At 39.1% G+C, this 72,089-nt stretch overlaps 2 protein-coding genes across 2 annotated transcripts in view; one reads left to right on the forward strand and one right to left on the reverse strand.

Moving 5' to 3' along the window:
• Nucleotides 1-3,083: 3,083 nt before the first annotated feature.
• HOOK1 (hook microtubule tethering protein 1) lies at nucleotides 3,084-51,542 on the reverse strand. Its single transcript, XM_060773606.2, has 22 exons — nucleotides 51,293-51,542; nucleotides 37,208-37,293; nucleotides 33,555-33,627; nucleotides 33,078-33,128; nucleotides 31,628-31,760; nucleotides 30,358-30,425; nucleotides 25,410-25,472; nucleotides 24,373-24,456; nucleotides 19,302-19,468; nucleotides 18,023-18,163; nucleotides 16,684-16,885; nucleotides 14,749-14,859; nucleotides 14,525-14,612; nucleotides 14,388-14,448; nucleotides 12,599-12,739; nucleotides 11,677-11,779; nucleotides 10,628-10,662; nucleotides 9,939-10,021; nucleotides 8,398-8,498; nucleotides 7,968-8,069; nucleotides 7,575-7,643; nucleotides 3,084-7,004 (listed from the first exon to the last, which is right to left on the reverse strand). Exons 1-22 carry the CDS (start codon nucleotides 51,341-51,343, stop codon nucleotides 6,834-6,836), a joined length of 2,184 nt encoding a protein of 727 aa, XP_060629589.2. The 5' UTR covers nucleotides 51,344-51,542; the 3' UTR covers nucleotides 3,084-6,833.
• A 9,914-nt stretch (nucleotides 51,543-61,456) lies between these two features.
• Nucleotides 61,457-72,089, forward strand: part of LOC132773985 (E3 ubiquitin-protein ligase RNF170-like) — a 25,184-nt gene continuing 14,551 nt past the window's right edge. The window contains exon 1 of the mRNA XM_067467863.1: nucleotides 61,457-61,679. Coding sequence (XP_067323964.1) covers nucleotides 61,643-61,679 — 37 coding nt within the window. The 5' untranslated portion in view covers nucleotides 61,457-61,642. The remainder of the gene's footprint in view (nucleotides 61,680-72,089) is intronic.

The raw sequence follows: 72,089 nt of genomic DNA on the forward strand, positions 1-72,089 counted from the left end.
CTCAAATCCCCTTCTGACTGTCTAACCACTTCACTGGCTCTCCTGTGAACTTTTTATAATGAACTGTATCAATGGAAAGTCTGTGACTTATCCCTCCATAAATACAGGGGTCATCCTGTGTATCTTATAGTCATGTTGTAACCTATGCCACTGGAAAAGGAATTAATAAATTACAAGGAAAAATGAATAGATTATCTTACATCCAGAAGATATGATTTGTCAATGTGGTGGAGAAACAGTTACTTTCGCATTTAGGAGGCTTGTTGTATTGTAGACTCAATGTTTTCATTTACAGAGAACCATTTTAATCTGCAATATGGCATCAGTGTTGTTTGACAAAGATGAATGGGACACCCCAAAAAAGTTTAATCCCAATCATTTATTGAGTAATGTTCAATTCAGGATTAGGGAAGCCTTCATACCATTCTCTGCAGGTAAGGGTAGGGGGAGGAATATCAACACATTTCTCAAAAGTTCTGCCTGCTTACCAGTATTGAATAAAAATAAAAATTCGTCTGAGGCTTGAAGGTTCCAGCCCACACCTTTCTCTGATTATGCTAATTGGCTTGAAAGACAAGCTTTTATTTGTTTTGGATAGAGAAATAAATTTGTGTTTTTCTGCTTTGCACATACTGAGCCAAGCCTCCTGCAAATGTAATGGGGCACGACTGAGTGCATTCCACTCTATTCAAACTGTCAAGTGTGGAGGAGAGTTCCCTCTTGTGGTTATCCTGTGTTTCAATTCCAAAGAAAGAAATGGTGTCAGCATTAGTTCACAGGTATAGGGTTTCCATGCCCTGGAGACCTTCCTGTTTGTGGTTTCAAAGACTTGGATTAAGCCATGTGTTGCACTGGACACAACACAGCCAATGAATAGCCACTACAAACAGTTTTTGAATGGGATCCAGGCTGGCTGTTCTATCAACAGCAAAGGAATTCTGCATTGATCCCTGACTTGATCTTCATCAGGTCCTCTTTTTCCTAGCTTCTCCTGTTTGGTTTTCTACTCCACTAGAGTGCCTTTTCAAAAATCATGGGGTTGTTAGTGCAGAGAGATATTGTAAAAAAGAATCATTCCATTCTCTTTCTCTATTACAAATGGAACACATCTATTGCTAATGTAGATTCACTCTCTTTGATCTTCATCAGGTCCCCCTTTCCCCAGCTTCACATGTTTCTCCTCCCACCCTACTTCAAATAATTATATATTTGCTCTTTTCCATGTATTTTGTGGTGAAATCTGGGAAATGAAGACTAGAGCCATGGGATAAAATTTTTAAAATTTATTTTAAAATTTATTTATTTATTTCTTACCCGCCTCTCCTCGTGGCAAGCCACAACCAAAAGTACATTCTATGAAACATTCTACAAAATACACATATTAAAACATACAGAACAAACAAACATGTTGCAAGTTTAAAATTCATGATTAAAACTGGCTGGGTAGACCAGCCAGAAGAGATAGGGTTTAGATGATTTTTAAATTCTGAGAGTTCATTTAGCTGTCAGAGCTCTTCTAGCAGATTGTTCCACAGGCAGCTGATGAAAAGGTCATCTGGGTGATCGTTGCTAGTTGGGTTCCGGCAGGCTAAAGTAGACATCCCCCAGAGGACCTCAGTGTTCAGGGCAGATTGTATGGGGGGTGATCCTATAGGTAACCTGGACCCAAATCATGTAGGGCTTTAAAGGTCAATACCAACACCTTATACTTTGCCTGGAAACTAATAGATCAATAAATGTGCACAACTGATATTTTGTGCATCATATCGGCCACATGCAAGTGAGAATCACCCCACATGTACATCAGTTGCATTTCTGCAAATCCAATAACATTGTCTTCTGCAGCCATGCTGTGATTTAAGTATTCTGCATCAGACAAAAAATGGCTAGCTCTGTCAATTCAGGAATGCATTCCATGCATAAGACACCAAGAGGATTCCAGCCATATTTCTGCAATACAAATATGGAATTTGGGCTGAAATGCTATTGTGAATCTCAACAAGAGTAGAACATTGACTAAAAATGTTTGTTTCCCATGAAATTTAAAGATATTTTAAAGGTATATTGCTCTGGTTTACAATAGTGACTTGCCAAATTTGTTGGTCACCTCAATCATCTCATAAGTTTTCTGTAGCCATTTTTTTCTGCTCTTCCAGGAAAGAGAGCCTGCCTTGGGGAACGGTTGGCCTGGATGGAACTTTTCCTTTTCTTCACTGCCTTGATTCAGAAGTTCTCTTTCCAGGCTTCAAAAGGTGTGAAACACACTGAGCCCAAACCAATATCATATATGTGCCATTAAAAGTATTCCATGTTGCTGTCAAAATATGTAGGGTTTGGTTATGGCTATTTGGCCTGTTTTTCTTTTTTTCTTTTTACTGAACTTGTTACATTAGTATAGCTGTTTGTGACACTCGTGATCATTGCACATTGGGCAAAAAATACAACCAAAAGTTTCTGCAACCCTGCCTGATTCTCATAATGCACCAAATGTCCACAAGAGGCTGAGTGGAGACAAATAAACAAGATATTACAGCCTTCTTTGTGGCTGCCCTTAGGCTCTGGAAAAGCCTCTTCCCTGATGTGCTTCTGATGGCAGACTAAAACTTTTTTATTTAGGCAGGCTTTTAAAGAAGAATTTAAAGAGTAAACCATGTATGTATGTGTGTGCATACTGTACTGTATTTTGATTATTTTAACAGTTTTAAGTGTTTTAATTGAATTGTATTATTAATTCTATTTTAATTTTTGGATGTTGTGATCTGCTTTCTGCCTCAGTAAATATGTAAAAGTGAGATATTAATAAATAAAAATAGATGCACCATTGTCACATCTGTTTCATGATGCTATTATCATTAACTGTCTTTATAAATCTACATTAAATTATAAGGTTAAGTGTAAAACACACTTCGTCTTAAATTGACCTTAGCAATGCTACAGATGAAGCTACTAGTTAATTATGTAAAATAACTCAAGAACAACAAAACAGATGCCAAAAGGTTTTTTTTTAATGTGGATACAAAATAATATTTCTTGAACAAAGAATAAAACCATGTTTTACAAATTAGTGCAAATTCTTTTTTCCCCTCACAATTTTATACAGCCTATTTGCTTTCAAATCAGAAATTGTATACATTAGAGAGGTTATTCTAACTGGAAATATAAAGCCTTCGACAATATAAAGCTAATTCTAGATTGCAAATATAAACTTACACCTACCATTTATTCTTATTAAAAGAAAATGTGAATATTGCCTACAGTTATATGATCCTAATCAAATGGTTACTGGTAACAAATAGAACATTTCATTTTGAAGAGAAACATGTCATTAATTATACTGGACGCGTTAGCCTGGTAACAAAGCTCTTAACCTAAACTCGTTTTTTCCAAAGTCCATGGTATTTAAAAATAATTAAAATCACATATCACATAATTAAGTACAGTATCAAGTCATAACATTGTTACACAAAGAAAGTGCTCTTGAATCTAATGGGAAAAACCATGCAGTCGATACAGAAAACAAACACCACCTGGATTAAATATTCTGTATAAAGCTAAATAATACAAATTTGTTTCATAGTTTAGGATAATTCGTGTATTTTTCTTTAAAAATCAATAATTTCAGGTCAATTTCTCTTTACCTGAGCCTGTCTCAGTTAAATAGAGATGGTTCTTGTGGGTTTTTTCGGGCTATAGAGCCATGTTCTAAATAGAGATGTGTTCAGGTGCTGGTGATCAATATAAGTGATTGCTATTGAAGCTTATTAGTCAAAAGAGGTAGTTCCAAATATAAAGACTATTGTAATACCAAGCAGACAAAAAACCAGCTGAGTTGCAAATAATTATCACAAAAACTATTGCATCTGCAGTTGCCATGTCCAATAACATGCAATGAATAAGATGTCTCCTAGGATATTCATGATTGATTGCACTAAGAAAGAAGCACAAGTGGATATTGTAGACTTATGGCATTTTCTAATGTTTGTAAAGCCTGTGCAACATCTGTGTGAAGAACTGCAGTAATTTCAGCACTAATTGCCCATATATTTAAAAACAAAATCATGGTTTTTAGATTAATCCTCAGTGAACTCTGTACTGAGAATAAGATTGGAAAGAACATTATCTAGTTCCCAGCCCCCCCCCCCCTCCAAAAAAAAAAAAAAAGATCTCCTGAGAATTGAGAAACTTGGTTAGGAAAAGGAACTCAGAGGTGAGAAGTATTTATCTGCCAGTACCCAACTAGTAGACCTCAGGCTGGTTGTGACCAAGCCTAATGGAAATCAGTCAGTAGTAACTAAGTTAAAATTTAATTTCTTTCAAGGGACTTGGGCCCAACTAATTTGAAATCAACTTTCACCTTGGTGTTAACATTATTGTTCTAGTAGAAGTCATATGTAGTGTATTATAAATGATAATTGCTGGAAAAATCTTTTTGTGCTCGTATTCTGTGGACAATGCATAGCTAATTGTTGCAATTAGAGCTGTATTTGTTTACAAGGAAATACAAAAATATCATATAATTAATACCATGTCACAAGATCTGCACTAGCCATTTATCCCTACAAAATTCAGACCAGAGGAAATGTTCAGAGAGATACTGAAAACACAAGGAGTACATTAAACAGAACAAAACCATCTGAAAACTCAAGAGGTGATCATGAGATGTTAAAAAACAGGAGGACTGGACGTCCTGTCAATATATGCTTAGGCTCTAATCCTAAACACATTAATTGGGAGCAAGCCCTACTGAATTCAGTAGAACTGCTGAGTAGGTATGTGTAAGGCCTAACTGTGCTCCCGTTATTAAAATTAAAGCAATAATAATTAAATGTGCTGTATAAACTGAACAGTATGTAATTCTGCAGCTAAAACCCCACAGTTTTGATAGAGTGGAAAATCTGAACTGTAGATCCACAGCAAACTTCACAGCTCCGATGACGGAACTCATTGTATCTGAAGTGCATAAATTCTTTGAAACTATGGTAAATATTCTGAAATAATTTGAAACATTGCGTTTACAGCCACAAGACCCTGGTCCACGATATATAAGCTATTCTGGGAAATTCTTTCAATTTCCCAGAATAGAACATCAGTTTTGAAAGCAAACATGCATTGCCCTTGGTCAATATGCACTCACACATACCTTTGCATTTTAAATCATTGTACTACATCAGCTTGAATAATTGAATCGTTTTAAAGAGTGCAGCATAATCCTTTAAAAACAAGCTGCTTTATTGCTAAACAAGGTTTTTCTGGAGAACTGCCTACTTTATCACTAGTAGGCACAGGGCAAACAACTGATTATTGGTTTAAATTATATAAAATATCAATATTTTATATTAAAGGAGTTTATAAAGTTTTGGAATTGACCATGAGAACATCTTCACAGAATACCTATTCCAAGGCCTCTATCACAAGACATTATTAATCTTTTATAAAAAATAATATATTGAGACAAACACAAACTCACAGAAGCCTTTGATTATGCAATGATAAACAAGGCCATGCCATCAAGTTGCCAACATGGTATAGTTCAGTTCTTGGTACCCATCCAGTAAGATCCAGAAACCAGGCTTATAGTCCCTGCTTTGCCTTTAGGAGCAGCATATGCTCAGATATTTTGTTCAACTCTGCATATTCAGCTTGTAGTGTGGCAATATGTATTATAATTATATATTATAACCCTGCATATTCAGCTTGTAGTATGGTAAAGAGACTCATAATCCCACAATGCCAGCCCAGGCATCCTGTGGCCCAGGCCTGAAGTCATAAAAAAAATCCCAAGTTAAGGTTAACTCTGCAACCTTTCAAAATTTCCATAATTTAAAACCACATGATTATTTTTAAAGACACTAATTCATTTCAAATACACAGACATTTGGCCTATGCTGATTTCACCTCTTTAAAAAGAGAAACATCTTTGCTGTATCTACATAAAACAATCATTGCTTTTGTTTAACAAGGGCTCAACAGGGCTTGGATAGACTACATTTTTAGGTCACATGTCTACTAATGTTTGGTTGTATTTTTCTTACAACTTAAAAATTAACAAAATGCCAAACAAATCCTGCAACATGAATACTGAAAGACAATTATGTATTTAAACTTTTGGTCATACTTAGTGTTTTTTAAACAAAAATAGTAGAAGAAAATTGTGGGAAAATACCTTTCTTTGCTGAGATCACATTTTTAAAAAATTACTCCCGTTAAAATTAGTAATCATCCTTGACTGAAATAATTAAACAGAATGTATGATGTTGCCAGGAAGACAAATATAAACTCTTTAAAACTCCAATCTTTTTAAATCTAGAAGGTTGAAATCTTTTTAAATCTAGAAGGTTGAAATCTTTTTAAATCTAGAAAAATTAGATCTGCATTGCTTCTTATATAGTAAAACCCCCATATCTATGATGCATACATTCCTGCAGTTACCTGATCAACAGATACAACCATATACGATTAAATCACTTGACTTTGGATCCCAGCATATCACGGAGTTGCACTGCAAAACCTACAGATTCATAGAGAGGAATTTTCTAGGTCTGCTATCAATGGTAACTTCTGGGGGAAACATACCATAGAATTATGCTAGAAGATCTAGAAAATTCCCCAGAGAGACCATTTTGCCCCAGATGCAGAAAAGTGAAACCACAGAGAGAGGGGCTCAATGGTTATGGAACTCTAACTGTAATCAGTTGGTCAAATTACATTTGACACCAGACAGGTCTCCTCTGTAAAATAGCAGATGCACAGCATCCCATTCCTTGTCAAGTAGTTCAAAACAAATGTTACAAAATACGTTAAGGACACTTGTGTGCACAAATATCCTCCCTGGTTTAATCTGATGTTGCAGGAGGTACTTTTACGGAGAGTGTCCTTCGAGTGTTGGTGACGTGCCGTTGCTGAGCAAGGAAAGAGCGGGCCGGTAGGCAGGAACTATTGTCTTTGTATGCCATGTTCCCACTTATGAGTCTGGATTCCATTCCCAGTTTATGAAATGCTAAGCTCTGGAGAGGAAAAAAAGCAAGATAAGCCATGTAAAGCCACAATTCCTGACATTTTATCATTAAAAAAATCCAAGATCATGTCAACTATAGCACATTTCTAATGTTACTCACATTATTATTATTATTACTACTACTATTATTATTATTACAAAACATTTTCTGGAAAATATTACACACTGTATGAATTCAAACATACTGATAGTGTCTGATGTGTATTCAGTACAATATTATGTTAACAGAAAATATTATGGATTATAGCTACATAGAAGATGGCTAATTTCAAGGGCACACTTTTCTGTTGATTTTAAATATGTGAGAAGCGAAACATTACTTGGCACCTCAGAAAACCGATGTTAAAAGGATATGAAAAATTGATCACAGTGTGTGTGATATTAAATACTGGTTACTACACTGGAAGATGTAAACACTTCATTCTTCTTAACATATGAAAGGATCTGTCATGTAAGGAGACGTAGAGCTTTTCTCATTTTGATTATCAATTCATTTGTACACATTTGTTTATTTGCTCTTCCCATCTACATAAATACACAGATGCACACTTTAGCTCACCTTGTTATACCACGCTGACACAATTAATTTTTCTTCATGATCATTCAGCTTGGCCAATTTACATTCTCCCTAAAAATAATGTATGTAACTGTTAATATGTAGGAAAACTATATGGGTCTGAAATGTCATAGCTAAACAATGGAAGGAACAACGTAAATATCAATGATTCCCAATAAATAGTTCATTATATTTTATTATATAATAAATAGTTTATTATAATTTATTATAAACTCCCCCCGACAAACACAGCATTTTGGTGTTTCTGCTAGTTCTCTTATTCTGCTGGTTCTCCTTCCTTCTTTATCAAATGACCTATTTTCACTAAGTGGCAATACTTGACATCAAAGTATTTACAGTTGTTAAAAGAAAAAAAATGACAAATGTGGTTTTTACCTCAAGTGCTTCAATTCTTTTATCCTTTTCCAACAACTGTTTTCTTAGCAACATGATTTCGGCAGATGCTGGATTTAATTTGGGATCTAAAGTTTTTATCACCTGCACAAAGATGAAGACAAAAATGTATATGACAACCTCACCCATAATTGAGTCACAACATTAATTTAGACTCTAACCCCCACCCCAAGAATACAGCAAAACAAACAGCACAATATTTTCTGATCTAGATGAAAAGGCTGCCTATAAGTTTTTATACGTAATTTGGGACTGCTGATAAGAGACAAAATACAAAATCATGTAACTTGATGGAAAGTATGGAGCTGATAACACGTGTGAAACTAATCCATAAGCTGGAAGCAGGAATAACAGGGGTTTCTAATTCTAAGATTTTAAAATACATCAGATTATTTGAGAACACAATACTCACACTTCTTGCTTTTTCCAGGTACATCTTATACCTTTCTTCCATCGATTTCATATCTTCATCTTTTTTATGTAAAGCTGCTTCCAGTTCTTCAATTTTTTGTGCTATTTGGAAGAAACCCAGTTTAATATTAGTGGAGACAAACACAGCGGGAGTTTTTCTTATTCAGAAGTGTTTTGCATTTTGGAATACCTGTATTTCCATACATCACAATTAAATATCTTGGATGGGATACAAACATGAAATTCATTGATGTTTTCTATACACATAAACTGAAGGTAATTTAATACAATATTTTAAATAACTTTGTGCATCAAAGTTTATGTACACTGAAAAATTAACTAGCAAAGGTGTCACCATCTCAACAGAATTAAGAGTATAGGCTATACTTGTCCAAATAATTGCTTGAAAAATTCTGATCTTGTAGGCTTCTAGTCACTACTTTCAAATGTGATTTTACTATGGGAGCACAACATCAATCTGTCCAATGCAGAGATCCTTAAACTGCAGCCCTCCAGCTGTTTGGGCTTCCAGCTACCAGAATTTCTAGCAATTGAACAAGCTGGCTAGGGCTTCTGGGATTGGAGGCCAAAATAGCTGGAGGACCACAGTTTGAGGATGTCTGGTCCAATGTTTTGCAACTAATCTTGACATAATTAGGAGAGTATAGTTCTTCCCTTCAATGTACTGCAAGGTCTGGACTGCTAGTAACACACCAAAATCAATCTTATTTTTCTCCAGTCTTTATGTAGACATAAATGGAGAATGGTATAATAAAATAATGGTCTAGAGCAGGGATTCCTCTCGTTTACATCAAGGGTCACATCAGTCTTATGGTTGTCTTCAAAGGCCCATTGAATTAATGGATGGAGAAACCGTGATACAGAGGTCAGCTATAATCATTTTTACATAGTTTTCGGTGATCTTTAGTTTTTACCCAGCATGGGTCCTTGGATGTTATTGAATTATGATTCCCATCACTTTTGATTATCCACAATTTGGCCTGGGGATAATGGGAATTGTAACCTAACTGCACTTGTGGGTCTAAAGTTGGGGAAAGGTTAAAGGTCAATTTATAGACAGACATCATATCCACAAGCCGTGTTTCTAAATTAAAATTACACTATACTGACAAAACACAACAAACTGCAACCTTCCAGCTGTTAATGTATCACAACTCCCATCAACTATAGTCATGATGTTTAATGAGTAATATAGGAGTTGTACTTCAGCATCTGGAGGGCCATATAAAATGACATGGCAGGCTAGATTTGGCCTGTGGGCCTTGATTTTAACGCATATAATTTAAATCCTGTTGAGGCTATCCGTCATGTTGTGGCCATAGCTCTGCTGGTTGTATATTTTACATGCTTGCAGAAGGAAGTATCAAGTACTCCATCACAGAAGCAGTTCACCATTTGCCAAAGTTAAAAGCCAATCTGGTTTGTGGCAGCAACTCTGCACCCTCAACTTGACTCAGAACAGTTCTTGGAATGGCCCTGTGACCAAGGGCTAAATGTGAAAGTTTGATCAAAACACAATACCATTTTGGTTCATGTCTGGCTGGAGATCTGCAAGAAGAGCTTCTTTCTTCTGCAGCTCATCGTGGACTTCACTCAACTTCTCCCTTTGGATTCAGAAGTTTTGAATCAGAGGTTAAGATACTTCAGTATTTCCTGGTCTCACATATCCATAACAACTGAACAAAATGTTTTCATACTTGTAAAAAAACAAGAAACAAAGTGAGTCTGCTTTAAAACTGTGTGATAATCCCAAATCAAATATACATTTATTTTAGAGCCATAACTTTAAGAATGGTGTTCAATGACATTCTAAAATATGGGGGTATCATTGACTGCTATTTTGGGCCTCACCTGTATAGATTTCTTTTACAAGATAGAGATGAAAAACACAATTCTTAAGGTTGATCAACATTAAATGAGACCCAATTTAATTTTACTAGGATTTTATGAACTATACAGAATTTATGAAATGTAGAATGAGCCTCTGTACAGACACAGGGAGCATGAAGAATCGAATGGAATTGTCAACGAGGATAGAGAGCTGTTTAGGGTTGAACGAGCCCATTGTTTAAAGACAGCATAATACCCCCTCATTTTCCATTAGCACTGCAAGTGGGAGAAGAGATATAATATTCCCTGTTCTAAAAGATAAAGTAATGATAATCTCTTTGCATGCCATATACTAAAAGCAGACATAAATTTGAACTCACATATGTGCTGCTATCTTCTCTTTCAACTTGCTGGACTGTTAAAAAAAATAAACTGCTTAGAGACACACTGAGTGGCATCAGAATTCATTCTACCCGTATTTTCTCAAATAAGTCACCACCACATAACAGTTGAAAAATGTGTTTTCCCCTTTTCCCGCATAAAATCACAGTTGTTTATAAAACCGAGAAACTCCCCTCTCAAAGAAAATTTAAATGAACACCAAGTTCTTCTGTTCTTCCTTCCCCCTCAAAGACAGTTTGAACACAGAGCTCTCTCTCCCTCCTCTTAATCTCAGGGGTAAGATAATTTTTTTAAACCAAATCTGGCAAAGATGGCATCCATTTTCTTCAACACATTAGTCTCACCCCTCCCTTTTCCAACAACAAAGAGGATAAAAAGTGTGACTATTATACAATGAAATACAGCATACATGCAATGTATTTCCAGTAGTTAGAAACTATGGAAATGATGGCTGATATCTTGTTAGTGACGTAGATGCAAGTCCCTTTTTTTGATAGGGCGCAGAAGGTCATACTCTTGCTCCTGCGCTCTCTTCAAGCAAATCTCATACTTTGTGAAGTCCAAAGAGGAGGTACTGTTGCTCCTTACCAGAAGAAATGAAGCAGGGAGGAACTAGATGCTTACAATGGAGACTTGCCTGGTCTAAGCTTCTAGCAAGAAACAGTAGGGTCCACTGGATTTTGAGAGTGTATCCTCATTTCTTCTTCTTCCCCAAACCTCTCTGAAATCAGATACTTCTCTATGATCTGAATTGCCTTTCCACTCCCGTCCTTCTCCCTCTAAGTGACAGAATCAGGGGTCCCTCCCAGGATCTGACAGCTGACAACTTTTGGAAAGAACTGCATATGGAGATATCATACATGCAATCCCGGCCACTGTTGGATAATGCATAACTCAAGCAATGTGATGCCTGGAGACCCCCTGATAACTGCCATACTTATTTTTATATTTTCTAGGAAAATTGCTTTTTAAATCAATGATTCAGCAACAAAATAATAAGTATAGGACAAGAAAAAGTTTGTCATACACTATCTACCCCATCTCCTTCCGTCCTGGATGCTTGCTCCTGCAAAGTCTTCTGCAGATCTTCAATTTGCTGCTGTAGCTCTCCAACACGCTCCTTGCTCAATCTATCAGAAAACATAAAAAAAACCCATGTACACACACACACAGAAAAATCATACTTCCTTTAACATTCCACCCATTTGACAGAATGAAAGCTGAAATTTTTCAAGAATAAAAAAGAATCAGCTCTTATAGTTTTCATAATTCTTTAGTCTAAATATAGTGTGTACTTCTAACTACAGGCAGTCCCCAAGTTACGAACAAGACTGGTTCTGTAGGTATGGTCTTAAGTTGAATTTGCATATAAATTGGAACAGATACATTTTTTAAAGTGTAACTCCAGCCAAAAACAAATGTTGTTGCTTTGGATAACATAGGGAAGGGTTAACACCCCTGTGGGGTTTGTTCTGCTGTCTATGTCTCTTCCAGAAGATGTCACCTCACTTTCTGTTACTGTGATAATTGGATTTTGAAAAAAAAAATCACTTGTTGTGGAAATAAGAATTGATGATAAAGCTTCAGTTGAGACATCTTTTCCCCATTATATCTCCTCCAGAAATGAATTTCCCTTCGGAGGAGTAAATTTATCTCATGTTTCGTTGTCTCACCCCCGTTCTTATCTATGTGTTTTTTGTAAGTTGGATGTTTGTAAGTCTGGGACTGCTTGTATAAGTGATTCACTAAATCAAATCAGTGCTAATTTTACCTTTTATGGATTGAATCAATAGGTCTACTCTGTTGGTACTAATAACTAGAACTGGACTTCATAATGAGTTCTGCACTGTTTCTAATTATTTTATCTTCAGTGTACCTACTTGTCAAATGTTTGATATCCCCCCCAAATAGCTTTTATTCAATATTATGCCCAAAAAGGAAAAAAATACCTATTTTCTGTTTCTAATTCATTTATTGACCGATGCTTCTGTTCTAGCTGCTCTTGGAGCTCTACAATTCGTTCGTTTTCAGACCCTTCTTGTTGTAAGTGGAGCATCTTGTTTTCATGCTGTAGCCGAATGAACATTTCCCTGAGATTTAAAAACAAAGGTTAGTTGCATTGCATCAATGTCATTATGATCTAAAGATCTGGAACAGAACACTCCATGTTATAAGATACAATGATCAAGCATAATTTTGTTTTGTAATAAGTCACATGATATACTTTCAGTTTCATTCAAGCACAAAGGCTTTGGCTCAGAAATGTCCTTAACACATTGCTGACGGATCTGTGTCTGGATTGTAATTTCTGACATTATTTCCAGTTTCAAAAGCAAAACCTTTATCACTCAACTTCTATTTTTAAACTGAGAAGGAATAAATTCAGAAGGAAAGGAAATAGGAAGTAAGAAAGTTCCAATAGAAAGTAATTCTGTTGTATGATCCTCAAGGTTAAGCCTTTATCAGTAAAGCTTCACACTGAAGAATTTCATAATCACCTATTTTGAAATGGGCTACAGAATCTGAGTTAATATTATGGTTCAAATATATAGTCTGATCCTAAAACCAGTGTTTCTCAAACTGTGTTTCTCCAGGTGTTTTGGACTTCAGCTTCCAGAAATCCCAGCCAGCTTACTAGCTGTTAGGAATTGTGGGAGCTGAAGTCCAAAACATCTGGAGAAGCACAGTTTGAAAAACCCTGCCTAAAATCATGGGAAAGAAGTTCCTGGATTTCGAGTGGATAATAGCAAACTCCACTGTAATGAAGGGCCATAGTTGCACTGATCAATCCAGAAAATGCCCAGAAAAGAAATATTTTGTCAGATATGAATAAATGAAACAGTGGGTACCAGTCCCATGGAAAAGGAGGCCATGTATTAACAACAATCTAGCATTAGCATTATGCACTGATATTAGCATATACCATATGTACTCGAATCTAATGCTCACCTTTTTGGGGTAAATTACCTCGCCAAAATTAGGGTGCACATTAGGCTGGCATGATGTGGTAATCTTAGTGCTTTTTTAAATTTGTCGTGTCAAAATTGTTATTTTATTGTCAAAAGCAAATTGAGAATACAGTTATATTGTATAGAAAAACTACAAACAATGTTAAAAACTTGGCATTATACTAAATTTCCATTGACCAGAAGCTGGCCACTTCGAGTGCCTCTAGTGTCACTGTAAGATCTTAGTGCTCAGCCAAAGGAAAAGGGGAAGCTGCTTCAGGAGCACCTGGAGCCCCTATTTAAGGGACATCATCTCTAATTTAATGGCCATGGCCCAATGCTATGCAATCCTGGAATTTGTAGTTTTGATGAAGCATCGGCATTCTTTGGCAGAGGCTAAACACCTTGTAAAACTACAGCACCAAGGATTCCACAGCATTGAACAAAGCCAATTAAAGCGGATTCGTTCTACAGCACAGATGCAGCCCAAGGTTTTTCTTTCACAGTTGCTGGAAGTTTTTGTGTTTCAACACTTTTGTTTTTAAAGAAGGAATTCTTAGCAGGCAGCAACTGTAATGAACATCTTTTCTGGCCAAATTACAAAGACTGCATTTTTGCCACTGTACATTACATTCAAAAGCAAATACTTAATTTTTTGTTTAAGGGTTTTGAAAATTGAGGTGTGCATTAGATTTGATGGTGCGTTAGACTCAAGTAAATCTGGAAATTAATCTTATGCACTCATCATGCATTCATAACTTCCTTCAAAAATTTTACACTCCTTTCCTACCTGTATTCTACTGGAACAATTTCAGCAGCAAGATTTTCATGACTTCTTACTGCAGAGACATCTGAAAATATAAAACAAAATATGAAGGCTTTCCCCAGTTTAACTCAATAAAATACTTCTAAAAAGAAGAAATGTACCTGTTTGATTCAGGTGATCTTGTTGCATTTGTGAGCACCTAAGCTCTTCATTTGTCTCTTTCAGGGCATCCCGCTGAACTATCAATCTCTGAAAAATATTTCAGAAATTTAGCCATGGAAGATGTACGTTATAACAATATTTGTCTACATTAGAGTTTAAATTATGCCCCCCAACTCTAAATGGCTTTCCATGTAACCCAGCATTGAAATTCAATGAAACCTACCTCTTTCTCTTTGATTAATGCTTCATGCTTCTCTTCTAGTCGCTTCATTTCAAATGCCAGTATATCAGCCCTTTTGGATTCTTCTGAGAGTTTGTTATGAAGATCTTGAACCTTGTTTCAAAAGACAAATAAATGGTCTGTTCAAAGGGCTTCACAACTTTTCCATTGGGGGAAAAAACCTTGCATCAAAAATGGGATAGAGGAAATATAGTCCAAACTGCAAAATCACTAAGAAGAATACCTTGTGGGTTCTGATTGGCAACTTTGGATTCCTTGGCAACAATATTTTGAACTCCATTTATTCTGTTCTAATGCCTGGCATTTATATAAAACATTTCACAAGCAGGACCCACCACTATCTAATTCACAAGCAACAGGTTGTATATTGGAGTACTGGAGTTAACATCAACAGTCAATTAAGAGGATGTAAGTAGTTCAGTAGAATTCATACAAATAGATGTCAAATGAAGCTTGAAGGATTTGGAATGTAGCAGCCAAAAGGCCAATGTGATTGTAGGCTGCATCAATCAGAGCATAAATAGCGGGACATAATAGTACCACCCTATTCTGCTTTGGTCAGACCTCACCTGGAATACTGTGTCCAATTGTGAGAACCACAATTCCAGATGGATATTGAGAAGCTGGAAGGTGTCCAGAGGAGGGCGACTAAAATGATCAAAGGTCTAGCACCCAAGCCCTACGAGGAAGGGCTGAGGGAGCTAAGTAAACCATATTTCATTGGCATAATAGTCGCCATTATGTAATAGTCATACCCCCATGTTAGGGGTGGCAAAATTGGTATTTTTGTGCTCCTTGCATAATAGTCATAGAGCCATTTGGGGCTGATTCCGTCTTTCTTCCATTTTTCGCCAAAGGGAAGGCAGTTTAAAGACTATGAAATGCAATTCTCAGGAACTCAGATCTCCCCTTCTTTCTCCTTTTCATTTAAATTTTGTAAACTGCCTTGCCTTTGGAGAAAGAAGGAAGGAGGGTGAAATTTTCCCTCTTCCTTCCTCTTCATTCCAAGGCAAAGCAGTTTAAAGAAATAAACAATCAGAAATGGAGCTGTTCGTTTGAGGCTGGTAGTACATTAGACAAAACAAAACCAGAAACCGGAGAATCAAAGGAAGTAATAATCACACATCCTTTTTTCAATAAAAAAGAAGGGATAAAAAGTGTGACTATTATGCAATGAAATGTGGTATTTCACTTGGAGGAAAAAGGGGTGAGAGGGGGACATGCTAGCCATGTGTAAATATTTGAAGGGATGTCTCATTCAGGAGGGGGCAAGATGGTTTTCTGCTGCTCTGGAGACCAGGACACAGAGCAATGGATTCAAATTGCAGGGGAAAATATTCCAACTAAACATTAGGAAGAACTTACTCATAGTAAGATTTGTTTTAAAGTAGAAAATGCTGCATCGGAGTATGGTGGAGTATCCTTCTTTGGATGTTATCAACTAGAGGTTGGATGGCCGTGTCATGAATACTATGATTGTGTACATTCCTGCGTGGCAGAAAGGGGTTAGACTATATGGCCCTTGTGGTCTCTTCCAACTCTGTGAATCTATGATTTACACAAGTATTGTGATAGAACTGCTGCTTGGAAACACCAAATCCAATGACTTCCAAGGACTGCTTTATTTGCTCTGGTTTAGAGTCAGATCTCCATGTGAACATACATGTGCCCATACATGCATGCAAATTGCTGCAAATAGGCAAAGTACACAGATTCCGCTATATATTAGAGAGAACAAACTTTGGTATAAACAATAAACACCCATATGGATGTTTTACAGGAATACGGGACACCTCACCTTATCAACTGAGGAAAAACCTGCATGTATGTATTTTCATAAATGATAAGACCATCTTTTCTAGAATGGAAAATGAGACACAAATATAAACAAGATACGAAGAACAACTCATTACCTACCTGCCTTTTGTATGTTTCTAACTGTGCACGAGCTGCATTTGCTTTCTTCAGTTCTTCTTCTAGGCTCACTGTATTATGCATGTACATCATATTTGTTTCCTGAAGAGATTTCACCTGTCTGCGAAAGTCATTCAGGTCTTCCAGTTTTTTACGATACACCTCAACAGTCGATTCCAGCTTATTTGCTTTGTCAGCAACTGTCCTGTAACAAACCCAGTATAAATTGGGATTTTTCTTACACAGATACAAAATTAGCACTAGACATTATATTATCTTTCCAAAAACCTTTATTCTAATTGCCTTTGGAGAACAAATTGCCAATGGATGCTCACAAATTGAGTAAAATGACCAACACATTTGTGATGAACTAATGCAAATACGAAAGACACCTGGCATAAGGTAGCAGAAGACTGTGTACCCTTTGGGTGAAATTCCTTCTACATTTACTAATCAGGACAGGGAGAAGGCCAAGATTCATTTTCCTTCTAGGGCAGTTACACCCTTACTTACAGAACTCTTTCTCATATCTCACCCTTACACAACACTTTTTTATAGAAGTAGATGGGAAGACTGGATATTTAAGGCTATAGAGCAGATGGACTTTTGTTTCTTAGGCATGTTTTTAAAAAAATCAAACTTTCTAATGGATTTATGATGATAAAGAGTTCCATACATTTATTGGGATACTGTTTTTATAGCATATAAAGTAAAGGTTCAGGTTTCCCCTGATACTAAGTCTAGTCGTGTCTGACTCTGGGGGTGGTGCTCATCTTCATTTTTAAACCAAAGAGCTGGCATTGTCCATAGACACCTCAAAGGTCATATGACCAGCATGACTGCATGGAGCACTGTTAACTTCTTGCAGAAGCAGTACCTACTGATTTACTAACCATTGCATGTTTTTGAACTGCTAGGCTAGCAGAAGCTGGGGCTAACAGCAGGAGCTCATCCCACTCTCCGGATTTGAACCGTCAACCTTTCAGTCAGTAGCTCAGCAGTTTAACCTGCTGTGCCACCAGGGGCATATATAGTAAAGAATATACCATATGCTTAATTTATCAAATATCTGTATGAAGATACACTAAGAAAAATCCATGCATTAGTTTCCTGGGATGTTTTTCATTTCTGTACTATGACAGAGCACATTTTCCTGAACATTTTCAGATAAGAAAATGGAATTGATGCCTATATTTTAAACTGGCTTAATTGAAGCATACCATAATATAACTGTAGAACTCTGAACAAACCCATCTATGATTGCTCATATTATCAGAAATCCTATGCGTCAGCATATTAAGATATTGATTTCTTCATGAAAGCAAACTGATTCACGTCTTACCTAAGAACATCAATTTCATCCTTCAGGGCCCTGGATTCTTCTGCTAGAGATGTCAGTTCATCATTTCGATGCTGAAGCTCAATTAGTTGTTTTTCAAGCTCTTCACAATGAACACGATAATCATCTTTTGCAGCTTCAAGCCTTTGCATAAATAACAAAGATTACTGGAAATAAGTCATTATTCATTTCCTTAAATGCTAGATACCTGTTTTTATGTTCAGTGCCATATTTATTTTACAGCTCCAATAATGGCGCAATGTTTTCTAGCTTTAGCACAAAAAGAACACCTGCTTAATTTCTCATACACAGGATTACAAGTTGCTTTGTGTCTCAGTTCCCGAGTTAAAATGGGGTAGTAACAACAAAAATGTGGAAATGTGGAATGTGCTTGCTATGTTCTATTGGAAGGGTATTAAAATCATTGTTTCTAAAGCCAATGTCTAATCAGGAATCTAATTACGGTAGTAGTGTGATTAAATACTCTTAATTATTTAATTATTTACTATAGCCCTCACTCCTGTATACCCAAGTGCTCAACAGTGAAGGAACATTTACACATGGCATCTAAAAAGTCATATAATTATAACAGAGTCTTGCTTATCCAACCTTCACTCATCTAACGCTCTGAATTATCCAATGCAGTCTGCCTCCCACCCGGATCCACAGCTGTTTCAATACATTGCGATGTTTTGGTGATAAATTCGTAAATACATTATTACTACATAAAGTTACCATGTATTGAGCTGCTTTTTCTGATGATTTGTTGTAAAACATGATATTTTGGTGCTTGATTTGTAAAATCATAACATAATTTGACGTTTAATAGGCTTTTCCTTAGTTCCTCCTTATTATCCAATATTTTCACTTATCCAACATTTTGCCGGCCTATTTACGTTGGATAAGTGAGACTCTACTGTAACACCATCATCTTGCAAATCTATCTAGGGACTACAATGGGACTAGTTTTAACTGTAATAAATAAAGAGGTTATATTAATGGATTTATCTAGCAAATATCCTTCTTAGATACAACATGCTGAAATGTTTAGAACTAAGCAGGTGAAAAAAGCATTCTGGTCTTTATAGACAACAATCCATCTCTCAAAACAAATCCATATACACAAAGGAATGGAGTGTTGCCACACTGACATTGTTCTTATCCCAAGATTATTTCAACCTACAAGACCAGTTTATAAGGGTAATAATATAGATATATATTTCCATAATCCCAGGGATCATTAAAGTAGAATGTAAATATGATAGGTGATAATAACTCATACCTAAAGTTTTCTTCTTGCAGCTGTTCTAGTTGCAACTGTACATGGAAATATTTTTTTGCGACTGCAGTATTTGTATCATCAAGAGAACCATCAAGTTGATCCAATCTGTCATTCATGATCTCATTTTCAGACATCAAACTGCTCTTTTCCTCTTGCAGAGCAGCAACCTAAGGATTCAGAAGCCCCTTCAGGATTACAGGTTTATAAGGACACCTGATAAAAATATGTTACTATTCAGCAATTGGTTTACAAAGGCTGATTTAAGGACACAGGACTGACCTCTGCCAAATAATGTGTGCTGTATACTAGGTCTTCTCAAGCCACTATACCCAAATATTCTGGACCATTATTATCAGCCAACAAAGCCAATTGGCAGGTTTGATTTGAGTTGAAGTCTAAAATATTTGGAGAGTACTAGTTTGAGAAAAACTAGTTTAGAAGCAAAAGCATTTCTGAAATTAATAAAACTGCTAGTTTAAGCATTTTCATTTTTTCATATTGTAGCAAAAATGGATGCATCTCTGCACATAATGAAATTATCTAGAATCAAATCCCATTGTGTTTCAGACTGAGTTTGAGGATTAATTCCCCAAATTATGTTGATTTCATGAGAAGGCTCTCTCTGCCTCAGTGATTCTCAACCTGTGGATCCCCAGATATTTTGGCCTTCAACTTCCAGAAATCCTAACTGCTAGGAAACTGGCTGGGATTTCTGGGAGTTGCAGGCCAAAACACCTGGGGACCCACAGGTTGAGAACCACTGCAGTTCACCTCCTATATCCATGGGATCAAAAAGCCTATGACATGGGAACTTCCAATGTTTCTGTGTGGCAAATATACTGTATCACATAGCTTCATTTTTTGCAGTTTCTTTGCTCACAAATCAACGCCTAGTTGGTGTCTACTTCTCTTCTATTTGCATCCCTCTAGATCAGTGGTTCTCAACCTGGGGTCCCCAGATGTTTTTGGCCTTCAACTCCCAGAAATCCTAACAGCTGGTAAACTGGCTGGGATTTCTGGGAGCTAAAATCCAAAACACCTGGAGAAGCACAGTTTGAAAAACACTGCTCTAAGGAAAGGGGCAATATACTTCTGTGCATTCAATCCTGGAAACAATCAATGAAGGGCTGTTCCCTGCTTGTAAATATGCAGACACGTATGTGTCTAGTTAGTTAGGAAGCTCGACATTGAACTAGATGGACTCTGGTCCGATTCATGTGAACAATATTTCCTCACATGATATCATAACACAAAAAAAATGCCTCAGTGAATCAGGCCAGAGGCCACATAAGACAGTTTCCAGCTCAATCTGGAAACAAAAATGGCACAGAGAAGCCACAAAAGACAGGGGAAAATGGTTCCAGTTTTATAACTTGAATAATAAAAGCCATAAAAAAAACTCACTATACTATCAGCAGTTAATAACTTTAGCAAAAAGCAATTCCAGGTACCTTACAAGTCAGCAGCTGTGTATACATATATATATATTTTAAAAACCTAGACAGCATCATGTGTGTGCATACACATGGAGAAAAACACACCATAAACATACACAAACGTACACATATGAGAACATGCATTTTATAATTATTTCTGGAAAAGTTGCTAGAAACGGAAACAAAACAGTAAGTATATTAACAGTAATAAAGGAGAGTCAGATTAACAGTACAGATTACTTAAGCTTTTTTGCTAGTGAAAGCCACAGTGTTAATTTTAGTGTATCGGAGCATGTCACATGTTAGTTTATTGCTATTTTAAATGCAGGATGCTCTTTAAGTTGCTTTTTCCTCAAACAAAAAGAAACCTACCTTTCTTATATTCTTGTAAGGTATCATGGGAGACTGAGACCTTATGAGTGAATTTATTAACAATTAGTTTAAACAGTAGTATAACGCTAACCACATTAAAGATTAAATACACATATTCAATATATTGTTGTGGCATTAGTGTATTTTGGCATGCTAACCAAATGATATTTTCCACATCTTAGATTGGAGGCTCTTAATTTTAGTCAAATATAAGAGTCAGGGTGGATTCATGACTATGAAATTATCTTTTTTTATATTACTTAGATAATTATATTGGCTTATTAAAAAAAGTAGTTTGGGGGCAGGAAGGGGAAGAACACCAGAAACCACGGGTATCATTTTGGCCTCAGAAAGATTTTGACAGACCATATGCATTATTTCTGTTGTTCTAGATGAAATTGTTCCATGTTAAGGCTCGTCTACACCAGGCAGTTATAAATCTGCTCCATGGCCCATATCACATCTCCTCCATGGCCATGGAACCGTCTGAGCTCCTGGCCACTGTGAGTGCCTCTGTGGTCAGAACAGGTGCCTGCATGACAAGCAAGGAGGGAGCAATCCCCTATTCTATTTCTGGTTGTGCATCCATCCTTTCAGACATCATCCGAGGCACCTGTGATATCTAGGATCTCAGATGGGGCTTTGTGGTTAGCTAGTAGGCTTGGTTGATCTAGTTCGGAAGCTTCTAAAATCGGAATGAATTCGTATTTAAATGATTTTAGAAACAATTTCGAGCCATGCTGGAATAGTATGAGGAGTAATTACGAATTGAAACTATTTACCCAATTTTCGGAATTATTTTTGGATGTCTGGTCAAGGTTTACAATCTCGCAGTTTCCCTGGCCTCCCTGGCAACAAGCGGCGATGCGGAAGGGCGAGGTGGGTGTGGCTACGCCCTGCTCTTCCTGAAGGCCACGCCCCCAGTGGCCATCAAGAAGAGCTGGGCGTAGCCACGCCCACCTCATTCCCCTGCCATCCATCTCCCTTTGCACCCAGGGAAGGGAAACTGCAAGATTACTTTTAAAATCTCGCAGTTTCCCTGGCCTCCCTGGCGACAAGCGGCGATGCGGTTTCCCCCAGTGGCCGTCAAGAAGAGGGGCACCTTCCATTAACGAAGTAAGCAAAGCTATTCAGATTTTTGCTATTTCCGATCTTTTTTTCAAGAAAATTTGAGAAATGATTTTAAAATCGAAACGCCAGTGCCCCCTATATACGAAACGAGTTTAGAACCATTTTTTTTCTTGATCAACCAAGCCTATTAGCTAGGAGTGGTGGCACACGCCATATCGCCTTTCTTGCACTGAAGAGTTAAAGGAAAAGGTGATAGAGTCCAATTTGGAGACAGAACAGTCTGAATTGAACCAAATCCAAACTGCCTATAAGATGCAGGATAGTCTACAGCAATAGTTCTCAACCTGTGGTTCCCTAGATGTTTTGGCCTTCAACTTACAGAAATCCTAACAGCTGGTAAATGGGCTGGGATATCTGGGAGTTGTAGGCCAAAACACCTGGGAACCCACAGGGTGAGAACCACTGGTCTAGAGTTACCACAAAGTATTCCAACTTTATCCTTGTCATGTGACAAGCCTGCATGGATCCCTAGGGAACCGGCCACAGTTCCTTCTGAACTCAAGAAACAGAGAAAAAACAGATTAGGTGGGACATAAAAAATATGACCACCTTCATTCTCTTCTCATGTGCCATAATCAATGTACCCACACATGGTACATTGTGTGTGCAGTAGCCATTCTCTGTATTACCCAAGTCATAGAAGAGGAAACCTCTGCCTTACAATAGCTCTGGATCCCCTTTGAAACATCCAACTTACTTGTTCTCTGCTTAGAATTTGAACAGAAATAATATCTTATGTAACTGTTTGGGGCTTACAATAAGCATTCCTGTTATTTGATTTTTAAACAAATGTCTGCCTTTATGCTTCATATTGGCAAACAGAGCAGATCAGATAGCATAAAAAGAAACTCTAATAAACATTCCACAGCACTTTCAAGGCGAATGTCTGCACATGTTTAGTTATCAGATAAAAAGAGAAGCTTAGTAGAATTCATGGATATCCAAGTCCTCTAAAGTATGGATAGGAACAGCGAGATTGCCTACACATCTACTATAACCATACAGCTATAGAAGGAAAGCACTGCCACCTGACTCACTGCAAAGCACAACAAAACATTGCAGAGTATCAAGCTTACCAATCTAACAACCAGAACTGAGCTAGAAAAGCTATACGACAGCTGCATAAAATGCTGTACAAAACATAACTGAGACATACGAGTGCAAGGAAAACCCCGCAGACTGTTTTTTTTTTTAACCAAAAAAGCAGAAATATACAAACTCCACAAAAGTTATGTTACTATGCTCACTTTATGACTGCAACTGAGACCAAATATTCCTTCATGTCTTGTGCTCAAAGCTGTGTGTGATAAAGAAAAAAAGTTCCTTAATAAGCCTCTTCCTGGCTGGCTGACTCTATGTCACAGGTTAAAACTCTTTATGGATTATAAAATAATTGGTACAGATTATTCCTAGAACAGGTGCACAAATGAGTGGTTTTACTCTATTAATGAAATAGCAGAATGTTGTTTTGGTCGAAGTGGCCAAACAAGATTATTGAAAACACTGTAGTAGTTATAAAGATAGTGTCCTCAAGTAATATCTGATTTATGGTGATCCTAAGGCAAATCTATTGTGGGTTTTCCTTGGCAAAATTTGTTCAGAGGGAGTTTGCCTTTGTCTTTCTTTGAGGCCAGTGGGTTTCCATGGTCAAGCAGGAATTCCAGCTGTGATTTCTAGAGTTGTAGTCCAATGCATAAACCATTGAACCATAATGAATTTTGCATACAGATTTGATCTAATGAGAAAAAATGCTTAAATTGTACCTACCTTTCTTCTATTCTTGTAAGGTATTATGGGAGACAGAACTTATGACAAAATAATAAACAGTGTAGTGCTACCTAGGATAAGCTAGGATTGTTTCCACAAAATGTTTTTTCTACACTAAACTATGTATCAGAAAGTACTCTTCACGGCAAAACAATCTGTTTTGAAAACCAAACATGATTTGATTCTGTAGTTAGCACTACAATTCATGGCTCACAAAAACAGTAAAACAAACTCAGAGGCTCAGTGTGTCTACTGTAAGACTACATTCTTAACAGATACAATTTTAATCAATAAATCAAAGTACATATAACCTCTCTCTTGGCAACCTCTCTCTTGGCAAGCGCTTGAGGGAAGAAAATTCTTACCTGTAGATCTAATTCTTGACACCTCTGCTTCAGTTCTTCTTTTTCTGCTAGTACATCAGCAAGCTCTTCTAACGCTCTTTTCAGCTTTAAAATGTTGAATATTTCAATTTTAATCATTTAGCAACACACGTTTCATGACTATATACTCAACAATCACATTATTATAAAAATATAGGGAAAACAAGTTTCTAGAGCTGCAACCTCAATTTTCTAGATTTACTAATACATGAGAACAGTAATCAAATCTGTCTCTTATGAAGACATTGGGCTAAATTCCACTTATCTGCAAAATGGATTATTTTTTAGTGATGCCATTGCTGTAACACCAAATCAACACAGAGGGTTTGAGAATCTTCCCATCATGTTTTATGGCTTCCTGAACACAGTGTAGGGCACTTCTCAGTGAAGAAAGATAATTTCCTCTAGTAACAATGTCTACTGTGGCTAGCTAAAAATAATGATTAAACATGATGCTCAATGAACTGAAGCTATGTCTTCAAAGGTCCAAATACTCTGGTATAAACTGTTCCAGAGCTACCCTGGTCACAGCACAGGACCACTCCCGAGCCAATTTACACTCCAGACAGCTGGCTGAGCTGACAGTGCATTGGGGTCCAAAGCTGACCAAAGCTGCTCCTTGGAAGAGACTGTTGATGTCACTTCTGGAGAGGTCAAAACAGGACGTCTAGCCACGTGATTACTAGAAGCCAAAGCTCTGCTGGGGGGCTGATTCTAAATAGTGATGCAGTGGTGGGTCTTTTTGACATGTATACATATAACTCAGACCAGGTGTCCACATCTGAAAAATATGAGGGTCACTCTGGAGATCCCTGAAAGCTCCAGAGTACCTTGAAGTACTGCTTGTGCCAGATTATCAGCATGAAACAGTACTTATGCTGTGAAACTGACAATACATAACGTGGGCCACTCACAGCAATTGCAGGGTCGTTGCATTTTATTTGATACAAATAGACATGGTCTTAGTTTAAAAATTGAATTGAATGCTGTTGGGAACACTGATTATGTTTAGTAATTACCTGTTGCTCCAGATCACCAGATAAGTCACTTGCAACAAGGCCCACTATTTCTTTGCTCATTAACTGCAAATATAAAAAGCAGAATAGATATAAATATCTATGCCCAGAAACAATCTGCTATCAACAAAGTTTCAAGCTTGTATTGTAAAGACAGTGCACAAGAAAATATTTATGGATTCTAGGATCAAATGAGACCTGGAGAGACTTTTTGCTATTGATCACATGAGTATAGCATATTCTGATCTGACAGAAAAAAGTCTTTTCCCCCATTCTCAAATGCTATACTCACAAAAAAAAGTCTGAAACAACCCAACACAAAGACTTTTTGTTACTAATGTTTTCTAAGTGATCCCCTATAAAAGTCAGATGAATGACACGTGCACCCATATTTAGGCATGCATCAGTTGGTAGTTCCCATATATAGATTTTCATAGTACAGGTTGACTCTCCCTTATGTGGAATTCCAAAATCTGAAATTTATCAAAATCCAAAATTGACTACATGGATGACACCTTTGCTTTCTGATGGTTGACAATACATGCACAAACTTATAAAATTGCATTCAAGCTGAATGTAAAATGTGCATCTATCTATATATATAATAAAGAAGAGTGTTTGTATGCGACGTAGGGCAGAGGTAGGTAGGATGTAGGGCGGACGTGTTTGACAGCTTTCTGATTGGCCAGCCTGAAAGTTCCAACATTCTGATTGGCTGCCGCTGTGGTGCTATTTGCATATGGTCTCTGATTGGCCAGCTTCAATAGGAGCCCCTGGTGGAGAAGAGGGTTCATGGCAGAAACGGGGCATAACAGAAGGAAATTTGCATATGGGCTCTGATTGGCCAGCCTCAAATCCAACATTCCGAGATAACAAAGAGAGGAAAGGAAAGGCCGGGGGCTGGGTCAGAACACTCCCAATACAGAACAGACTTGGCACACAGAGCCCCCATCACCCACTCTACATCCTACTGCAGTTTGGAGGAGTATGAACCATGGATGATGGGACTTGCAGTACCATCACTCACATTCTGAGACCGCTGTTAACCTCATCCCATGACTGATCAGGACCAAACTTGGCCTCTCATGACCCACTTTACGTCCTGGTGTGTTCTGGTCGGGGATGGACCATGGATTATGGTACTTGCAGTACCATTGCTCAATTCTTGAGACCACTGCAACCCTCATCCAATTACCGATAAAGACCAAACTTGGCACACAGAGCCCCCATGACCCACTCTGCATCCTGCTGCAGTTTGAAGGAGGATCGACTTTGGATGATGGGACTTACAGTCCCATCACTCACATTCTGAGACCACTGTTAACCTCATCCAATGTCTGAACAGGACCAAACTTGCCACATAGACCTCTCATGACCCACTTTACGTCCTGGTGTGTGTTTGGCTGGGGATAGACCAAGGATTATGGGACTTACAGTACTTTTGCGCAATTCCTGAGACCACTGCAACGCTCATCCAATTACCAATAAAGACCAAACTTGGCACACTGAGTCTCCATGACGCACTCTACATCCAGGTGCAGTTTGAAGGAGGGTGCACCATGGACGATGGGACTTGCAATACCTGCACTCCCTTCCTAAGACCATTACAATTGCCAACAATGATGGATTAGGACCACAATTTACACAGAGACCCAGCATGACCCACTCTACATCCTGGTGCGGTTTGGAAGAATTTGACAATGGATGATGGGATTTGCAGTCACTTCACTCACTTCCTGAGACCACTGAGACCCTTGCCAATGACTAATCAAGACTAAACTTGGCACATGGAGCTCCAATGACCCACTCTACATCCTGGTGCAGTTTGGAGGAGGATAGACCATGGATGATGGGACTTCAAGTACCTCCACTCCCCAAGACTGCTGCAAAACTCATCTAATGACCAATCAAGACCAAAGTTGGCACACAGAGCCCCCATGACCCACTCTACATCCTGCTGCAGTTTTGGAGAAGGGTGGCCCATGGATGATGGAACTTCCAGTACCTTCACTCAAATTCTGAGACCTCTGCAAACCTCATCCAATGACGGATCAACACCAAACTTGGCACATAGACCTCTCATGACCCACGTTACGTCCTGGTGTTGTTTGGACAAATTTGGAGATGGATGATGGGACTTGCAGTACCTTTGCTCACTCACTGAGACCCTCGCCAATGACTAATCAAGACTAAACTTGGCACATGGAGCTCCAATGACCCACTCTACATCCTGGTGCAGTTTGGAGGAGGACAGACCATGGATGATGGGACTTCAAGTACCTCCACTCCCTTCCAAAGATTGCTACAACCCTCTTCTAATGACCAATGAAGACCAAACTTGGCACATAGAGCCCCCATGATCCACTCTACATCCTGCTGCTGTTTGAAAGAGGATGGACTTTGGATGATGGGACTTGCAGTACCTTCACTCAGTGACACCACTGCCACCCTCATCTAATGACTGATAAAGACCAAACTTGGCACACAGAGCCCCCATGACCCACTCTATATCCTGCTGCTGTTTGTAGGAGGATGGCCCATGGATGATGGGACTTGACGTACCTTCACTCACTTCCTGAAAATAATGCAGCTGTTATCCAAAGACCAATAAAGACCAAACCTGACATACAGAACCACCATTACCCACTTTCTCTAATAACCCGGGCAGCGCCGGGTCCCCAAGCTAGTCTATATAATAAAAGTCAAAGTTTGTGTGCGAGGGAGGACAGAGGAAGGAGGACGTAGGTAGGAGTTTGTGGCAGCTTTCTGATTGGCTGCCACTGTGGTGCTATTTGCATATGGTCTCTGAAAACTCCAACATCCTCAAGTGGCTGAGAGGGGAAAGGAAATTTGCATATGGTCTCTGATTGGCCAGCCTCAACAGGACCCCCTGGTGGTGAAGAGGGTTAATGAAAGAAGCGGGGACAAGGAGGAAGCCTTCCACAAGGATGGTAAAACATCAAAACATGTGTGCCAAGTTTGGCTGCCACTTTCACAGGCCACTGAGACCAACATGGGTGACGCACCTGCACCAAACTTGGCACACATAACCCCCATGATCCCCTTTACATCCTGGTGAGGATTGGGGGAGGTGGGCCATGGATTATGGGATTTGTAGTACTTTCAAACGGTTTGGTTCCATGCATCACTGTGGCCCCCAACAAACACCGATAAAGACCAAACTTGGCACACAGAGCCCCCATGACCCACTCTACATCCTACTGTGCTTTGGAGTAGGGCACACCATGAATGATGGGACTTTAAGTACCTCTACTCGCTTTCTGAGACTGCTGCGACCCTCAACAATGACTGAACAACACCAAACTTGGCACATAGACCTCTCATGACCCACTTTACACCATGGTGTGGTTTGGCTGTGTATTGAGCATGGATTATGGGACTTGCAGTACATTCGCTCAATTCCTGAGACCACTGCAACCATCAGCCAATTACCGATAAAGACCAAACTTGGCACACAAGTCTCCATGATGCACTCTACATCCTGCTGCAGTTTGGAGGATGATGCACCATGGACGATGGGACTTGCAATACCTTCACTCACTTAGTGAAACCACTGCGACCCTCATCCAATGACTGATGAAGACCAAACTTGGCACACAGAGCACTCATGGCCAACTCAACATTCTGGTGAGGTTTGGGGGAGAACAGACTATGGATGTCTGTTCTCTTCCCAAAACTGCTGCAACCCTCATCTAATGACCACTGAAGACCAAACTTGGCACACAGAGCCCCCATGAGCGACTCTACATCCTGGTGCTGTTTGGAGGAGAACGGACGATGGATGATGGGACTTGCAGTACCTTAACTCACTTTCTGAGATCACTGTGACCCTCATCCAATGACTGATCAAGACCAAACTTGGCATACAGAGCCCCCATGACCCACACTCCATCCTGGTGCAGTTTGGAGGAGGATGGACCACAGATGATGGGACTCACAGTACCTTCACTAACTTCCTGAGACCACTGCGAGCCATATAAATAACTGATAAAGACCAACCTTGATATACAATTCCTTTCTCAAATATCCCGGGCAGCGCCGGGTTCCCAAGCTAGTATAAAATATAAATGAATTTTGTATTTAGACATCTCATTATGTAAATATATACAAATACAGTTATTCCAAAATAAATTTTAAAAATTGGAACTCCAAAAGGCCCCAAGCATTTCAGATAAGGGATCCTCAACTTGTAAACAAAAAAACCCTCTTTTATCATCCAAAACAAAACTTACAAAACAAAACAAATTTTGAACAAGCTCTTTTGTTCAATATACATACAATTCTGGAAGCATAAATCAAACAAGAACAGAGAACAAGCAACATGAAGGGCAAAAGGAAAGAGATCAGTTGCTGGGTTGTGGTAAGTTTTTTGGGCTGTATGGCCATGTTCCAGAAGCATTATCTCCTGAAGTTTTGCCTGCATCTATAACAGGCATCCTCAGAGGTTGTGAGGTCAGACCTCACAATCTCTGAGGATGCCTGCCATAGATGCAGGCGAAACGTCAGGAGGTAATGCTTCTGAAACATGGCCATACAGTCTGAAAAACTTACAAAATCCCAGTGATTCCAGCCATGAAAGCCTTCTACAATACATAGATCAGTTGCTATTTAACTTAAATATTCTATCATCTATGCTCAAAATGTTTGTTTCCATTCCCCTCCCCCACTTCCATCAAATCAATTCAGTTAAATTAAATTAGCCACACATAAAAGGCAAATGTTTTCAAATAACTATGACCAATTATCTTATTATTATTGCCATGCTAGTAATCCAAACCCGTCTAATTTTTGCAGCAGCAAGGGGAAAGAGGACTGGATAACGAATCAATTACAGTTTTGACATGTGATGATTTTAATGGCAGCTATTACAACATGGCAGCTATTACAACATGCTGCACAGACTCATCCAGTGATAATTTTATTTTCTTACCTCTTGAATAGCAGCCATTACAACATGCTGCACAGACTCCTCCAGTGTCATTATAACTTGTATATGTTCTACAAAGCAAAACATGCAAACATTTGTTTTTGTAATATTTGTTTTACAGATTACAGAAAGGTACATTATGCCTTGCATCGATAATGAACTCTTTGTCTTGCGACTAATTTCTGAAACATTCTTAAACTGTTTGCTAACCATTCCTGGTACAATTTCTGTAGTTCTAATTATGGAAAGAATGTCATTGTAACTTAACAATATAATCCATATCTACATCTATACCTAGCTAGGCCTTGGCTCTAAAACAATTGAATAAGCTTACCGTCAAATTGGTATTAGGACGGATGCTTAAACATCATTACTGCTCATTATTACTGAGATAAATGAGACACTCCACTTAGAGATAGACAGAAATTTCCAGCAGGCCGAGTAAACACACTAGTGAAGGTTATGAAGGTTGAAAATTATTAGTCACATTGATTTCAGTGGATCAATTACCCCTCATGATAGGCTCAATTTAGGGTCACTATAAATCAGAAACTACTTGAAAGCGCACAACAATTCTGGATAGGATTGATATAGTAGTTTTTTCTAAGCCAATCAATTTTAAAAAAGTAAAATGTAGAAATTCTTATTACAAAATACTATTCTTTTTTTTAAAGTCATCTTATGAAATCATTTCTCTGAAATTAATCATAGTTAATATTAATTATGATTCCAAGACAGATCATACAGTAAACCTCTTCTCGTAGTCATATATAAAGACAATGAGGAAGGGCCTACACATCCCTGATATTTATTGTTGGCTATGCAAATCTGAAAATTGTTTAGAATGTCCAAATTTGCATATGTGTTTAGTTGAACATTAACCAAATTCAAATAAGATTTATTATAAATAAATTGAAATTACATTTTGGCCTTAAAGGGGTAAAAACGAAAACCAGAAATACTGCATCTTATTATACTCATATTTTGAGTTTCAAATGATATTTTTATTGTATTTTTGTGATTATGATAAATACACTTTAATCTAGTCACCAAAACAGTAAAAACATGCCTCAGAAACAAAATATTTTAAAATTTGTGAATTATTAGACCTTTTAAAGTGTTATTTCATCCCATACAGTACATCAAAAGGAGGAAGGAAGCTTTTATCAAGTCAAAAACATCAATGCAAACCATTTCACAATTTCTCTACGCAGCCTACTAATTATCATGATTTATGACAAAATAAACTGCTGATTCACCATGAAACCTATACCTTGCTTCTTTTCACAGTTGACTGCACAGCCTAAAATGAGCTGCAATAACCTGCCCAACTCTACTGGATCAGAATGTTCAGATATTCGGTTCAAATCAGGAAGGAGATCTTCTGAAATCTGCTGACCTAAAAACTGTACAATCAAAACAAAAGAATTCTGGAATTAGAAAACGTCATGATGACAACCAAGGAAATAAAATCCATGACATCAATATTTATTGGGTTGGTCGGAATGAAGCTATTTTGCTCATATGTGCACTAAGTAAATTTTACAAGATCCACTGCTGAAATTTGCAAGTCATAGAAAATGCAACCTATACAGTTAGAGAAACCCAGAATGAAATACATCTATAAAGACATATCAGTAGTTAAAAAGAAAAAGCCAGGAGAGCTTTTGCTGATAACTACCTTTGAAAATATAAATATTATTTTCAAAATATTTACAGTATTTAAACAGAGCAAAAACCAACTTTACCATACATGTCTCATTCATATAACACATGATCAACATTTGCAGATACACACTCAAAACAGATAATAAGCACAGTTACTTCTACTGGCTGTTTCAAGACTTTCCATTCTATAAACAGAAGAGCTGATTTTTGTGCACAGAAAAACAAAATAGAAATTCAAAAAAGTCTTCCCATTGTAAGAAGGCAACAATCTTTTGCACTACTATGGAGCCCTCCCTCAATTTTCCACATTAACTTTTCTGGAAGCAGAGAAGACTATGGGGACAAGGAGAAACATAAGAATCACACTTTCCCTATCTTTAGCACAAACACAACGTCCCGAAGCACTAGTTAGTAGATCCATACGAAACCATACAAAGTCCTCTCTATTTTAATGAACCTATGATAATTTTTCTAATTCCCTAAGCATTTAAATACACAGAATAAGATTGTTAGTCAGACAATGTATAAAATTATCCAAACAAGTTTCACAAGTGTTTATTTATTATGCTTTTAGATTGCCTAGCACCCAAAGTTCTGTCTCTAGTTTATAACCAAGTTAAAAAAACAAATGAGATAAAGATCAGCAACGGGGAGTATGAACATGTTAGCATGCCCACAGCCAAAACAAAAGCAAAACCGGGTTCTGAGTGCTAATAATTCTTTTTAAACACTTAAGAAAACAAAAAGGGTTTTACCTAACACCCAAAAGGCCATAATGAAACTGTTGTGGAGCCTCTCAGGTACATTTCTCAAATCGTACATCACACATGAAATAGCCGTCTCTTCAGTAATCATGCATCTCACCTCATTTGATGGTGGCATCTGTAGAATGCCCTTGTACCTTCTGGTCTAATACTTAAATATACAATATTACACATAACAAAGGAACATAATTCATGGGAAGACTATAGCAACAACTACCAAATGTTCAGCAGAGATCCACAGTTTGATGACTGAGGTAAAAGGGTATTTATATAAATGATGGTTATACATACCTCATGATAATAATCGGTAATTCCTTGAAGAACTTTCTTCAAATTACTAGCCTAGGAATGTTTAAAAGAATATAGTGATTACTATTAAGACGCTATTTTGTGAAGACTTTCTTATTTTTGAAGTCTAGTATTCTATTTCTCCCGCAACCTTTACTGAGCAGATACAACATATATGAACAAGGTAGAATCAGTTGTATCCTGCCATGTACTACAAAAGATCAACATTGCTGCAATAAAAAATGTAAGTCTCAGCTGACAGAACAATTCCATGTACCTTCTTGAAATAAGCCTTTTTAATACCCCTTGAAAATAAAAGCAAGCTTACAAAGAAAGAAACAATCAGGAGTTCTGCTGTAACTAGCATCTTGTTCAAAATTATATTTTTTAAAGGGCCAGTCTCCAACAGTACAAAACTCCCTTATTTACAGAGTTTTAATATAGAAATCTTGTTCTATATAAGTATTTGGTTTCCATTACCTTGATTCTCCAGTTGTCACCAACATCTTCTTTAATGCGGCTTAGCCAAGCGTTGTCAAACCAGGCAGCATCACTACAATAAGAATAATCTAAGATTATTAAATATTACAAAAACGACTGAGTTGAGTTCCAGCCCTGTATCTGATATATAGGTATTTATCCAATGGTGGATAAATCATTCTTGTGCATCCTCTTCCCCAGCAAATGGCAATAACAATTGAATTGGCAGGATGGAGAAAATGCAAGGAAGAGTGATGTTGGAAAGAACAGAAATGACAGCTCACACGGCTGGCCTTCAGGGGTCATATGAGAACTTCCCAACTCTGCATTAGAAGGAACAGTGCACTTAAATTAACAAATATTATACCTATCACTCTATAACCTTGTAATACACTTGTATTATCTTTTTAGTGGAGTCTCTCAGAAATTCCATGTCGATGGTTTCATTCAACTGGTCTTATAGTAAAGAAAGAGCAATTGGCCTTATACTTAGTGACAAGATTTCCACTGGCCAATTAGACATCCTCAAACCCATTTAGTCTTGTTTATCAGTACATACTAATATATAGGTTGATTCACTGTATATGCTGAAGGCAGGTTTTGGGGCAAAATTATGGAATAAGTCCATCGCTTGGAGAGGGGAACACCCAGCACCATCTTGGGGGTCATTTGCCCCCAGCTACCATTTTCCTGCCAAGGTATTGAAAAAAGGCCAGATGTAGTGCTGTGATGAAGACAGTACAGAGGGTGGTCTACTGGGTCAGCCTGTGCCTCAAGCAAGGGGTCAGCTGATGAGTTGCCTCTGGAGACTTTTCAGAGCCACGACCAGAGCCTTGGCAACACCTCAGGCTTGCAGAGGCAGAGCAGGAGCAAACTTGGGGTCAGGTTTTGTCTCCTCTTTGTAATCAACCACCGGCTGCTCCTGGGCCAACTCTATGCATGCCTCCACATGACAGACTCCGTTTATGACCAATTACGGTTACAACCCACGGATCTTCCCCTCTGTACTTCCTGCCAACTCAGTTCCAGCAGCAGATGTTTTTGTGCAGGAATTACAGTCATGGCATGCTGTCTTAAAGGAACAATTGGATCAGGCCAAGCAGGCCTACAAGGCTAACGCAGATTGATAGCGGCAGCCAGGTGAAACCTGCCCAGTTCGAGACCCTCCTAGAACAGGAGGCCTAATGCATCGGGCCTTATTCGGTGGTGGAGCAGATCAAACCAGTTGCTTTTTGCCTTGACCTGACCTCAACACTTCGTGCCCATTCAGTCTTTCACTGTTCTCTCCTTGTACCTACTACCCCACTGGACCCCCACCATCTTCACATGCTGCCTTCTAGATCAATCGTGGTTGAGAACTTTGAGGTGGCCCAGATCCTGGACTCTCACTGACAAAGGGGGCTTCACCAGTAACTGGTGGACTGGAAGGGGTATGGCCCAAAGGACCAGTCTTGGGAGCCTGCCACACAGGTCCATGCCCCTGCATTGGTGCATGCTTTTCATTGGAAATGCCCGCACAAGCCTAAACCTGCTGCTTCTCGAGGGAGGAACCCTCAGGGGAGGGAGACAGTGTACTGAGTCAGCCTGTGCTTCAAGCCTCTAGTGAGGAGTCAGGGGATGAGGTGCCTCTGGAGACTTTCAGAGCCATGGGCAGGAGAGAATTCAAGACCTAAATCTGGATATAGACTTAACCCCAGAGCCAGAAGCACCAGAGGAGGAAGGAAATGTGACAACACCTCAGCCTGCAGATCAGGGTTTGTCGCCACTCTGTAATTAACCACCAGCTGTTCCTGTGCAGACCCCCAGCTCACCTGAGTCATCAAATGAGCAGAGGAGACAGAGGCTAACGTCTGACTTAAAGAAAGGCATAGAAGTGTTTGTTTAGGTGCAAGGAATCAGCAGAGAGAAACTGGTGAAGTGTAATTAGGATCCAGCCCATAACTTGTTGACTTACTATAAAGCAGCAATAAAGCTAGGGGCAAGTTTTGGGAGCAACTTGCATTTGTGCTGTACCCACTGGTTGTATTTCACTGAAATTTCTGGACCTTAACCACTGCTTTGGATTATCGTTAACCTGTTTGCTCCAGTCTTAACTTGTGCATTTGAACTTTGGAATACTCTTTCTGTGGATTATCCTTGGAGTTTGCATAGTGATTTTGATGAATATTATTCCCAGTTGTGTTCTTGTACATTGGTGTGGTTGTTATTTTACTGTTGAGACACTTGATATCTGGGGTTAGCCAGCACAGGTGGTCCCTTTTTTTAAAAATAAGAGTTAAAGATAGAGTACTTATTTTGACCCATAGATAAGTCGACCCAGGTTTTTTGAGTTGATTTTTTTGAATACAATTTTAGACCTATATGTCTGCATATAGGCAGAGGAACGAGAGACCAGATTGCCAATATCTGCTGGATAATGGAGAAAGGCAGGGAGTTTCAGAAAAACATCTATTTCTGCTTCATCGACTATTCTAAAGCCTTTGACTGTGTGGATCATAATAAATTGTGGCAAAGTGTGGGATGGGCATACCAAGCCACCTTGTCTCTCTCCTGAGGAATCTGTACAAGGACCAAGTAGCAACAGTCAGAACTGACCACGGAACAACAGACTGGTTCAAGATTGGGAAAGGCGTACGGAAAGGCTGCATACTCTCACCCAACCTTTTAAACTTGTATGCAGAACACATCATGCGATGTGCGGGGCTTGATGAATGCAAAGCTGGGGTGAAAATTGCTGGAAGAAACATTAACAACCTCAGATATGCAGATGACACCACTCTGATGGCCGAAAGCGAGGAGGAGCTGAGGAGCCTTCTAATCAAGGTGAAAGAAGAAAGCGCAAAAGCTGGGTTGCAGCTAAACATCAAAAAAACCAAGATTATGGCAACAAGAATGATTGACAACTGGAAAATAGAGGGAGAAAATGTGGAGGCCGTGACAGACTTTGTATTTCTAGGTGCAAAGATTACTGCAGATGCAGACTGTGGCCAGGAAATCAGAAGACGCTTACTTCTTGGGAGAAGAGCAATATCCAATCTTGATAAAACAGTAAAGAGTAGAGACATCACACTGGCAACAAAGATCCGCATAGTCAAAGCCATGGTATTCCCTGTAGTAACCTACGGATGCGAGAGCTGGACCTTAGGGAAGGCTTAACGAAGGAAGATAGATGCTTTTGAATTGTGGTGTTGGAGGAAAGTTCTGAGAGTGCCTTGGACTGTGAGAAGATCCAACCAGTCCATCCTCCAGGAAATAAAGCCCGACTGCTCATTGGAGGGAAGGATACTAGAGACAAAGTTGAAGTACTTTGACCACATCATGAGGAGACAGCAAAGCCTAGAGAAGACAATTATGCTGGGGAAAGTGGAAGGTAAAAGGAAGAGGGGCCGACCAAGAGCAAGATGGATGGATGGCATCCTTGAAGTGACTGGACTGACCTTGAAGGAGCTGGGGGTGGTGACGGCCGACAGGGAGCTCTGGCGTGGGCTGGTCCATGAGGTCACGAAGAGTCGGAGATGACTGAACGAATGAACAACAACATATCTGCATATACCACATAATATTTACGCATGCTAATGAGGAAATAAATAAACAAGAACCGCAAAGAAACATATAAAATAGTCATTTAACATGTCTTTTATAATATAACTTACATTTCATGAAGTACTTGTGCCATGGCAACACCATTAGTTAAGTCCTGAACTTCCCTGCAGGATTCAGCAGTGTTAAATGTCTGCAACTAGAAGAAAAAGTGGATAAATGTAATTGTTCCTTTCTCAATTTGCGCAGATTTTTTTTTAAAGTGCTCAAATAGGTAGAAGTATCCAATTGAGTAATTTGGTGCCAAATTGTTTATGGGTTTAAAGGCTAAAAACAACACTTTAAATTCTGCTCAGAAACACACCAGCAACAAGTGGAGTTAGCATGGTATTCACTGTCATATGACCTGTTTATCCCCTGAACCCCTACAAACATTCAGGTGCTATATTCTATATCAGCTGAAGTTTTTAAACTGTCTTCAAAATCAGCCCATTGGAGTACAATTGTCAAGCTGAACAGTACAGCACACACTTGATGTTCAAATCACATCTTAATTCAGCTTAATTAAACTGACTCAGTTTGATTTTTTAACACAAGGGCATTTTTAAACAAACTTAAAAGCACTATTATAATCAATTTTAAATATGTGTCATTCTAGCAGAAAACCTCTAAGAATCTCTTAAGAATGGGGAGATCTAGCCTTATTTGTGTAACTAAAACATTGCTTTGCAAGTTGCCTTTGCAAGTGGAATATTGACTGAGCATATATAAGCAGCACCAATAATTCTTTTTAAAATCTTCTTCCATGCCCTTGCTCTTAGCCTCAAACACCTACCATTTCGCACAAGAATAATCCTACTGGTATACGCAGAAGGGCTCTCGTAAAAATTACTTAATTGAAAAGAACACTTTGAATAATCCCTATATAAATGGCCATTACAATCAGAAGAACAGAAAACGGTTAGTAGGAAAAGGGATTAGGCTGTTTTATACTAAAAGAGCTGTCATGTGATTTAAAAGTAAGAAAGCCAGTCTGAGAACTCAGTCATCTGTGAACTGCTGAAGACAACCATGCAGAAGATGGTCCTCAACATATTTAAACTGAATAATTCAAGCAAGGGTGTCTCAACATGTCACAGCTATGTGATTCATTTTAAGTCAAGTGTGAATTAAGCTTTCTAGATCTACACTTCCATTTCTCCTGGATTCTATTTGTTCTCTAAAGTTAACTTCTTTGTGCTAATCACACAAATGAAGAGTCCAATACTGAATTAAATTATATGCCATAATATCCTGCCTGCCCAAATCTTAAGAGTGTGACTGTATGAGACTGTTTAGGTTCAAATACTACACTTATTTTTACTGCAAAACTTATGGTTTCTGTTTCTTTTTTTCCTTAACTATTAGGAATAATCTCCTTATTATAAGATGTATTCACAATTTGGCTTGCACAAAACTAAGCTTTTAAATACTTATATTAAATTTTGTAAGCATCCCAAATAGTGCAATTTTAGATGCTAAATTATTAATAAAATAATATTGACACCACGGCATAAGAAAATGAATATTGCATATATTTCATTTTTCCCCAAACTTCCTGCTCTCAACAAAAACCAGGAACATTCCTCATCATTTTCCAATAGCTTCAACATGTCTGAATATTTTACATCTCTGTGCCCATCCCCTTTATAGCATATTTGTTGAACATTGTCTGATGGAGCTTCAATGCTGCTGTTTTATTCTCTTATGTTTAATTGTGTTTTATCTGGATTGTTGTATTTTGCAATGCTCCTATTTTAGTGGTATTTTTGTTTTAATGGGTTGGTTAGCTTTTTTTTTGTCTGTTGGGCTTTCTGTCCCATATGTAAGCTGCCATGAGTCCCTTCGGGGTACAAGAATAAAATTGTTGGTTTTGTTGTTTGTTGTTGTTATATCGTCTAAAATTTCTCCCTCCCCCCCCCCCCCAGCTTTAAGGGTTGTTTGAAATTTTGTAAGGACTAAGTTCCTTTATCTTATTACTGTGATTATATTATGTACCATTATATTAATAAAAGTCAGCCTCGTGCCTACGTTGAGAACAGGTTTGAGGGTCAAAACTATACATTTTGATATGATCTGTGGATAAGTTGAGAGCTATTCCAGTTATTCTACAGAGAAGGGAACACACCAATGTTGCCTCATGGGAGCAGCTGATCACAGCTGCCACTACTATTTTCCCAATCAGGTATTCAGAAAGACCAGAATTGGCACCACCACGGAAAGAGTAGAGGGGGTCAGTGCTCCTTTTCACGTTCTCCCAGGAGAAGCCAAGCTTTTGCTTTTCACCTCTTTAATCAGAGAAGGGGATGGTTCCTTTTTGATAAACAGTAACTTACAGTAGTCACAATGGTCCATGAATAAGTTAACACAGTTTTCTTGGGGGGGGGGGGGTTGATTTCTAGACTTTTACGTGAGTACACTGTGTTGATTTGCTCACTGGACTGCAACCCTGAGACCAGGCTTTGAATCCCAGCTTGGTCCCAGAAATCTACTGGGTGACTTTGGGCAAGCCACACTCCATCAGTCTGAGAAGAAGGCAAAGGCAAATGTTTCATGTCCAGAACAGAACTAAAATAAGTAAGTTCAGTGGGACTTGCTCTCAGGTCAATGAATGAATGATTGCAGCTTCAGAGAACCTCAGAGTGAACAACAGCTCTTAATATAGGTTAGGGCCTCCTTGAATAGATCTAGCTAATTGAGATTAGTAGACAAGCAGGGTCATTTGCCAAGAACAGCACTGCTCATCTGTTACTTTGAACTATAAACATGGAAGTTCTAATATGCCAAGATAAACTTCATAAATTTAACTTGGTAAACCACTTTCCAACTGTAACCACAATTAATCATGAATGAAAGCCTGCCCTGCTATTTTGCCTGCAGGACTCTGAAATACTCTATTCTGTTTCTACTAAAATGTGAAGAAATTGTTTTTGGTACCTAACAGGCAGACATATAGTAATTATTAGTTTTATGGTAAAAATGAAAGGTTTTGAAAAACAGTAATATTTCAAGAAACATTGTCAGGACATTTATTAAAAAACGATACCTTTTTGTAGAAATAACTGTTTTATTGTGTGTTAAATCTCAGAAATAAGAAAACAAGATACTTAGATAAGAAACTTTCCTTTCAGATCTAAAGTAGTAAACATTCTAACTCACTGGCTGAGCTCACAGAATTGGTTTCAGAGGTATTCTTGGGAGTCACCCGGATTTTTGCTTCTGGTAGTGCATGTGCTGATAACCTCAAGCAATGTGCTTTACATTGGGCTACCTTTGTACCAAGTTCAGAAACTCAAAATACTGAAGACTAGTTACAGAAACATCTGGGAGTGAGCATATTACACCTATCCTAAAGTTATTTCACGGAGTGTCAATGAGTTTCCGGCCAAAGTACAAGTGTTGAATAATATGTTGACAAGTACAAAATGTAGAAGAAAGAACATTTTATATATTAGCAAGTGCATGTTCTCTGACAACCAAAGGATTCTCTACAAAGTCTCTTGCACACAAAATCTCCAGGAAAAGTTTGGAAGTGCAAGGCCAGGAGGACATTGCCATTTTGTCCCCTGTGACATCAGCGCCCCTCCCCCAGCACCAACGGCCACTCTGGGGCCAGAATAAAGAAGGGGAGCCAGGAGGACATTGCCATCTTGTCCCCTGTGACATCAGCGCCCCTCCCCTAGCAATAATGTAATATTATGTAGTACTAGTGTTATGAATGATGTAATAGTACTATGCTAGTTATGTATTATGTAGTATGTTGTATGTTGTATGCACTTATGACTTGTAAGCCGCTCTGAGTCCCTTTGGGGTGAGAAGGGCGGCATATAAATGTCGTAAATAAATAAATAAATAAATAAGGCTGTGGGAAAAGGGACTTGATTTGTTGCACTAGTAGGAATCAATTTGTGTGATATTTCATACGAATCTATGAGTAAGTGGTATTTTTACACAGTGAAAAATGTTGCCAAATAACTTGGAAAATGAATCATTAAACGGTGCAATGTAATGTATCTGATGCTGGTACCATATTAGAATTCATTCGCTACAACATATATCATTCTTTCCTGGACGCTGAGCAGGGACTCAAAGTCAATGGAACTATAAACTGCAATGAAGATTTAATAAAAGTGTATGCATTGCATTTCTGGGAATAATTATACAAGAGATACATATAACAAAAGGAAATATATGAAAACTACTGCCTTGTGAATATATAAATAAATAAATAAATCACAGGCAATATTCAAGAACAGTTTTACTTCAGATGTTCCCCCGTATTGCACCGGATTAATATCCATGGGATTAATATCCAGGCATATATTTTTGTAAACCCACTGTAGAGTACCAACACTCCTTTTTCAGTACATCCATTACTAAAACATGTTTATTCAGATGTCTTATAGAGTTCTTGCTCCCAAATAAGCGTATGTAAAATTGAAGCTTGTTAATTTTTTTTGCACAATTGATTTTGGCACCACTACACATGGCCTCCTGCATATAATAGTATGGCAGGTACTCCGGCTCACACAGCCATTGTTTCTTTTTTTTGTTCATAGGCAGTTGGGCATTATTCAATACACAGTCTTCTTAATTAGATCTACATTGTCACAAATCGAGTTGTGTATCTCACCCTTTCATCTGTTTTTAAAGCTTTGTTCCTATCAAGAAGAAGAAATGGGCTTGATTTGATCATCTGTGAGGAAACACAGATTATCAAAGCTATGTAATGCTTTTAATTGTGAGCTGCTTCAAGTCTCCGTATTGAGAGAAAAAGCAAGATATAAATAAACATAACGACAACAGACATAAACAATTGGGGAAAATTGATGGCCATTCATATGTCTGAGTTGCTTCCCTACAGAAGCAAACTGAAATGAGAAAAACTGCTACTAATTAAAATTCAGATTTCAGAATGGCAAGCATTAAGAAGATAAATGTTTACCATGATGTTAACGGTTAAATACAGACAGACATTCAACTATTTTTCTTAAATACAAAGCTTTTAGTCTACATTTAAATCTTAAGAATATACCCTAATATAAAACACTTAATTAACAAGGATTACAGCAACAAATACTGAGGCAACATCTGGCTATAAATGCTGGTATGTTAAGCAAACTAAGACACCAGGGGATGTGTTTTTTGTTTTTTGTTTTTTTTTCAAAATGTTTTTTGTTTTTTTTTCAAAATGACAATCTCCACCAAGCAATAAGAAACACTGAATCCTTCTGGCAGCAAAGCAAATGACATTGTGCCAACTGGTAAGCATTGCAGTGAATGGGGGTCATACAGAAAGAAGGATTTTTTTGGCATACCTGAGCAGCACCCAGGATTTGTAAGAGGGAAGGGAGGGTAAAAAGCAGATAGGATGAGTAGAAGCGATGCAAGTGCATTTCATCCAAACTGACAGCCAGCCATTAGGCTGTAGGCCAAAAGGATATGCAACTGACAAAACAGAAATACAGGAAACACCAGCATGATCACCCTTGCTATTGCACCTCTCTTCATTCACACAACTGCATCAATTTGCCAATTTGTGGTTCCGCGGCTACAGTTCCACTCAGCCCTGTAACTCTGTTTTCCTGCAGTTCCACTGCTCCGTAATTTTGATATATATTTATTTTCAAAAGCAATTCTGCAATTTCGGGAATGTGTATATATATGTGTGTGTGTATGTATGTGTATAAAATATAAATAAATTTATAATAATTGAATTACTACAAAGGGGTGAAGAGGAAGATCCTGCCCCCACATCCTTCCTCACAATAGCTAAGTGACAGGAATGTGCCACGATCTGTAGTTATATACAAGTTTTCTAGTCTATAGAAGGGGACAGGTTTATTGTGAGGAGGTGGCAGACCAGTATTGATTTGTGCATGGCACTGTGCAATAGGACCCGTCACCACTGATCCTGCTTCAGTGTAACATTACAACCTTCATGCAGTAAATTTCCTAAACATCCAAGCTGCAATGTAGGCCAGTTACTGATTTAAGGGCACAGGAGATTATTGTTGACAGTACCTTGGTGGGTATTTAAAAATTATTAACGAAGGTCTGTCCTAACACTGAGTAATATGTTGCATTTGTTACATTATAAGTCATTGTATGTTCCTATCTCTATTTCAAAAGCACGCCATCTTAAAAAAAAACAACAGATCTGAATTACTTCCTTCTCGTAAATCCCTTATTTTCTAACAAAAATAATTCTAAAATATCCACTTTTACATAGCTTACAATATTATTAGATTAAATTATATTTCATACCCGCCTCTCCTTATGGCTCGAGGCAGGTTACAAAACAATGAAAATACATAAACACAGCAAAAACACCACAAATACACACACTAAAACATACCCCTATAAAAGTTACATAGAATAACATATCTATATGAAATACATATTAAAACAGACAAAACAGAGATTAAACAAAGGATGTGCATTAAAATTCATGTTTCTGTTTAAAGACTGTTTGGGTAGGCCTGCTGAAAGGGACAGGTCTTCACTTGTGTCTTAAATTCTGGCAGCTGATTTAGCTGTTGGAGCTCTACCAACAGGTCATTCCACAGCCTTGGGGTGGCTGATGAAAAGGTCTTCTGGGTGGTGGCTGCCAGTCAGGTTCTGGCTGATTGGGGCAGATCCCCCAGAAGACCAAAGTGTGTGGGCAGATTGTATAGAGGAAGGCGAGCCTTTAGGTAACCTGTATAGCCATGTAGGGCTTTAAAGGTCAAAACCATCACCTTGTACTTTGCCTGGAAACTAATTGGCAGCTAGTGGAATGACTTTGGAATAGGTGTAATATGCTCACTGCTAGATGTTCCTGTAACTAATTTGGCCACCATATTTTGAACCTGTTAAAGTTTCCAAACTTAGTACAAGGGTAGCCTAATGTAAAGTGCATTGCAGAAGTCCAACATTGAGGTTGCCAGTGTGTGCACTACCATCTTCAGATCCTCCAAATCTAGGAAGGGGCGCAGCTGGGGGATCTGCCGAAGCTGACAGTAAGCACTCCTGACTGTTGTATCTACCTGGGCTGACATTTGGAGAGATGGAGAGAAATCTTTTATTCATATAAATCTGTTCAACTGCTTGTTGTCCCTTGCCACACAGATGATTTACCATAAATTACTATTATAGATTCCAGTAGTTAAATTTAATCTAATATTGCCACATTACAACTATCCATCTTCAATTACCCAGCTATCATCTGCATGCAGCTTGTTTTTAATGACCTTTGGCTTTGGAGGGGAAAAAAAAAGATTAACAGGGCTGCTAGCTAAACACAACTTCCTTATTGTCAATTGGAAAAAACTCCTTAGCAACATGCATAATTATAGTAAAATATTTTTATCAGTGCAAAGAAACAAGCAGCTAATCTGCTATCCTTAGTATATTTATTTAAATACTCCAAAAACGTGGAGAGAAATGAGGTTGCTTGAACAAATTATATAGTAATAATTATCACTGAACCTGTTAAAACAAATAGGCACATAGAATTTAGAATGTTGGATCTGTTTGTTTTGCAAGAGCTAAATATCACAAGAGAATCATATAGACAGTTTAAATTGTATGTGTGTGTGTGTGTGTTTTAAATATTATATTTTTACATATTACATCCAAGCTCAAAATACTTCTACAACAACATTTTTATTATGGTCCAATGACCCTTATTACACTAAAAATATTTCTAGACTCCAAGTGAAAAAATAATAATAAGAGTACACCTGAGCATGGAGACAGTGTGGTGTAGTGATTTCAGCAGGAGCTCTGACTCTGGAAGTCTAGAATTCAAATTCCCACACAACACAAAAACTCATTGAGTAAGTCACACTCTCCCAGCCTCACTGTGAAACAAATGGAAAATTTACCAGGAGAGTCCTGTGATAGGGTTGCCCCAAGTCACAAACAACATCATCATCATCATCATCAACAACAACAGGTTATAAAATCACCTTCGGGCGATTTGTATAAAGTGTTTATGAAGTAACGATGAATTTTATGTTTACACTTGGATCCCAGCTCCAATATACTGTATATACCAGTATTTCAAAATAAAATTAAAATAAATAATACAGAATATGAAACACTTCTTGATGAGGTTGCCTTTTAAGACTCTTTGGAAGCTTCAAATGGTCCAATGGGCGGCAGCCAGGTTGTTAACAGGAGCGGCGCTCAGGGAGCACACAACTCCTCTGTTGTGCCAGCTTCACTGGCTGCCAGTCTGCTACTGAGCACAATTTAAAGTGCTGGTTTTAGCCTATAAAGCCCTAAACAGTTCTGGTTTTGCTTATCTGTCCGAACGTATCCCTCCTTATGAGCCATCTAGGAATTTAAGATCTTCTGGGGAGGACCTGCTCTTGGTCCCGCCTTCTTCACAGGTTCGGTTGGCGGGGACAAGAGATAGGGCCTTCTCAGTGGTGGCCCCTCGGCTGTGGAACACCCTCCCTAGGGACATTAGATCGGCCCCCACCCTTTTCGTAAAAAAGTCAAAGCCTGACTTTGTGAGCAGGTTTTCTCAAATGCAGTGTAGCAGATAACGTCTTGACCTCGGAACAACTGGACAATTGTGATCGGATAACGATTTTGGTATTGAGATGCGGAGGACTTATGCTTTTATTGATTTTACTGTTTATGGAATTTTATGTATGTTATATGCGTTTAGCTGTTTTTATATTATTGTGGCATCGAATTGTACCGTTTTGTAAACCGCCCTGAGTTGCCCTTGGGCTGAGAAGGGCGGTATAGAAATATAGTAAATAAATAAATAAAATAATTGATCCTGAGCATTTCAAAGAAGGGATGATTCATGAGGAGAGAAGGGGCATGAGAAATTGCTCGGGGAAGGGGGAAATGAATATGCAGTACAGACTACTATAGAAGTTATACAAGCAAACCAATGAATATGAAAAGAGTAATAAATATGTTATCTAAGGTACAGAACAAAAGTCACAGGTGAATGTACAGGAACCAGTTGAAAATTAAAAGTAAGTTTTTCTAGCACTGTACACATTGGATGTGATGACTGAATCGGGACACTACTGCACAAAGAAAGAATTCAGCACCACAACTTCACTAGGTGGTGTAAAAAACAACTAAAAAATAAATCTCTTAAGAGGCAGAAAGCATGTGCTGTTTTAAGCCTCCAGATCTCTATGAAGTTGGATTTCATGCAGCCTGCTCCCATAGTATGGTGGAAAGATTGAATACTTCTAGTCTGAAGCATTTTGGATAATGGATGCTCAATCTGTAAAAATGTATTCGCTAAGGCTAAACATGTATTTCTGCTCACAACCCCTTCCCACCCAATAAATCTTTACATGGCCCCAAGTATATAGGCATATAAAACAGGTAGAAAAATCAAACAATTATTGAAAATAAACTAGCATTTGCAAGGCTTGCCAAACAGGCTGATTTTTCTGGAGCACAGATGAAGCATTTTTGGCAGTGTCCACTGTAAACACTGCATGTTGTTGCTAACAGATTTGTGTAAATGGGTGGTGTTCAAGACCGAACTGTGGCGCAGCTAGTTAGTAGCCAGTTTCATTAAATCATTACTGACCGAGAGGTTATGAATTTAAAACCAGCCCGGGTATGAGTAATCTCCCGACCATTAATAGTCTAGCTTTCTGTCCACCTATGCAGCCCATAAGACAGCTGCATCTGCCAAGTAGGAAATATACGTACTAATTTATGCGGGGAGGCTAATTTAACTAATTTATGACGCGATAAATCTTCAAGCAGTGTGCAGAAGAATGAGGAAGTACCCCATCAAAGGATCCGGTGTCACAAGTGGACAGTGAAGTGGCAGCTCCCCCTGTGGCCAGAACGAAGCATACCCTCATGAAGCCAGAAACGCTGGAATGTTAAATTGTTTCTATGTCTTTCTATATTTGTTGTATGTCTAAATGGCATTGAATGTTTGCCATGTATATGTGTATTGCAATCTGCCTTGAGTCCCCTCCAAGGTGAGAAGGGCAGAATATACATACTGTAAATAAATAAATAAATAAATAAACCTGTTGGTAATATTTTCATGATCCCAACATTGACTTAAGGCCATTTGGGGTTGGGACTCACAATTTAAGAAGCAGTGATCTAAGGTACAGAACAAAAGTCAGGGGCCAAAGAACCAGTTGAGGATTTCACATGGGTTGATCATCCATATATTGGATGAGATTTCTGAATTGACAGGTTGCTATGCACAGCACACATGAAGTCAACATAATTATGCCAGGTAGTACAAAGGCAACCATCACCACCACCACTACCAACAACAACAACAGAACTCTTAAGAGTCAGAAGCACGTGCTGTTTTGAGTATCCAGATCTCCAAGATGTTGGATTTTATAGCACCTGTTTTCATGATATGGCAAAAAGATGGAACACTTTGAGTCCCAAACATTTGGGATAAGGGATCATCAATGTGTAAATGTGTTATCTAAGGTGCAAAATAAAAATCATGGATGAATATTGAAGGTACAGTTGAGAACATCAGATGAATGGCTGTAGTGTTGTATAAATGGAAAGAAATGTTTGAACTGGGACATACATTGCTGGGTATCGAAAGCACAAAGCCAACACAACCACATTAGGTAGTGCAAAAGCAACAACAAAATCGACAACAGAAGCAGAAGCATGTTTGACGTCTCTATATCTTCATGATGATGGATTGTATACAGCCTATTCCATGGCAACATGGAATATAGCGCACTTCTGGTCCCAAGCGCTTGGGGTTAAGGGATGTTCAATCTGTGAAAAGGTGTTATCTGGTGCACAGAATAAAAGTTATGGGTGAATATACAGGGGAGGGTCGAGGATTCCAGGTAAGCTGGGCCCCATCTACACTGACTATTTACAGCAGTTCAAAGCTAGCTCCAAACTGTGGCAGACAAACAACAAATTCCCATAAAAGTGTGCAAAAGAAAGCTCTGAATGTAAATTAATGCTCTATGGTTTGGTGTAAGCCTCAAACTAGTTCAGGGATTTTCTATGTAATCATTTACATAGCGAAACCACTTTCTTCAATACCAATTCGAAATGGCATTAAAGGGTCAGTATAGATGTCGACTTTGTCATCCAAACAACGGATAACATTTCTAAAATGAGAGTACAGCATGAATCCAACACAGCTAGTGCAAAAACAGCAACAACAATCAAAATCAGAAGCATGTGCTGTATGAAGTCTCCAGAGCCCCACAATATCGGATTTTATACAGCTTCCTCCCATGGTAGAAATATTGAACACTTTTGGTCCCGTTTATTTGTGATGCTTAATGTGTTCATGTGTTAGATATCCAAAGTCACAGTACAGGGAACACAACAACAAACAATTGATATTTAAAGAGGTGTTTTGAGTCTCTTCAGGTTACTCAAGTTGTGAGTGTGTTGTCTAAAATAAAGAACAAAAGGAACAAGGAAAAAAATTACATCAAGTGATGCAAAAACAACAACCAACAATGGATATTTTAAGAGTCAGAAAGCTGTTTTAGGTCTCCACACCTCCAGACTTAATGCCAGGGGAAACCTTTACCTTGACTAAGGTATAGTATAGGTATACCTTACTATACAGTACACCCTACTATATCTATACTATACCTTAGATATAATATTTACAGATTGGAAATCCTGGTATGGTATATTAAGGTATAGAACAAAATTGGGTGACTATATAGGGAACATAACTACATCCAGTAGAGCAGTGTTTCTCAACCTGGGGGTTGTGAGTGGGGTGTCAGAGGGGTTGCCAAAGACCATCAGAAAACAGTATTTTCTGTTGGTCATGGGGGTTCTGTGTGGGAAGTTTGGTCCAATTCTATTGTTGGTGGGGTTTAGAATGCTCTTTGATTGTGGGTGAACTATTAATCAGCTACAACTCCCAAATGTCAAGGTAAATTTTCCCCAAACTCCACCAGTGTTCATATTTGGGCATATTGAGTATTCGTGCTGAGTTCGGTCCAGATCTATCATTGTTTGAATCCACAGTGCTCTCTGGATGTAGGTGAACTACAGCTCCCAAACTCAAGGTCAATGCCCATCAAACCCTTCCAGTATTTTCACTGGTCATGGGAGTTCTGTGTGCCAAGTTTGGTTCAATTCCATTGTTGGTGGAGTTCAGGATGCTCTTTGATTGTAGATAAACTATAAATCACAGCAATTACAACTTCTAAATGCCATAGATGCAGGTGAAACATCAGGAGAGAATGCTTCTAGAACATGGCCATATTTATTTAAAACTTTTATATCCCGATCTTCTCTACTTCCGTAGAGGGACTCAACCCGAAAAATCTACAATAACCTTATAATGTTATGGTTGGGAGTCACCACCATATGAGGAACTGTGTTAAGGGGTTGCAACATTAGGAAGGTTGAGAAACACTGCAGTAATCTATATAAATAAAAATGTAGTGTTCGTTTGTGGGATTAATTTAACTCAAAAACCACTGGACACATTGACACAAAATTTGTACACAATACACCTATCAGGCCAACAAGTGACCATCACTCATAAAAACACTGAAAAACACAGCAGAGGGGACTTAAAAAGCCAAAAAAGCTACAGTGCATGCAGAAAAAACAACTCCCCCTGGCAAACACACTCTCTTTTGGACTACAGCTTCCAGCATCCCCTAGACCAGGCCCTTTAGGAGAGGAGGATAATTCAAATGCGCCACTTCCAAGCTGTAAGCTTTCTTCTCATTGGATTTCTTTGAGAGCATCCCAATCCCTGCATATTTCCAGTTTTCTATTCCTGGACTGCAAATCCCAGCAATCCTCCAGATAGATAAGATAGTTAGGTAGATTAGATAGAGGTAGACAGAGAGATTGATCAGGAGGACCGCTGGGAGTTGCAATCCAAGAATAGGTAGAGAAGGAAGAAAGGGGAGAAAGAAGAAGGGAAAGAAAAGATGGGGGAAGGAAGGGAAGAAGAAAAGAAGGAAGGAAGGAGAGAAAGAGGAAGGGAAAGAAAAGATGAGGGAAGGAACGGAAAGAAGAAAAGAAGGAAGGAAGCAGAGAAAGAGGAAGGGAAAGAAGAGATGGGGGAAGGAAAGAGAGAAAGAAAGAAAAGATGGGGGAAGGGAGAGAAAAAGAAGAGAAGGAAGGAAGGAGAGAAATAGGAAGGGAAAGAAGAGATGGGGAAGGAAGGGAAGAAGAAGAGAAGGAAGGAGAGAAAGAGGAAGGGAAAGAAGAGGTGGGGAAAGGAAGGAGAGAAAGAGGAAGGGAAAGAAGAGACAGGGAAGGAAAGAGAGAAAGAAAGAAAAGATGGGGAAAGGGAGAGAAAAAGAAGAGAAGGAAGGAAGGAGAGAAAGAGGAAGGGAAAGAAGAGGTGGGGAAAGGAAGGAGAGAAAGAGGAAGGGAAAGAAGAGACAGGGAAGGAAAGAAAGAAAGAAAGAAAAGATGGGGAAAGGGAGAGAAGAAGAAGAGAAGGAAGGAAGGAGAGAAAGAGGAAGGGAAAGAAGAGATGGGGAAGGAAAGAGAGAAAGAAAGAAAAGATGGGGGAAGGGAGAGAAAAAGAAGAGAAGGAAGGAAGGAGAGAAAGAGGAAGGGAAAGAAGAGACTGGGAAGGAAAGAGAGAAAGAAAGAAAGGATGGGGGAAGGGAGAGAAAAAGAAGAGAAGGAAGGAAGGAGAGAAAGAGGATGGGAAAGAAGAAATGGGGAAGGAAGAGAAGGAGATGAGAAGGAAGGAAGGAGAGAAAGAGGAAGGGAAATAAAAGATGGGGGAAGGAAAGAGAGAAAGAGGAAGGGAAAGAAGAGATGGGGGAAGGAAGGGGAGGAAGGAAGGAAGGTGAGAAAGAAAGAAAAAAAGGGAAGGAAGGAAAGAGGGAGGGGAAGTTGGCCACAGCAACGCGTGGCGGGTACAGATAGTAGCAATAATAATAACAATCACAACAACCAACAACTGATCTTCTAATAGGTGGAAAGCACAAGTTATTTGAAACTTCCAGGAGCGAATCTATCTACACTGGGGAATGAATGCACTTTGACCCCACTTTGACTGCTCATGGGACCTTAGGAGTTGTGGTTTTGACAAGGTCTTCCGCCCCCTTTGGTGCCTCGCCAAACTCCGTAGCCGAGGCCAAGGCGAGGGGTGGGCCTCCCCCCCCCCCCCACGGGCTCCCCGGCCCGAGGCCTCCCGCCCGCCCGCCGGCTCCCCTCCTTACCCAGAGGATGAGGCTGTCGCACAGCAGCTGGTCGCTCGGCTTGCCTTCCATGGCGGCGGCGGCGGGGCTTCTCCCTCTCGGCGACGCCCCTGCCGCCCGCGCCGCGCTCTCCGCACAATGCACCAACCGCACTTACGCCCAGGACAATGCGCAGGTTACGTGGCGCCGCCCCCGCCGCCGCCGCCTCTAATGTCACCTTAACATTGACACCCGGCTCTCTCTCCCCCTCTCTCTCCGTCCGGGCTCCCTTTCGGTGTGTGACGCCGAAGCGGGCCAATCGCGAGCTGGGGAAACCAGGCCGTCGGCGTCTATTCGCAGAGCGCCCCGCCCAATCAGGAAGGCGGCCGCGAGAGAGGTTTGCCGGGCAAGTCAACGGCGAGGGGCGGGCCCTACGACAAAGGGGCGGAGGGCGCCACCAGGAGGAAACCTGCAGAGTGAACTGCCCCCAGGGCGATTTCTTTGTAACCCAACTGCGAGTACAATTATTTATTATTTATATCCCGCTTTATCTTTCTATAGGGAGACTCAAAGCGACTCACAATCAAAAACATTACAACTTAAAATATTTTATTTATTTATGTTTGTCGTGTTAGGGCAACCAGTCCATTATACAGGGTTAGTCAAAATGCATAGGCCAATAAGCCATTCAATTGAATGGCTTATTGGCCTATGCATTTTGACTAACCCTGTATTACATTTCTAACAGAACAAAGCAAACAAACAGATAAAATACAAAATGTGTGAGTTTGGTAGTTGATTAAATCTCCTTTGACCAGTATCTGGCCACTTGGAGTGCTTCTGGTGTTGCTGCAAGAAGGTCCTCCATTGTGCATGTGGCAGGGCTCAGGTTGCATTGCAGCAGGTCGTCAGTGGTTTGCTCCTCTCCGCACTCACATGTCGAGGATTCCACTTGGTAGCCCCATTTCTGAAGGTTGGCTCTGCATCTTGTGGTGCCAGAGCGCAGTCTGTTCAGCGCCTTCCAAGTCGCCCAGTTTTCTGATCTGCCCAGGGGGGAGTCGCTCTTTTGGTATCAGTCATTGATTGAGGTTCTGGGTTTGAGCCTGCCACTTTTGGACTCTCGCTTGCTGAGGTGTTCCAGCGAGTGTCTCTGTAGATCTTAAAAAACTATGTCTAGATTTAAGTCGTTGACGTGCTGGCTGATACCCAAACAGGGGATGAGCTGGAGATGTCTCTGCCTTGGTTCTTTCACTATTGGCTACTACTTCCCGGCGGATGTCAGGTGGTGCAACACCGACTAAGCAGTGTAATTTCTCCAGTGGTGTATACAAAATATACAAATATACAATATTACAATATACAAATATACAATAATAATAACGGCTCCCCATGCAGTCATGCCGGCCACATGACCTTGGAGGTGTCTACGGACAATGCCGGCTTTTCGGCTTAGAAATGGAAATGAGTGCCAGCCCCCAGTGTTGGACACGACTGGACTTAATGTCAGGGGAAAATCTTTCTTACAAATAATAAAATACCATATCATTATATATTACTATATATTATCAGTAGTACCATCTATATAAATAAAAATGTAATGTTCATTTGTGGGATTAACTGCACAAAAAACACTAGACGAATTGACACGATATTTGCACACAATACACCTATCATGCCAACAAGTGACAATCACTCCTAAACACACTGGAAAACAGAGCCAAAGAGACTTAAAAAGCCAACCCCCCCCCCAAAAAAAAAACAACAACATTACAATGCATGCGCAAAACCACACATATATACGCAAACACACATATATATACAAACACAAAACACATATACACAGACCAGACCACAGCAACGCATGGCAGGGGCTGGCTAGTATTTAATATATTAGTATAACTATATTACAATACTATTACTATATGTTACTATATTGTGTTATTATTAGTATTATATTATATTGTATTACATTATTATATTATATGTATAAGTAATATATTATTACCATGGCACAATATTAGTATTATATATTACTATATTGTATTATTATTATATCATATTACAGTATATTATTATTATCAATATTAAATGTATATATAATATATTATATTATTAGCATAGCACAATAACCCACCGGTGCACCAGTACCGCAGTGTGTTAAACCGCTGAGCTGCTAAACTTGATGACCGAAAGATTTCAGGTTTGAATCCGGGGAGTGGCGTGAGTTTCTACTGTCAGCCCCAGCTTCTGCCAACCTAGCAGTTTGAAAACATGCATATGTGAGTTACCTTTGTGTTGGAAGACACTGTAGTGTAATACTGAGACCAATATGAGAAGTTACAAACAAGTCAGCCAACTTTCAGTTTCATCTGCACTCCATCAGGTTGAATGTTGGCATCATCAAAACATTTAATAACTTAGTTTAAATCACACAGGCAAATAGTCTTGCCAGCCTTGTTTGGTTCAATTCCTTTGGTTTCTTTTAGTTTTGCACTTCTATTTGTTCCTGGGCAGGAATCAGGTTGTATTTTTTCTATTGTCGTTCATCCATATCTGTGGCTTCTGCATCCATGGATTCAACCATCGACATCTTGAAAATATCCCCTACACCCCCACCCCAAATAACCCCAAAAGCAAATCTTGATTTTTCCATTTTGTGTATGGGACACCATTTTGCTATGCCATTGCCTATAATGGGATTTGAACATCCATGAATTCTGGTATCCACAGGGAATCCTTGAACTAAATCCCAGAAGATACTGAGAGCACACTGTATATGTTAACTGGGAAAGAAATCCCATTAAAGGAGCTTACTGCCAGGTAAACGTGTCCGTAGAAGTGCATTTGATGTTCTCTACTTTTAATCACAGCCACACAGCACTCTCAGCCTCTCTTATCAATGAGCTCAGCCACTCACGGAAGGTTCATCTCAGTTAATTTCCCTACAGCAACACAAGTATCCCACTGTCTTATCATATTCAACTACTAATTTCCTACAATCACATTCAGTTGGGATGGCTGATCTGGGACAGCTTAGGTATGATTTTTAGCCGTATACTGACAACTTCAATTGATTTCAGTATGAGCTGTGTACACAGTCTAGTCTTGAAAAACTAGGTCATGTGGCTGAAACGAGATAACCAAAGGACTGAAAGAGATCTCTGAGAGATGTTTCAACTGATTTTTTTTTAATGTAACAAAAGTATTATGTTTAATAATAATAATAATACACTTTATTTATATTCTGTTTTATATCCCCGAGGGGACTCAGAGAGGATTACAGTGTGTGTATGTGTATATAGACAAGCATTCAATCCTTTTTGTACAGTGAACAATGACATACAATACTCAAACAAAGGCAAAGGTTTCCCTTTCCATCTCTGGCATTTGGAGGCCACGATCATCTCTGGCCATGCGGAGGTGCTCTTGTTCCATTTTCCATGCCAAGGAGCCTGTTGTCCGTAGACCCTCCTGGTCATGTTGCTGGCATAGCTGCATGGGTACCTTTTACTTTCTTATTGAGGTGGTACCTATTGATCTACTCATTTTATTTATTATTTATTTATTTACAGTATTTATATTCCACCCTTCTCACCCCGAAGGGCAGTTGCTTGATTTGGCCACAGGGGGAGCTGTCGCTTTGTCCACTATGACGTTGAGCCTTTTTGATCGTAGTATCTCCTCCTTGCTCTCTGACATTTTTATAGTGTCATAAATTAGCCTCCTCGCTTTAAGCAGTCCGTAATTGCTCTACTCACAGCTCACAGCTGTTTTCTAACTGCTTAGGTCGACAGTGAGCTGGGCATTTTTTAACAGCTATTTTTTTAACAGCTATTAACAGTCGGATGCTCAACCCCGACTCGGGCTTCAAACTTGCCACGTTTCATGTTTTCGGACTGCTAGGTTGGCAGAAGCTAGGGCTAACAGTGGGAGCTCTCTGATCTGCGGCTTTGAACTGCCAACCTTGTGATCAGCAGTTCTTCTGCAGCTGTTAACAGAAAAAGTGAACACAGTTGAGCCGGTAGGATATCTTAAACCAAAGTGTCATGAATGAGATGAAATCATGGGGTTAGGAAGCTACTAAAATTTGAGACGTGATTATTAAACTAGCCCAGTTCCAATATTTGGTATTCATTGGTACTGAGCTCCTGAAGATGCTAGAACGAATGTGGCCAAGGTATGATCAGAAATCTGTATAAGGGGAGGGGAGTGGTGCCTCAATATATGTAGAGCTTCCTTGAGAATGTTAACCCTGACAATACTGGAGTTCTGTCTTTGTAAGAGTGTGCAATTTATGACCCTCCTCCTGTTGCTGGACTACATTAAATGAGTGCATTGTATGGGGCCTCTACCATGGGCTCAGCTGACTAAAATAATGCAATTTGTAGTCCACAACACAAGGAACATCACCACCAATCCTACACATGCACAGGTCTTTCAACGCCACATCATAATTTGCAACAGAGGAATACTTTACCGAATATTAAAAACAAAATAACTTGTAATGCTAAGAATCTTACTAATCTTCAATTATGTTGTTTCTAGTATTGATTCAAGTGGTAAACAGATAAAATCTGATATTAGTACTGATGAAGTATGGAAGAATAATTTTGTATTACATTCAAATATAAAGATCATCATAGCATGACGAAGCAATGCTTTCATTTTCTATTCAAGCTGTTTATTTTCACAGTAAGAATTGTGCTTGAAGCATGTGATTAGCCTGAGACCTGGTTAGTGGCTTTAAGTGCCTCATAAGGGAAAAAAGTTCAGCAGGTAAGCAACAATTCCATGGAAGTAGGAATAGAAGGGATTGGAGCTAGACATGAGGTGATATGAGGTGAGTGTTCAAGAAAAGGGATGGTCAGAAAAAAGCCAAGGTAAAGAGGGAGACATCTGGTAAATTCGGAATTCAGAGTAAGGAATTGTCAGAATATAAAGGCTGTAAAACAGACAGTAGGAAACAAGAGATACAGGTGGAGTTGTTGTTAGCATTTGCCCGCTGAAGCAGATTTACTAATGTGGAATAACTGTTGGGGGATCCCGTCTGATCAAAGGAGTTCACCTCTGCTGGATCTCTAGGTGTGCCTTGGGATTGGGGACAGCTTTATTTCAGTGTCAGCTTTGGCCCCTTGCTTCTGTAGGAGAAATTAGTTGTCTTTGGAGAATCCAAGCTTCGCTTCATTCTGTGATAAATATAGAAGAAGTTTATCAGCTGGGATTTCACGTTCTGCCTCTGATGCCAAATCTTCCAACTGGGACCTGCCTCTTATTCTCTGAAGAAGATCCCTCCAGGTAGAGTATGACAACTTAGTCAGTTCTCGGATTACTGAAATATTGCTGCAACAAATGCTGGGATGGCCATGTAGTCTACTTTAAAGAGAATACTCATCTCTTTGAAGACTGTCATTCTATTAAAAAGAAATACAGACTGAACAGCCCTTCAAATAGAAATTGAGAACCCTAACAAGGGGGAGCAGAGGCACTGATTCATATCTAAGTAGTAGAATAGCATCAGGAATACAGGTAACGTCTTATATTTCTATTTAAATCATAGCAATTGTTTCCTATCTATCTATCATCCATCTATCTATCTATCTATCTATCTATCTATCTATCTATCTATCTATTAATAGGAGAAAAATTGCATATGCAAATTATGTTCAGCATTTGTTGTTTTGTTTGCCAGATTGTCAATACAGATCAAGAGTAGCTGGTTGGAATTACATTATTTTCAGTCTAGAAGGTGGGCAATCTGAACATTGCTTTAACAAAAGTTTTCATTATGCATGATTAATCTGATAATAAACATGACATAACATAAGTTTCAAACAACATTAGATGGCAGTGTAGACAGGACCTAGGAAGCTACTTCTGAGTCTTTTCCAGTGCAGTTTCTACACAGTATAATAGCAAGATGTGATAATATTACTGAAAGATGGTGATTCCGAGCCTAACTAGATGTGACATTACACACATGACTTGAAGATGTGTGAATCTAAAACCGTAAACAGCAGTCACGGGGAGATCTAAGCAGGATCAGAGCTGGATTAGGACTAACCCTTTCCATCTGTGCTGCTGTCCTATTGAAAATTACTCTTCTGGAGTATTTTTTTTTTGAGCTCAAGGATGGAAATCACCTTTGGCACCAATCACACCAAATGTTTTCACATTTTGATGCAGCAGTAATACAGTTCACAGCAAATGCTAAAATGTAGCAGCTAATGACATATAAGGGGTAATGTTGATGTTGTCACATATGGTGCCAAATAAAGCAGTACAACAATAATCTCTTTATACTTACTGTTATAAATCAGTTCCACTGAATTCCATGGGATTCCAAGTACAAGGTTTACACACAATGTGTTAGTCTTGTTTACATTATTTGTTCTTACAGTGAGGAAGCAAAGTAAGCAATTTTCTCTTGTGATTATGTCTTTTTTTGAAAAGTGGAAGTTTTGAAGAATGTCTTCATGGGGGGGGGGTCTTTGCCCAGATTCGCCTTTTTTCCTGCCTTGCAACATGACCCTGTAGAGGGATAGGGGCAACCATAGTGTGTTGATAGCTCTGTTCCGACTGTGAAAATTGTTTGTTGTCCCAGACATGCTCAAACTAGCCCAATAATCCCCTTCACGCTAAATGCCCTCCCCACAAAGTATTTTCTCAGCAGATTTCTTTCGAGGCTAGAGTAGACTTTTTGTTATTGTTGTTGCTGATCTGCTAACTCAGGCAGAGACCACTCAGGAATACAGTCTGAATACAAGGGTCACACACCCAGGATCATCACACCCATGATTCTCCTACAAGTAAAAGATTTACGTATCTAGAAAAAGGCTGTCAACCAGTATATAGGGGAGGGTTTTGCCCTTGCTAATTCGGGTGACACAGGGCGTGACGAACTTAGACAAGGTTGATAAAGTTAGCATTTAAAGAAGTCAGGAATAAAATGTGCCACTAGGAGGCGATGATGTCAGTTAAACTTACACATTTCTGTCAATTCTCTGATTTTTCTAAAAAGTAAATGATTAACCTAATTCATTATATTTTTCACAAACATGTTCTTTTCCCAAAGTTTTATTACATTTCACCTATAGGCAGATGTTTGCATTGGGATGCTCTGATTTCTTCCATTGTATCCTTTTAAAATGGAAAGTCCAGTGTAATTACAAATTAATTTGTATATAGTGTTTGAAAAAACTGGATTTCAACAGTGGTTCTCAGTTAGCTTTTTATCTTAGTGCTGTTCTATTTCAAATACAGAATCTTGTTTAAGTCCAGACATTGATGTCTTTTATTTAGAACCCTGACGTATTTATGTACCACTTGTTACATCTTTTTTCTTACTAGAATAAACTCATTTAAGGATAAAAAAATAAAGTAACAGTTACCAGCACTATGGCAATTATCAAAAGGTACCCTAAATATCTTTCTAAAGTTCTGCTTGGGGAAAAATAAAATCTCAGGACTGGTCATTATTTCATTATCTATAAAAGTAAAGGTTTCCCCTTGACATTCAATCTAATCATGTCTGACTCTGGGGGTGTGGGGTGTGCTCATCTCCATTTCTAAGCCGAAGAGCTGGCATTGTCCATAGATGCCTCCTAGGTCATGTGGCTGGAATGACTGCATGGAGCTCCATTGCCTTCCTGCTGAAACAGTACCTCACATTTGCATGTTTTCGAACTGTTAGGTTGGCAGAAGCTGAGGCTAAGAATGGGAGCTCATCCCACTCTCCAAATTCGAACATGTGACCTTTTGGTCAGCATGTTCAGCAACTCAGTGGTTTAACCTGCTTGTTTTCCAATATTGTAGAACTAATGTAATATATTCATTTTTACAGAAGAAATCAATCCTCTCCCTTGATTTAGAAAGACCAAGTCCCAGTAATTTAATTCATTATTTTTCTTATGTGACTTCAAGCTGATCTATATATATAAATTTGTTAGGGGCATCCAACGAGGAAACAAAACTCAAAAACCCCCCAACGAAACTTAACCAAAATTCCCATGCCCATAACACAACCCACAAGGTACAAACATATCTACTCAAAATGAAAAACAACACAACAACACACTCACAAAACGGCAAAACAACAAAACTCAAAAATCCCCCAACGAAACTTAACCAAAATCCCCGTGCCCATAACACAACCCACAAGGTACAAACATACCTACTCAAAATGAAAAACAACACAACAACACACTCACAAAACGGCAAAACAACAAAACTCAAAAATCCCCCAACGAAACTTAACTAAAATCCCCGTGCCCATAACACAACCCACAAGGTACAAACATATCTACTCAAAATGAAAAACAACACAACAACACACTCACAAAACGGCAAAACAACAAAACTCAAAAATCCCCCAACGAAACTTAACCAAAATCCCCGTGCCCATAACACAACCCACAAGGTACAAACATACCTACTCAAAATGAAAAACAACACAACAACACACTCACAAAACGCCAAAACAACAAAACTCAAAAATCCCCCAACGAAACTTAACTAAAATCCCCGTGCCCATAACACAACCCACAAGGTACAAACATATCTACTCAAAATGAAAAACAACACAACAACACACTCACAAAACGGCAAAACAACAAAACTCAAAAATCCCCCAACGAAACTTAACTAAAATCCCCGTGCCCATAACACAACCCACAAGGTACAAACATATCTACTCAAAATGAAAAACAACACAACAACACACTCACAAAACGGCAAAACAACAAAACTCAAAAATCCCCCAACGAAACTTAACTAAAATCCCCGTGCCCATAACACAACCCACAAGGTACAAACATATCTACTCAAAATGAAAAACAACACAACAACACACTCACAAAACGGCAAAACAACTGAGCATGCACATTGGCGCCCAGCCGCAAGTTCCCTGGCGCGCGCACATGGCCTTCCGGCCAACGTTCCCTCTGCGGAAACCATGCCCACTCCAAGCCCCGCCGCGCCGCTTCCCGCACACACACACACCCTGCCGCACACACACACACAACCCCACGCTCCATCACTCCCCCACCGCTACATACACACACGCAACCCCACTCCCCCCGCCGCCGCACACACACACGCAACCCCACGCTCCATCACTCCCCCTGCTGCCGCACACACACACGCAACCCCACGCTCCATCACTCCCCTGCCCCAATCTTACCTCCTTTTACTTCACGCCACCTCCAAACCCCACCCCGCCCCTTCCCGCCCTGTCAAAATCTAGGAAAGACAGGAAGGAAGGAAAGAAGGAGGAAAGAGAAAGGGAGGTAAAGAAAAAGGGGGAAGGAAGGAAAGTTAGAGGAAGAAGAAAAGGAAAGAAAAGGAAAGATGGAAGGAAAGAAAAGAGAGACAGCAGAAGAGAAAGAAAAAGGGGGAAGGAAGGAAAGAGATAGAGAAAGAAGAGGAGAAGGAAAGATGGGAAGGAAGGAAGGAAGGAGGGAGGGAGGGAGGGAAAGAAGGAGAGAAAGAGGGAAGATTGGCCACAGCAACACGTGGCGGGTAAAGGTTGTTATTTCTATTATTATTATTATTATTATTATTATTATTATTATTATTATTATGCTATTGTTCCTATGAGACCCTTTTAGGGGGAATGGGAGAGGTGTCAGGTCCCGGAGGCAATGCATTGCATTATTGTTATTGTTATGATGGTGGTGAAATAAAAGGAAATAAAAAGTGAAAGAAGGAAGCAAACAGGGAGGGAAGAAAGGCAAAGGAAGAAAGGGGGAGGGAATGAAGGAAAGAGAGAAGGATGAAACCAAGTAGTGAAAGAAGGAAAGAAAGAAAGAGGTAGAGAAGGAAGAAAGGAGAGAAAGGGGGAGGAAAAGGGGGAAGGAATAGGTAGGGACCTCTCTTTCATAATAGTCCAGATATCTACCTCAACTTTGATAAGTTTTACTATAGGCCACAGCAACGCGTGGCAGGGCACAGCTAGTAACTTATGTGATCGTAAAATAGGATTTTCTTGGCAAGATTTATTGAAAGGGTTGTCACTACCTTCCTCTAAGATTAAAGAGTGGATCTTGCCCATGGTCAATTCCACTTTAACTTGTACTAAACAAAACAAGTAGTTGGTACGGAGGGTGTAAATCTCTGAGTTCTCTTTGGTTCTCATCAAACTCCTCAGCTCCTTTCCTTTTCTTAAACAAAAACACGAGGTAAGCATTGCTGTATGGTTAGGAAGTAGATTATACACCTCCCATGCAGACTGCCACCCCTTCTGTTTCAAAAGAGTGTCAGTTTACATGCCTCAAGGGGAGGCACCATCTGTTCACTCTTTCTTTGGCTTCTAGTTATTGAGACTCTTCTATAAGAAAGAACTTTGGTGAGCAGATGAACTGATCTGCTGTAGCTGAACTCTTCTGACCCCTTTACATGGACATATCTGGTGAAAACAGCCAAGTCATCACAGGTAGCTGTATAATTACTGTTTGTATATTATCAACATCATTACATAGGCAGGATCCGTTGTTTCACTTTTTCCTTCCTTATTTATTTATTTATTTATTTATTTGCTGCATTTGTTAACCGCCGCTCTCAGCCCTAGGGCGACTCGCGGCGGTGTACAACATATAAAAACATATTTTACAATAAACTACAACGACAAAAAACAACATATCTCTAATACACTATCATCTAATTACACTAAGATAATCCGCTTCGTCTTATCGTAGAATCATAACCAATCTCGTAGTCTATGTTCCGTTCCAGTTGTCATTTCCAGTTACTGTAGCATTTAGTTAAATGCCTTCTCGAATAGCCATGTCTTCAGGCTCTTCCGGAAGGACATAAGGGAGGGCGCCTGCCTGATGTCAACAGGGAGGGTGTTCCACAGCCGGGGGGCCACCACCGAGAAGGCCCTCTCTCTCGTCCCCGCCAGACGTGCCTGTGAAGCAGGCGGGATCGAGAGAAGGGCCTCCCCAGACGATCTCAAGGTCCTCGTGGGCTCATAGGCCGAGATGCGGTCCGAAAGGTATTTTGGGCCGGAACCCTTACACCATAAAGCTGATGCAATTTGACATTTTCTTCCTTGAAAGGTTAGAAAGTAACAAGGGGTTAAATATGGCTGGGAAATGGAATATGTGAACAGGACTGGAAAGACCCAGGTTCAAATTGCCACCTGGCCATGAATCCGCCCTGGGCTACTTCAGTTATCTCATAGGAGACAGTAAAGACAAAACAGGAGAGTGGGGGGGGGGGGGGGGGTTAATATTTTAAAGTGCTGATATGGGGGGAAATGCAATGTTATGAAAACAAAAGCACAAATAAATATACCCTTCTATGTATAGCCTCTTACAGTGTGAACTCCAAATACGTCCAGTATCTGTTTCTTTGGGATCGAATTCAACAGGCCATTGTGACACTGATGGAAACATAAAAGAGACATTCTGTATTTGTACAGAATCTATGGAGTTAAGCGAAAGAGCAAGGAAGAGACATAAAGAGAATAGGAAGGAGGGACAAAGAGAACGGCTGAGTTTCACCCAGTCAGCTTCTTGGCTGATGAAAGATTTAAATCTTCCTATCTGTACTCCTAATCAGATACTTAGGACCTAACTATGTCTTAGTGAGAAACAGGTGACATCTCATCAAGGAAAATACTTCCTTAGTGGCCAGCCAGTATCGGGGATTTGGCCTATTGTCAGAAATGCAGGCTTGCATTGGTCTCCTGTAGAATCTCAGAGCCTTTCCGGACAGGGCTAAATCTCGAAAGGAATTTTAAAACCTGGTTCCTCTCTGGATTTAGGTCACACAGTGGGCCCAAATCCCATGACTTTCATGGGTGTGTGTGGATACATTCCCTCCTGTGCCAAGCCAGCATTAGCACAAGGGGGAGGATATGGCCACCATCTCCCGGTCCCCTGCCTTCCTTCACCCCCCCTCCCCATTCCTGGACGTTTCTGCTTACAAATGATGTGATGGAGCTTTCGAGTGGAGAGAGAGGGATTGCTTTCAGGCTTCCAGAAACGGTAACTCTCTTCTTTTAAATTGTTTAAAAATAGAAAGGGGGGGGGGGAGGGCAGGGGGGCAGTGCCATTCCAGATCTTCAGGTTCCTAGAGCCTGAAAAACCAGGATGGCAGTGGGGATTGACCCTCAGGATACCAAGACTCAATTCCCACAGGGGCCCTAAACAGTTGCGGCCCAGGTTATCTATCCGAATGCATCTCTCCCTATGAACCCTCCAGGAACTTCAGATCGTCTGAGGAGGCCCTGCTTTCGATCCGACCTGCTTCACAAGCACGTTTGGTGGGGACAAGAGGCAGGGCCTTCTCTGTGGCTTATCCATTTCCACAAGTTTACTTATTTTTATAAGCAAATTGCCTTGACTTGGATTTGTTGAGTCTTTCCATCTTTGAGCATAGACAAATCTTGCTGACTTTGTTATGTATAACAATAACCTTTCATATTTTGTAAGAGAAAATGTATTTTAAGATGGGCTTTGACAGTGACCTGCTAACTTGTTGCCATCAAAAATCTAAACAATTCCCAATCAATTCTCTTCTTTATTAATTTGACTTCTTTTAAATGTAGAAGGTTTTAAACCCATCCAACTGTCCCCAGTTGTTATTAGGTGTTTGGTTTGCCTTCCAAGTGAGATTGACTTTTTATAAATAATCTCTCTTGAAACCTGTCTATATCTACCACAAAATTAGGGGTCAGTCTGGAGTAACATAAATTACACTGTTCTACAAATTTTCAGTTTTTCTCAGTTACGGAAACGAAATGTGCCGTTTCTTAATAAATTTAACATGCTGAATTCAAATATAATAATTAAATGTGTTAATTGGCTCTGGTTTTTATACAACAGCTATTTCAATTTTCTCAATAGGTAATTCGTTAATATTATGATAATGCGCCTAACCTTACTGCATGTATATGAACCGTGAATATTTACTAACTTTTAGTCAAATTATATTGCCAATAGTTTATACATGAGAAATATTTATTTAATTAGTCTATTGTTTATGTTTGTGTAGCAAGAAACTATATTAGTAGGCCTAATGCAGTTGAAAAGTCTGAAAGTTTAAATGTCGCTTTAATCGTAACTTTAGTTTTTATCCTGTTTGCTTCTCTTGACTTTTCTTTTGTATTCAAGGAAAGGATTGTCTCTTACAATGCTCCAGCAGTAGTCTGACAGCATTGACGGAGTCCATTTGCCTTGATATCTTTTTTCCATAGTGCTTTATTTACACAAGTGCGAGGCATAACTACAGTAAAAAGAACAATGTAAAACGACGTTTAACGATACTGTCTCAGTCTTCAACTGACTGACCCTCACCGTTCAAAAGTCTGGCCTTATATAGGGCTTTCTGGCTTTTGCATATGGGACTAATACTACGTCATCAAACTTTCTAGAGTATTCTAGAATCTTCCATAGTGTAAGTCGCAACATGCATTTTTTCAACCATACGTGATCACGTCATTGCTTATATCATAAAAACTAGAGCCAATATACATTTTTAAATGTCATTTTCATTTTCAGCACCCCAAAATCATAAAAGAACAGCTATTTTCAGGCCCGCAACTTTCTAGAATCTTCCATAGTGTAAGTCGCAACATGCATCGTGATTGCTTATATCATAAAAACTAGAGCCAATATACATTTTTAAATGTCATTTTCGTTTTCAGCACCCCAAAATCATAAAAGAACAACAATTTTCAGGCCCGAAACTTTTTCTCCATTGAACAGTGTTATTTTAACTATGTACTTTTTAATAGACTTCCTCTTTTTTAAAAACTCTTGTAAAATGCAAACTTTGGCCTGTCTTAAATATTTGCAAGCTGCTTTCATTCCCTTGTTGCCTGAAAAAGCAGTGTATATATCAATTTTGGCCCAAATACTCTAAAGGTACCAGATTCCATTTGATCTTGGAAGCTAAGCAGGTCAGTACTTATACAGGAGGCTACTAAGAAATACCAAGTACTGTAGCCTATACTCTGGAGGACGAATCTGACAAAATTACTTCTGAGTATTCCTTGCATATGAACATCCTATGAATTTAAGAAGATTGCTATAACTTGAAAATGACTTGAGTATACACAAATTAATAAATTAAAAATTACTAAGTAATCCCTTTATTCCTCATGAATTCATTCTTTTCTTCTACTGCTTGGCAGATTATGAGTCTGCTGCTTGGCAGATTATGGAAGTTGCAATCCAAAAGTGGAATTTCCCAAGCTTTGTTCAAAAGTATTATGATTTTACACTGTCTTCTTTCTGTACCATCTCTGATTCTTTTGCCCTGGCAACTTTTATCTCTGCTTTCCTGTCATAGATTTTCTAATATTTTCTTTTCACTTCATTTCTATTTTGGTACCTCATTTCTATTTTTAAACAATAGACCAAGGTCAGAGCAAAATAGAACAGGTTAAATATTAGCTGTAGTGCAGATTAGGATTCACAGAATTTCCCATCAGTGTTTAACATTTCAGAGGTTTCTTTCCTTTGCAGTACAGTTTTCCACTTGATTATAACTCTGCTGAAGTTATTGCTATTTTCTCTCTACTGAACACCACCACACGGCTTTGTTAGAAAGCTCCAAAGGCATGGGAATATATTGGGGGAGGGGGGGAACTGCATATGACATTGGTAATGAAATATTGAGGTTCATCCAAATAGTTTTATTTGGAACATTGGTTTGCACCAATATGTGTCCTGCCATAGTCCCCTTTCATTATGGTTTCTGGTCAAAAATGGACAGTGCTTGGGAATGCCCCCCCCCCCCCAAATTATTTCTAGAATACATCACTAGTATGGCCATAGTATAGGACAAGGATTCTCAAGCTTCTTCAGCCATGGAGTCCTTTTTTTGAAGCAAACGTTTCTCATGGAGCCCCAAGAAATGTTATCATATTATATTATATTATATTATATGCATATATGATGCATATCAAATATGAGCAAAGTTTTTGACCAACATAAACTTAACAGTATATCAATGGAAGACCCCAGGGGACATCCAGTCCAAACACCTTCTACCATGCAGGAAAAACACATTCAAAGCACCCCAACCAATGGCTATCCAGCCTAGTAGTAGTAGTAGTAGTAGTAGTAGTAACAACAACAACAACAACAGAAAGTAGAAACCCCAGAGGTCATTCAGTCAAATCCCCTGCAGGAAAAGCACAATCAAAGCACCCCTAAACAGTGGGAGAGAAATAGGGTTTTGGAAGCAAGGAAGGTGGGGGGAGGGATGATGATGTGGGAGGTGAGGAAGGTGAGGCTTTTGGCAGCGAGGGAAACAAACTAAAAAGACTTTTGGGGCAAGGGAAGCAGAGGGAGGGGAGGAGCAGGAAAGGAGGGAAAGCTTGGAAGGGATGAAGGAAGAGGGAGAAGGAGAAGGAAACCATGGAAACCCTCAGTATGCTTCGCGGAGCCTCAAGGGCTCTGCAGAGCACACATTGAGAACCACTGGTATAGGGGATTCTAGGAATTAAAAGTCTTACTGCAATGCTAGACATATGGGGCTGAGTAAAAATTCATGGAGGAAGGAGAGTTATTTGGGCACAACACCCTCATTTAGCACACACATATCCATAGTTACTTCTATGAAAGTGTCCTTTCAGGTTCTAGAAGTAAAGCTAGTGAGTCAAAATGATATATAAGATAGTGACATTAGCACGAGTTTTGAGAATTACATCTGCATAGGCCAAAAGTAGCCAATGGCTATGGAAACAGAAGGCAATATTTGTGCCCTGTACCTAGAGTTGGCCACAATACTCCAAAATCAATCCAAAGTGAACTAAAGGCATAATGATTAATGGGTTTATTTTAATGTCTTATACAGGGTTAGTCAAAATGCATAGGCCAATAAGCCATTCAATTAAATGGCTTATTGGCCTATGCATTTTGACTAACCCTGTATAACTGCAAACCAAAACTCATGTACAATGTCATAGCAGTCTGCTTTTTTGGATTTCCCAGTAGAGAATTAGGCAAAAGAAAAGGGTCAGGCAACACTGTGTCTCTTGAATTTAATGCAGCATTATGTGTATATCATCATTCATGAATGCAAATAGATGAACATCATATTTGATTATTTATGTATAAGTCTGGACATTTCAGTAAAAAAAAATCAACCCAAAACATGTGTCCTCGTATAAAGAAGCACTGATTCCCTCTACTCTCTCAGCTGCAATGCTTCTGGTCTTCTTGACTGCCTGGGAGGGGAAATGGTGGTGGTAGCCAGAGGTGGTCAGGCCCCTTGAGGTAGCATTGGTACTTTCGGCTCTCTGTGGAATGACCCTTGACTTATCCACAGGTCATATCAAAATTCTTAATTTTGACCTCACCATCTGCACTCAATTTAGTTATGAGATTGACTTATACCAAGTAAGTTATAGTGATGGGTCAAAAAATCAAAATCAAATATGGTACAAACAATTTCCTAGTGAAGGGAGTCTATTGTCTCATTAGTGACAATAAAGTTGGATAAAAAGAACTACTTCAACGTTGTAATAATAATAATAATAATAATAATTGTTATTATTATTTGGATCATGTCAGGTGCAAATTGAGAAACTTCAAGTTGCTTCTGGTGTGAGAGAATTGGCCGTCTGCAAGGACATTGCCCAGGGGACGCGCTGATGTTTTGATGTTTTATCATCCTTCTCAGATGGCACTTGGAAATAATAAACATTGACAAAATCATGATCTGTCAACTGCAAAAGGCCACCTTACTTGGATCTGCATGCATCATTCGAAAATATATTGTGATTTTGTGATACGAAATCTAGCATATATATCTTATTTGCTGTGACATACTGTGTTTTTGTGTCAGTAAAATAATAATAATTTTATTTTATACCCCTAAGGGACTCGGGGCAGCTTACAAAGGGACAAGCCCAGGGAGCACCAAGTTAAAAACACAATAAGATAGCATCAAAACAAAACCAAATAAAAACATTATCACAAAAAAATAAAAGTGCTGAATTCAGACGGCTCTGGGTTTGTGCAAATTTCTAGATAGAGCTAAGGGAAAGTGCAAAATTCAGAAGGCAGGACTGGGAGGATAATGTTCATGGGCATTAAAATGTCAGGGTTGTAGAACAGAGGGCCATGCTAAAGTGCTGGAACTTAGGTAACATTTGGCCAGTTCTTTGGAACTGCCTTGTCAAAGGCACTGGAGAATGATTTCAAAGTACTATCTATATTAGAATAATTCACTATATATCAAAAACTTTCCTTCTGTTTTGTGCTCCTGTAACCATGTATATCCAAACCAAACAAGTTCACAACTTCTCCCTTAATCCATACACTTAAATCTAGTGGAGTTCTAAGCTTATAGTTTAATAACTGCTCTCAGATATCAGTTCTATGCTCAACAGGGTGATGATGAAAAGCACATCATCTTGTTTATGAACTTTACAAAGCCACATCTAATATCAAACCACATGGACAATAGCCTTTGATGTACTTAAAGTGTGTGCACATCCAGAGAGCAATCTTTGCAATATGCTCCTTTGCACTTGATATTTGAGAGGCTTACTATTCTTAGCCTCCTTTCTTTAGTTGAATACTAGTCTGCTAGGAAATGGGAGAAAGGCAGAAGAATGTGTTAGTTCACATGGGAAGGCTCCTTGACATTTACAGAATGTGTAAAAACAACTATGGTTCATTGATGGTAGCATGATCGAAGTACATATGTCACTTTTGTTCCTAGTATGAACAGACTCTCTGTAACAGCTGGTTTGGTACACATTGTTTTTTCTCCTTCCATTACCAGCTCTTGTTTTGCTCTTGCATAGGAAGTAGGTTAATAGCCACTCTAAAAGCTAAGATTTAGTGCTCTTACAGAACACTATTAATTCTGCTTATGCATACAAAAAACAGAGTTCCTCATTTACAGTTCCCAGAATGGAACCAGATCGCATATATAATGGGAAACATCTCTTTAAATAAACTAAAAGCTTCTTTTGAGTGTTATACTGGAAACAATTAATTTTGCAGTACAACCCCCATATCTGTGCAGGATGTATTCCTGAACTTACCGTGGAAACAGGAAAATATGGTTAAATAGCAAATCCTATTGAAATGAATTACTTCTCTCAAAGGTTATCATAGAATTGCCCTGGAATACTTTTAGGTATTTTCTCTAGGTCCTCCAAGCAATTCTCTGGCAATGTCAGCAGAAGCATACCATCGAATCATCTTGAGGACTTAAAAATTTATCAGATGCGGGGAGGTGAAACTGTGTGGACCTGTCCCACAAGGTTGTACGGTAGTTCACTAAATATCAGAACTATGCTGAGTGCTTCTACTTGTTCAATGGTTTGGGCTTCAATGACCTGATAGCATATAACTACTCTGCCATGGAATTGCTAAATAGATTAACTTGAACTACTGTTGCTTTACTAACACAACAATCAATATAATATTATAGTAGATTCTCAGACTGTACCCATGAAGATTGGCAGATGTTGGATAAATGTAGTTTCTAATTATTTGAGAGTTACTATTAAAAATAGGTCTAACTCATACTATGCCCCATACTATACCATATCAAAACCATTCATTGACTTGATATTGATATTGAAATACAATAATTAAAAGCAAATAAAGACAAACATAACTTAATGTAACGAAATTCTACTGTATTGGCAAAAAGCATTTGCAAGGCACTTCGCAGATACTGGAGATGCAAGCAAAAAAACCAGAGCACATAAGCACTAAGTAGGATGATTGTTTCCAGCACTGACCACTTGCTTTACTGCTGATTTATAGCCCTCAGCTCTCAGCACAGGTGTTCCTAGGGCGATATCTGATTGCTCAGCATCTTTGCAGCAGTTCTAGTTGACCTTCTCCTTTCTTCTTTTGTCCTTGGGTGATTCTGAAATGTAGGAACCAGTAGTATGATTTCTTTGCCCTCTTCTTCCTCCTCAGCACTTGGCCCCAAATCCTCAACTCATACATCTTTAGCCACCTGTTCTACCTCCTCCTCAGAAGAGGGGTACACAACATATGTCACCTCCTGGTTGCGTGACAGGCATGACTGCTTGGAATGTCTTATGCCTTTCCTGCCGGAGTGGTACCTATTTATCTACTCATATTTGCATGTTTTTGAACTGCTAGGTTGACAATAGCTAGGGCTAACAGCAGGAGTTCACCCTGTCCTCTTGATTCGAACAGCTAACAGTTCAGTAGCACAAGGGTTTAACCCATTGTTGTCATTGTTTCCCCTTAAATAAATTTCACCAGTGTCTTTCTGTTTTTTCCAAATGCTTTTGACTTTTTTTGTTGCACACTTTATCAGACAATTCCTAATAATCCACATATTTGCTTGCAATACACAGTACTAAACAAATAAGAGATCCCCCCTTTTTTGTTGGAAGTCAACATGCCATTATAATACAGCCAAAAAATTATATCAACTTCAACTGAATGTGATAATCTCCCTCATGTTTCATTGAGGGACAATTAATTTATTTTTTTGGATTGTTTGTTATAACTAGCAACGGTTTTGCACATAGTGTTATGTGATTGCAGTAACTCCAACGTTGTGAGTTCGGAATTTCAATGTACCATACTATTCCAGAAGGCCAAATCAGGATACAGATGGGTAGGAAGCAAAAACAGAGGTTTTTATTCTTTCTGTCCAGAAAGAATGTCAGCAAGGAAAAGAACTCCAAAGTACTGACAAAACACAATGGAAATTACAAAGCAGGATTTCACTGCAGCTGCCATGGAATCATGAGATATGCAATTCAGGGTGAGGGGTATTAAAATTCTGTGCTAGAGGCTTCAAATACCTCACCAAATGACAAAACCCAAGATTTCATAGGATACAGCCACAATGATTTAGGTGAAATTATAGCTCTTTGGTTGTAGAGAGAGAAAAAGGGCCCCTGATGAGCAATTTCAGACTAGCTTTTGCTTCATAATAACTTACTGTGGAATACATACAGCCACATCAGAATTATCTGCCTTTATGCACAGATGACTACTTAGATACTGAAGAGCATTCCCTGTTAAATTATGTAAATCTGTGAGAGGGGGCAACCATTGGTTTGTGTCCTTGCAAGCTATCCAAATCTTATGAGCCATGTGCAAGAGAAGGAAGTGTATTGAAGACCTATCTTCAGTTTTTTTTTCATTTATATGTCACTTTTCTGCCATATGGGATACAAGGTGGCTGCATCTTTGTAGGGCTTACACTGTGTTAGGATGCATTTACACGGCAAAATCAATGTATTTTGATACCCTTTTAACTGCCATAGCTCAATGCTATGAAATCATGGGAGCTGATGTTTTACACAGTCTTTAGCCTTCTCTGTCAAAGAATGCTGATCTTTAACCAAACTGCAAATCTCATGATTCCATGTCCGAATGAAGGAATTGTTCCCCCCAAAAATCCATGGCAGATTATATGGCAGAAGGCAATCTCATAGGTAATCTGGTCCCAGACCACATGGGGCTGTAAAGGTAATGACCAACACTTTGTACCTATTCTGGAAACGGTAAAGTGATACAGATGTAATCCAGTTACTCCTAGATATGCCAGTAACCAGTCTAGCTGCCAGGTTTTGAACTGGTATAGAAATAGCCTAATGTATAATACTTTGCAGAATTCCAGCCTTGAAGTCACTAACACATGCACTGCCATCTTTAGGTCCTCTAGCTCTAGGAAAAAACATGATATAACAGCTGAAGCTGATACTAAACATTCCTGGCCATCATATCTTTTTGTGCTGTCATACGGACAGGGGCGGCTCATCCATTACGCAAAGTAAGCGATCGCAGTACACTTTTTTTGCCAGGGGCGCAGAGGCACCTCTGTAAATGCTCCTCGACCACCACTTGAGAAGCGCCCCCTCAGCTCA

The sequence above is a fragment of the Anolis sagrei genome, chromosome 4, assembly GCF_037176765.1.
Source record: "Anolis sagrei isolate rAnoSag1 chromosome 4, rAnoSag1.mat, whole genome shotgun sequence".
Classification (NCBI taxonomy): Eukaryota; Metazoa; Chordata; class Lepidosauria; order Squamata; family Dactyloidae; genus Anolis; species Anolis sagrei.

What these genes read in the sequence shown, in the direction of transcription:
- HOOK1 (XM_060773606.2), bottom strand. Translation starts at nt 51,343, where the DNA reads ATGGAAGGCAAGCCGAGCGACCAGCTGCTGTGCGACAGCCTCATCCTC. An exon ending in GCACAAGTACTTCATGAAAT is followed by an intron (nt 33,628 to 37,207) that starts GTAAGTTATATT and finishes TTCTTATTGTAG; the next exon opens with TGATGCTGCCTGGTTTGACA. An exon ending in GAATTAGAAACAGAAAATAG is followed by an intron (nt 11,780 to 12,598) that starts GTATTTTTTTCC and finishes GTTTTCTGATAG; the next exon opens with ATTGAGCAAGGAGCGTGTTG.